This window comes from Oncorhynchus tshawytscha, linkage group LG06 (assembly GCF_018296145.1).
Source record: "Oncorhynchus tshawytscha isolate Ot180627B linkage group LG06, Otsh_v2.0, whole genome shotgun sequence".
In the NCBI taxonomy this organism is placed as follows: domain Eukaryota; kingdom Metazoa; phylum Chordata; class Actinopteri; order Salmoniformes; family Salmonidae; genus Oncorhynchus; species Oncorhynchus tshawytscha.
In genome coordinates this window covers 57,943,655-58,004,602 of record NC_056434.1, presented here as the reverse complement: position 1 = coordinate 58,004,602, position 60,948 = coordinate 57,943,655, and the positions used below count along the sequence as shown (strand labels likewise).

General features: G+C 43.4%; 3 protein-coding genes across 6 annotated transcripts in view; all 3 read left to right on the top strand.

The window, feature by feature from the left end:
- The first annotated feature begins 222 nt into the window (after nt 1-222).
- On the top strand, nt 223-15,597 carry paox (polyamine oxidase). Its single transcript, XM_024424298.2, has 10 exons — nt 223-481; nt 6,267-6,443; nt 6,742-6,872; nt 6,961-7,148; nt 7,942-8,132; nt 9,737-9,906; nt 10,029-10,114; nt 10,222-10,334; nt 15,000-15,148; nt 15,215-15,597. The coding sequence occupies exons 1-10, from the start codon at nt 322-324 to the stop codon at nt 15,365-15,367; spliced, it is 1,518 nt and encodes a 505-aa protein (XP_024280066.1). The 5' UTR covers nt 223-321; the 3' UTR covers nt 15,368-15,597.
- Nucleotides 15,598-22,234: 6,637 nt separating this feature from the next.
- mtg1 (mitochondrial ribosome-associated GTPase 1) lies at nt 22,235-43,415 on the top strand. Of its 4 annotated transcripts, XM_024424296.2 has the most exons (12): nt 22,235-22,485; nt 25,367-25,557; nt 28,977-29,041; nt 30,174-30,278; nt 31,933-32,019; nt 34,503-34,559; nt 38,538-38,628; nt 38,748-38,809; nt 38,902-38,998; nt 40,273-40,354; nt 40,525-40,637; nt 40,859-43,415. In XM_024424296.2, exons 3-12 carry the CDS (start codon nt 28,988-28,990, stop codon nt 40,954-40,956), a joined length of 846 nt encoding a protein of 281 aa, XP_024280064.1. In that variant the 5' UTR covers nt 22,235-22,485; nt 25,367-25,557; nt 28,977-28,987; the 3' UTR covers nt 40,957-43,415. The 4 variants fall into 4 exon arrangements, with proteins under 4 accessions (XP_024280064.1, XP_024280062.1, XP_024280065.1 ...); XM_024424294.2 differs by lacking the exon at nt 25,367-25,557; XM_024424297.2 differs by lacking the exons at nt 22,235-22,485; nt 25,367-25,557 and adding an exon at nt 26,510-26,622.
- Nucleotides 43,416-54,092: 10,677 nt separating this feature from the next.
- Nucleotides 54,093-60,948, top strand: part of echs1 (enoyl CoA hydratase, short chain, 1, mitochondrial) — a 9,813-nt gene continuing 2,957 nt past the window's right edge. Inside the window, exons 1-3 of the mRNA XM_024424293.2 lie at nt 54,093-54,344; nt 59,669-59,866; nt 59,957-60,084. Coding sequence (XP_024280061.1) covers nt 54,257-54,344; nt 59,669-59,866; nt 59,957-60,084 — 414 coding nt within the window. The 5' untranslated portion in view covers nt 54,093-54,256. The remainder of the gene's footprint in view (nt 54,345-59,668; nt 59,867-59,956; nt 60,085-60,948) is intronic.

Sequence of the window (60,948 nt, the reverse complement as noted above, 5' to 3'; positions counted from 1 at the left end):
AGCCGATGCAGTGCAATAAATCCTGTCTGTGAATGTACACAGGCCCCTGAGCCTGTGTAGGGATGCATTTTGGAGTGGACTGTGATTGAATAAGTATGGTGTTTTTATTTTACTTGTTATTTTACGTGTTTTATTTAGTGTGATGTCGTTTTCCACCTTTCCCCGAATGTTTTTGTTGTTGTTCTTATTCAATACCCCGTACAGCTGGTGGCGGTAATGAACCATTAACATTGGATGCCAACCGCCGTTAAACCCCATCGAAGAAGAATAAGAAGCTAGAGGGAGAGACGGAGACCAGTTGATAGACATCAGGATATCGTTATGGCTTTTCGGCACGGTTTGGACTCGCAGATAGTAATAGTTGGCTGTGGAATATCTGGTATTGGAGCAGCTGTGAAGTTAACCAAACATGGTTTCCGCAATGTGAGGATCCTGGAAGCGACGGGGCGGAGTGGAGGAAGGATAAAGACAGGCAAAATGGGTGAGTGTAGAGGGAACATGAGGAGAGAAAGGGTGGGTTCGATCGGATCACTTAATTTTGCCAAGTCGATTCTCACCGCTTTTCAAAGTGTTGCATTATGGGGATAAAATCGTCCGATTTACGCTTACATCTCGACTGCAATAACTTTACAAAAATCATGTGATCAAAGGTCATGAAGTTATGTCTTCACTTCACCAACTGCATCCATCAAGAGGATAGGCGAAAAACGTGAAGTTGAACGATCCCAGTCTAAGGAAGGAGCTGTTTTTTGTTGTTCATATGACAGTAAAACATTCTTATGATGACTATAACATGTGTTGGCACCTTGAAATTTCTCATAAAAAGTATACTTGAACACGGCCTACTCGGGCAAATGTGGCGAACGGCTGAATTTGAACTCTCGTACACCTCGTGATGAAGACAGTCAATCTTCTATCTACTGTTTCTAGTCGTAAACACAGCCTGTTGTGAACGCAAGTTGCTGTCTGATGAAGAGGAATAGCTATAGATATCTGTTTTCGAGTGCACTTGAAATATGCAGCATGCAATACGATTTGTTTTGATCCTGTGAAGAGGTAACATCGTTGACCATTTAGCCAATTTATTGAAAGCTAGGCAATATTACAGTTTGACTAGCCTAGCCAGCTACTATAAACGTCAATTTGTGTTTAATTATCCATATCTCTGTCAGTGAATTAAAAGTATTGTCTCATTTCAAGGAACTAGCTGCAAGCTTAACGAAACATTTAATAATATACTTTGCATAGAATCCCAAATAAAAGCAAAAGGTGGAAAGGTGTGTGTAATCATGTATGCTAGAATGGAGGTTAACAGGCAGACTACACCGCTCGCGTCGCAAAATACATTCCGAAATCTATGTTATTCAATCATTGCGCGTCTGCGATGCCAAGGGCTAAAATAGAACTCCTTTCTATTTCTGATGCAGATTGCGCTGCAAGTCCTGCCTCTCCCATCTCCTCATTGGTTATACCCACGTGGGTGATTGAAAGACAAACTGTTTTGCTGGTTGTCGTGGTAATACTATGAAAGTGTAGATGCCAATCGCCATATAAGGTCAAAGATGAAAAAGCCTGGAAGGAGGAGAGATGACTAGAAACAATTCGGTTGGCCATTTTGTGTGGATTAATTGTCGGAGTAGAGGACCTTGTGCATTTCAGGTAAAATAACAACTCAATGTTTATATCCCAGGACAAATTAGCTAGCAACAGCAAGCTAGCTAAATAGGACAAATTAGCTAGCAAGTGAAAGCTAGCTAGCTAAATTGCCATAAATGTTTAATGCTTTTTGACCTGTTCCCAAATTAATGTAATTGGTTCAGAGTTTGTTTTGATATTTTAACCTGCGTGTCGTGATCGCGTTTGGTGTGAGGGGGGACAACAGAAATGTATGGACGATGGTGCGCGCACAGCCAGTTTGGGTTCCGTGTTGGAGACCGCTGCAATATGCATATTTGCCAAAACATATTTAAGCAATAAGGCCCAAGGGGGTGTGGTGTATATGGCCAATATACCACTGCTAGAGGCTGTTCTTAGGCACGATGCAATGCGTTGCCACAATACCCTGAGGAGCCTTATTGCTATAATAATCTTGTTACCATCGTAATTTGAGCAGAAAAAATACATGTTTTGTCATACCTGTGGTATAGGTCTGATATATCATGGCTAACCTAATTGACAGAATGAAAAGAAGGAAGCTTGTACAGACTAAAAATGTTCCAAAATATGCCTTCTGTTTGCAACAAGGCACTAAAGTAAAACTGCTAAAAATGTGGCAAAGAAATTAACTTTGTCTTGAATACAAAGCCTTATGTTTGGGGCAAATCCAGCACATCACTGAGTACTACTCTTCATATTTTCAACCATGGTGGTGGCTGCATCATGTTATGGGTATGCTTGTCATTGGCAAGGACTAATGTGTTTTTTACGATAAAAAGAAACGTAATAGAGCTAAATCTTAGAGGGGAAAATCTGGTTCAGTCTGCTTTCCAACAGACACTGGGAGACATTCACCTTTCAGCAGGACAAATAACCTAAAAACCCAAGGCCGAATATGCACTGCAGTTGCTTACCAAGAATGTTCCTGAGTGACTTAGTTACAGTTTTACTTAAATCTGCTTGGAAATCTATGGCAAGACTTGAAAATGGCTGTCTAGAAATGATCAACAACCAACTTGACAGAACTTGAAGAATTGTATAAAAAAATTGTACGATCCAGGTGTGCAGAGCTCTTAGTCTTAACCAGCGATTAAGCTTAGAGTCTTAATCGCTGCCAAAGGTTATTCTAACGTGTATTGACTCGGGTGTGCATTCTTATATAGATACGATTTCTGTATTTCATTTTTCTAAAAATATGTTTTCACTTTTTGGGTATTATGTGTAGATGGTTGAGAAAAGTATATTTAATCCATTGAGTTCAGGCTGTAACACAACAAAATGTGGAATAAATCAAGGGGTACGAATTCTTTCTGAAGGCACTGTGGCATACCTTGCGATACAATCTGTGTAATAAGATAACCACTTTGATTTCTAAACCAGATTAGTTCTCAAATAGCAGCTGATCAATTCCATGGTGGCCATGCATAGAGTTTGATGCATTGGAACATAAGGTATGGAGAATGATGAATACTAAATGTTAAGTGAATATGAGTATATTTAGGTGGGTTAAATGATTAACTTTCCCACTAACCTCATAAAAGGTGACTGTGCCTAAATCTTACCAATCCATTTGTTATTCTACAAATTATGACTGAGTGTGAGACATGGTTTTCATGATGTATGTTTCATGCATATACATTCGAAAACAAAGAACACCATGACAGTGTTTCACCATTTATTGAGTACGGAGACAAATAGCAAAGGTGTCTCAGGTAGTATTTGAAGTATCTAATTATAGGTTAAACTACCAATCAATGTATATCAAGTGCTGTGGAGGGCACAATCTTACCATGTTGCAGTCCAGAAAGGAGAGCTTTACCATCTATGCCAAAAGCCTGGGCCTCTGTTGACTGTAGAACTGTCATCAGGGCGGCAGGGTAGCCTAGTGGTTAGAGCGTTGGACTAGTAACCGGAAGGTTGCAAGTTCAAATCCCCGAGCCGACAAGGTACAAATCTGTCGTCCTGCCCCTGAACAGGCAGTTAACCCACTGTTCCTAGGCCGTCATTGAAAATAAGAATTTGTTCTTAACTGACTTGCCTAGTTAAATAAAGGTAAAAATTGAATCAATGCATACTTCAGTGTTCCCACTTCTCTCTTGGAGAATTTGTGTGCCTAGGCCCCATAGAGATGTCGAAAGCAGTGGCAGTTGGTGGGTGGGGCTATAGGAGGCGGCCTAATTGTAATGGCTGGAATTGAATTAATAGAACAGACTCAAACGTGGTTTCCGTAAGTTTAATGAGTTTGATACCATTGCATTCCAGCCATTACAATGACCCCGTCCCCCTATAGCTCCTCCCACCAGCCTCCACTGATCGAAAGGATCCCACCCTGGTCACCAATGTAGCTGACTGATGTAGAGAGCAACAAGTGCCTTAGCAGTATGCAATCTAAAGCTGTGGTCCAGAGATGAGAGCTCTACCATCTATGTCAAAAGCCTGGACTCCTGACGGGGACAATAGAATTCTCCCCACTGCATGTTACAATAGTAAAATAATCTGTTTGTCACTTGTTAAACTGATTCTACATTGCATTGGTTGGTGTTCTTCAACTCTAAAATGCACTACACTGTGTAAGACAAACTCCACAACGAGCAAATGCATATGTGGTATCAATGTCTAAATGGTGACAGCAGGGCTAATTTCTAAATCAAATCAAATACCATTTTATTTGTCACATGCGCCGAAATACAGCAGGTGCAGTAGACCTTACCGTGAAATGCTTACTTACAAGCCCTTAAAAATAAGAGTTAAGAAAAAACAAACATTTGACTAAATAAACTAAAATTAAAGAGCAACAATAAAATGACAATAACGGGGCTATATTGAGGTAATATGTACATGTAGGTAGGGGTAAAGTGACTTTGCACAGGTAATAGTTCATAAACAGCGAGTAACAGCAGCGTAAAAATGCATGTAGTCCCGGTAGCCATTTGGTTAGCTGTTCAGCACTCTTATGGCTGGGGGTAGAAGCTGTTCAGAAGCCTTTTGGACCTAGACTTGGTGCTCTGGTACCACTTGCCGTGCGGTATCAAAGAAAATAGTCAATGACTAGGGTGGCTGGAGTCTTTGGCAATTTTTAGCATTCTCACATAGGTGTTCCTTTTGTCCAGGTGGGAAAGGGCAGTGTTTAGTGCAATCGAGATTATGTCATCTGTGGACCTGTTGCGGCAGTATGCAAATTGGGTTGTGTCTGGGACAATGGTGTTGTGAGCCATGACCAGCCTTTCAAAGCACTTCTTGGCTACAGATGTGAGTGCTACGGGTCGCTAGTCATTTAGGTAGGTTACCTTGGTGTTCTTGGGCACAGGGACTATGGTGTCCTGCTTGAAACATGTAGGTATTACGGACTCGGCCAGGGACAGGTTGAAAATGTCAGTGAAGACACTTGCCAGTTGGTCAGCGCATGCTCGGAGTACACGCCCTGGTAGTCCGTCTGGCCCTGCGGCCTTGTGAATGTTGACCTGTTTAAAGGTCTTACTCACATCGGCTACTGCCTTACAGAAATAAAATAACAATGTAGACCTATCTTTGATAAATGTGAACTTGAATCCGTTTGCAGTCCACATTGTTCTAAGTAATTGCATGGCTGCAATAGCATTCACACTGATATAGGATCTAGGCCTATTGTAAATTGCATTATGGCTGTGCATGGACATGCCAAACATTGTTAATAAGCAAGATTACATTAATAAATAAATTAATAAGGCCTAAAAAGAGAATGAATAATACAATTCCAATTCTAAATAGGCTATGTCACACTTACAGGCACCATCCTTTCTCCCTGTGGGCATATAATGTTAAAACAACGCAGACTATGGATGGTTTTACACACATCCAAACTTTTCACAGTAGCTGGACAAAGATCCAATATATGCTGAACAAAAATGTAGCATGCAACAATTTCAAAGATTTTACTGAGTTACAGTTCATATAAGGAAATCAATTGAAATAAATGTATTAAGCCATAATCTGACTGCAATGTCGCAGTCATGTTGGGCCTGGGCGGGCTTAGGCCCACCCACTTGGAGCTAGGCCCAGCCAATCAGAATGAGTTTTTCCCCACAAAAGGGCTTTATTACAGACTGAAATAACTCCCCACCCTAAATAATCCTGCAGAAGCTAAATGTGGAGGTCCTGGTCTGGCGTTGGCTTCACGTGGTCTGAGATTGTGAGACCAGTTGGACGTACTGCCAAATTCTCTAAAACAACGTTGGAGGTGGCTTATGGTAGAGAAATTAACATTCAATTCTCTGGCAACAGCTCTGGTGGACATTCCTGCAGTCTGGCCATCTACTCTGATTTCAGGGCACTCTCATCTGATTGTGCCAGAGTGCAGAATAACTGATGAATTTAGAAATGGGCAACACCCATTGAATATGACCGGTGTCAATAAACATTGTCAAAAAGCATGTGATACAGTAGGCTGTAGCTTTATCAATATACGGTAATATATCAAACCATGATGCGTCTTTAACTGCAGTCTGTATCATAAAACCATAGCACTTATTTTTATTGCTGTGTAATTGTGTAACCTACTCATATGCTGTGTGTCGCTAAAACTTGTTTGAATGTATTACACTCTCTCTCTCCCTTCCCACTCTCTCCTCTAGGTAATAACATCATAGAGATTGGTGCTAACTGGATCCATGGTCCGTCGGAGGCTAACCCAGTGTTCTGTCTGTCCAGACAGTACAGCCTGCTGGACCCAGAGAGCCTGACTCCGGAGAACCAGGACCTGGCTATAGGAGGTCACCCACCATGGGTACCAAACTGGTTCTCCAGCTCTGGTAAAAAGTTGGGCCAGACAGAGACTGATTTTAATGGATGAAAATGTAATATTATGTCACCCAGTCCGTTTTTTTTTTTTCCGTTTTTTTTGTCCGTCAGAAGTTAAAATAAGTTGAACTAACATGAGTTGTGTATGTACAAGTGACAGACCAAACTGCGGATGCGCTCTCCGTTCCTTTTTTTTTTTTTTTTTTTTTTTTTTGTCGGTCAATGTATGAACCCCATAGAAAAAACATTGGTTCATACAAAGTCTTAGCTAGTCGGTAGTTTGTTAGCATTGTGTTATGTTTCTACCAGGTCATAAGCTGACTCCAGAGCTGATGGGTCCTGCTGTAGAGCTGTTTGCTGAGGTGTTGGAGGAGGGAGGCGAGTTCAGCGAACAGGGAGGAGAACCGTATAGCAGTGTCGGAGAGTTCATAAGGACAAAGGTACGTCACACATGCGCCCATACACATATACACACCGTATACCTATATCTCTTGCCTGTTAAATGTCCGTGTGTGTGTGTGTGTGTAGGTGCGTCAGCGTGCAGCAGAGCGGTGGCAAGGTGACAGTCTGTCCTGTCAGTCTGTCCGTCTGTCTTTGATCAGTACTCTGTTGAAGGCGGAGTGTTGTGTGAATGGAACACACACTCTGGACACGCTGGGCCTGGGAGCCTTTGGACTGTACAAGACCTTGCCTGGATTGGACTGCACCTTCCCCCGGTCAGTTTGTGTGGGCTCGCAGGGGTTCGGCTGGGTTAAATGGAATAGTAACTGAAATCTGCACAATGACTGTACTCCTATAACCTCTCACAATGTAGCCTAATATAATATTAGTAGGCTACCAAATTAACATTTGGTGTATCGTTTTACGGCAAGCAACAATTTTGTCTCTGGAACAGGAGTGGAGAGAAATGATGTATTTATTTCAGCATCTTGAAAGACTGCGAATGGACCGTTAAGTACTTTGCAAACGTGCCATCTTTTTCGGAGAAACAAAGCTGACAGTAGGCTATTTTAACCACATAAAATATGCATCCAAGACCAACTGAAGTATTATTATCTGAATCTTGATGGATTGTTTTCACAGCTTTTCATAAAACCGGTCAAAATGGTGTCATTTGGAAGTTTTACAGAAAATCTTTCCGGGTTATTGCAGTTTCTCCCTGGTCTCTAAACGTTAAAGAAGAACTTTACAGATGTCAGCTAGATTATTGATACATTTATTCTATTGATGTTATGACTTTATTCTGGTGAGCAAGGCTTTATTAAGTATTCTAGGGCAACAAGTAATGCCCGAAGAGAAGCTGCGTGTATCTAATTCTAAACAAGTTGAGTAACAAATAGCCTACCAAATGTCGTAAATTCTAAGCATAAAATATCTAAATTAGGCTGTCAAAAATACTTGTGTGTGTGTGTGTGTGTGTGTATAGACATCGATTGCACCTTTCTCAGTTTACCGCTGAGTGCCATCGCTGTGTGAGTGACTTGACTAGACTGCTGTTCTCTCTTTCAGAGGTTATGAAGGGTTAATCGACAACTTGATGAAAGAGCTTCCTGCTGGGATAGTCTCCTACCATCGACCAGTCAGCTGTGTCCACTGGCAGAGGGTGGTGAGGAAAGGAGGGAGAGAGTACCCTGTTGTGTTGGAGTGTGAAGATGGAGAGAGAATCCCAGCGGACCACGTCATCCTCACTGTCCCTCTCGGTAGGTCTCACGCACACACACACACACAGATGTCAAATGACTACTGTTAAAATGTTCTCTTATATTACATTTTATGACATCTTTTCTAAGTTTCTAAACATTAACCTTTTATAACCAGTAACAAACATTGTGACCGAACCTTCTCAAAGAACTGGAAGTCGTGAGTTTTCTGTGCTGACAGGCTACCTAAAATAGGCACCATGCCATGTCTCTCTTCTCCTCTCATTTACATTTTTTTTTAGAACAACCTCAAACTACACTGGACAAACATATAAATGCAGCAATTTCAAAGATTTTACTGAGTTACAGTTCATATAAGGAAATCAGTCCAGATAACTATTTTTTTTAAAGTAGGGGCGTGGGTCAGAACCAGGCTGTTGATTGTGGGATGTCGTTCCATTGCTCTTCAATGATTGTGCGAAGTTGCTGGATATTGGCGGGAACACAATGTCGTACACGCCGATCCAGAACATCCCGAACATGCTCAATGGGTGACATGTCTGGTGAATATGCAGGCTATGGAAGAACTGGGAAATTTTCAGTTTCCAGGAATTGTGTACAGATCCTTGCGACATGGGGCCGTACATGAACATGCTAGTACATGAACATGCTAGAACATGAGGTAATGGAGGCGGAAGAATGGCACGACAATGTGCCTCAGGATCTCATCATGGTATCTCTGCGCATTCAAATTGCCATCACTAAAATGCAATTGTGTTCGTTGTCCATAGCTTATGCCTGACCATACCATAATCTCGCCGCCACCATTGGGCACGCTGTTCACAATGTTGACATCAGCAAGCCGGTACAGTTGAAACCAGGATTAATCCGTGAAGAGCACACCTCTCCAGTGTGCCAGTGTCCATCGAAGGTGAGCAGTTGCCCACTGAAGTCGGATACGACGCTGAACTGCAGTCAGGTCAAGACCCTGGTGAGGACGACGAACACGCAGATGAGCTTCCCTGAGACGGTTTCTGACAGTTTGTATGGACATTTTTTGGTTCCGCAAACCCCCAGTTTCATCAGCTGTCGGGGGTGACTGGTCTCAGACGATCCCGTAGGTGAAGAAGCTGGATGTGGAGGTCCTGGGCTAGCATGGTTACACGTGGTCTGTGGTTGTGAGGCCGGTTGGACATACTAGCAAGTTCTCTAAAATGACATTGGAGGCTGCTTATGGTAGAAAAATGAACATTTAAATTATCTGTCAACAGCTCTGGTGGACATTCCTGCAGTCAGCATGCCAATTACATGCTCCCTCAGAACTTGAGACATCTGTGGTATTGTGTTTGACAACTTCACATTTTAGTGGCCTTTTTTTGTCCGCAGCACAGGGTGCACCTGTGTAATGATCGTTCTGTTTAATCAGCTTCCTGATATGCCACACCTGTCAGGTGGATGTATTATCTTGGCAAAGGAGAAATGCTCACTAACAGGGATGTAAACAAATTTGTGTACAAAATTTGAGAGAAATTTGCATAATGTGCATATGGAACATTTCTGGGATCTTTTATTTCAGCTCATGAAACATGAGACCAATACTTTTTACATGAAGTGTTTACATTTTTGTTCAGTGTACCTAATGATATCTACAATTATTTTATCAGGTTATCTGAAGCAGCATCATGGTACCCTCCTCTCCCCTCCTCTACCCCTCCACAAGCTGCACTCTGTTCAGAGGATGGGCTTTGGAACCAACAACAAGATCTTTGTGGAGTTTGACCAACCCTGGTGGGACGACGACTGTGAGGTCATATACCTGGTCTGGGAAGACGAGGTATGAAACAAAGCATGCGGTGAAAAGAGTATTGGGCCCAAAACAGATCCTTGAGGAACACAATATATATCTGTCATTGCAAACACACAGACAGTAACAGAAGTTTTACTGTTGCCCTCTAGTCAGACTTGGTGGACCAGGTATCAGATGTGGAGAGACTCTGGATCAAGAAACTGTTTGGTTTCACTGTCCTCAAACCCACTGAGCGGTAACTAAGACGTACACACAAACTAAAAATCTCTAACTCAATGTCTTGAACTCCCCACGCCTCTTGCCTCTCACCCTCTTTCCCCCTCTCTACCCCTGTATCTCCAGGTATGGCCATGTTTTGTGTGGCTGGATCGCTGGTCATGAGTCTGAGTTCATGGAGACTCTGCCAGAACAGGACGTCACACACTCCGTAACACACCTGATACGCAGGTTCACAGGTAAACCTTCTAACATCTAACCCCTCCATCACATGCCTCATACGCAGTTTAACCCATTGTACTTTAATGTCTGTAATCTACACTTCAGTCAGTAGTGTGTTAATCTTTTGTTCCCTTAGTTCGTAGAGGCGAACTAGCTACTACTAGGTATTCCTGCTTCCCCACGGTGGAGTTGCTTGGGTAGCTCTATTGTTTAGTGTAGTGTTAAGTCACTTGGTTATTCTAAACGGACCTTGCTTTGGTCAATAAGGCCATCTAGCCTAGCTAGGACTGAAAAGACTCCTGGCTAACATCAGCTAGCAGCCTTGACTTCCTGTGAATGAAGCTTTCCCCCAGCTTAATGGCAACCCCATTCCTATTTCCAATTCCTGGAGTTGGAGGATTTTGAGGAATCGGGTCTTGCGTGAACCTCCGATGAGGAAGCAGCCCCTTTAAACTTGGCTAGGCTAACCGCCGGAGCGAGGGGCCTTAACACAGGTCTGAGCGACCAATGCGCCCCTCCCCCCTTGGTGTCTCATTACTGGGATTCATTGATGATTCCTGCCTGTAGCTCACTAGTCCCTTTGAGGTGTCTAGTGGTACAGGTTATGGGCTCTGTAGGCGATTGGTTGTTGGTAACTGAGTCGAGGGAACAAGCAGGGTTGGATCCCGACAGGAGCGGTCTTTCTCGAGCTCAACACTTGTCATTCCTGGGAATTCTATTTTATTATGAATCGCCCCTGGGTCATTCCACCTCAAAAAGCACAAGAAAAAGGGGTTATGACACTCACCCCATCTCAGATTGTTAAGAAATGGTTTATTATGTTAAAAAAGGATCAAATTCGCATTCCTGCAACATTATTTTGTTGAAATAGAATTTTGATCTCCTGGAAATTAAGCTAATTGATTGCACCCAAATTGGCATTTTTTTATTTATAGGATTCATATATTTTATTATAGTACCTAACATCCGATTTGGATCAAACTTATTTGGACATTAAAAAAAAATGTAAAAAGCCACCCATGGACACACCACGCCAGTCCCACCCCAACAACGAGTATATAGTATCAGTGCTCCATGTCTGACAATTAGTATGGAGCTGCGGCTCGGAGTATTGATTCTTCATCCTTGGATATGAAGTGCGAAAATGCTAATATAGGTTCCATTGACTTGCACTGGATCTGTGCCACAAACGCTAAAAAAAAGTTAGCATTTGAAACATTGGCCAGGTAAACAAAACCAAAGTGTGGGTTTCTGTCATACCTTGACCATAGACTGCTTACAGGGTAAGGAAACTTATATGTAATTTGGGTGAACTATTCCTTTAACTTTGAGGGGAGGGGTGATTCTTACATTTAAAAAGAAAATGGCCTAAAAGCATGAACAGAACCATCTAGTCGTCAGAACCTGATAATATCAGGATGTACAGTGCATTCGGAAAGACCCTTTCACTTTTCCCACATTTCATTACTTATTCTAAAATTGATTAAATAATACATTTTTTCTCATCACCCTACACACACAATACCCCATAATGACAACGAAAAAACCTGTTTTTAGAAATGTTTGCAAATGTATTTAATTAAAAACATCTTATTTACATAAGTATTCAGAGCCTTTACTCAGTACTTTGTTGAAGCACTTTTGGCAGCGATTACAGCCTCGAGTCTTCTTGGGTATGATGCTACAAGCATGGCATACCTGTATTTGGGAAGTTTCTCCCATTGTAATCTGCAGATCCTCTCGAGCTCTGTCAGGTTGGATGGGGAGCGTTGCTGCACCGTTATTTTCCGGTCTCTTCAGAGATGTTTGATAGGGTTAAAGTCTGGGCTCTGGCTGGGCCACTCAAGGACATTCAGAGATTTGTCACGAAGCCACTCACGCGTTGTCTTTGCTGTGTGCTTCGCCCCAGTCTGCGCTCTGAAGCAGGTTTTCTTCGTTCATCTTTCCTTCGATCCTGACTACTGAAAAACATCCCCACAGCAGGATGCTGCCACTACTATGCTTCACTCTAGGGATGGTGCCAGGTTTCGTCCAGAAGTGACACACGGTGTTCAGGCCAGAGAATCTTATTTCTCATGGTCTGAGAGTCCTTTAGGTGACTTTTGGCGAACCAAGCAGGCTGTCATGTGCATCTTACTGAGGAGTGGCTTCCGTCTGTCTGTCTTCCGACATTATATTAAGTAGCATTGTTTAAAGTGGCTAGTGATATATTTTACATCAATTCCCATTATTAAAGTGGCTGGAGTTGAGTCAGTGTGTTGGCAGCAGCCACTCAATGTTAGTGGTGGCTGTTTAACAGTCTGATGGCCTTGAGATAGAAGCTGTTTTTCAGTCTCTCGGTTCCCGCTTTGATGCACTTGTACTGACCTCGCCTTCTGGACGATAGCGGGGTGAACAGGCTCGGGTGGTTGTTGTCCTTGATGATCTTTATGGCCTTCCTGTGACATCGGGTGGTGTAGGTGTCCTGGAGGGCAGGTAGTTTGCCCCCGGTGATGTGTTGTGCAGACCTCACTACCCTCTGGAGAGCCTTACGGGTGTGGGCGGAGCAGTTGCCGTACCAGGCGGTGATACAGCCTGACAGGATGCTTTCGATTGTGCATCTGTAGAAGTGTGTGAGTGCTTTTGGTGACAAGCTGAATTTCTTCAGCCTCCTGAGGTTGAAGAGGCGCTGCTGCGCCTTCTTCACGATGCTGTCTGTGTGGGTGGACCAATTCAGTTTGCCCGTGATGTGTACGCCGAGGAACTTAAAACTTACTACCCTCTCCACTACTGTTCCATCGATGTGGATAGGGGGGTGTTCCCTCTGCTGTTTCCTGAAGTCCACAATAATCTCCTTAGTTTTGTTGACGTTGAGTGTGAGGTTATTTTCCTGACACCACACTCCGAGGACCCTCACCTCCTCCCTGTAGGCCGTCTCGTCGTTGTTGGTAATCAAGCCTACCACTGTTGTGTCGTCCACAAACTTGATGATTGAGTTGGAGGCGTGCGTGGCCACGCAGTCGTGGGTGAACAGGGAGTACAGGAGAGGGCTGAGAACGCACCCTTGTGGGGCCCCAGTGTTGAGGATCAGCAGGGTGGAGATGTTGTTACCTACCCTCACCACCTGGGGGCGGCCCGTCAGGAAGTCCAGTACCCAGTTGCACAGGGCGGGGTCGAGACCCAGGGTCTCGAGCTTGATGACGAGTTTGGAGGGTACTATGGTGTTAAATGCTGAGCTGTAGTCGATGAACTGCATTCTCACATTCCTCTTGTCCAGATGGGTCTTCTTCTGTGGTGTCCTCACATGAACACCAGGTCTTCTTCCGTGGTGTCCTCACATGAACATCATTTAGTGTTTTACGTATCGTAGACTCGTCAACAGATATGTTCTCATGTTCCAGAGATTTCTGGAAGTCTTTCAGCTGACACTAGGACTCTTCTTAACCTCATTGAGCGTTCTGCTCTTGCAGTCATCTTTGCAGGACGTCCACTCCCAGGGAGAGTAGCAACAGTGCCGAACTTTCTCCATTTATAGAAAATTTGTCTTAGTGGACTGATGAACATCAAGGCTTTTAGAGATACTTTTGTAACCCTTTCCAGTTTTATGCAAGTCAACAGTTCTTAGGTCTCCTGAGATCTCTTTTGTTTGAGGCAAGGTTCACATCAGGCAATTCTTCTTGTGACTAGCAAACTCAAATTTTGTGATTTAAATTTTTTATTTTATATAGGGCGAGGCATCTCGTCTCATTGATTGGACTCCAGGTTAGCTGACTCCTGACTTCAATTAGCTTTTGGAGAAGTCATTAGCGAAGGGGTTCACATACTTTTTCCAACCTACACTGTGAATGTTTAAATTATGTTTTCATTGTAGACAATAAAAATACAATTTGTGTTATTAGTTTTTAAGCACACTAAGTTTGTCTATTGTTGTGACGATGAAGATCAGATCAAATTTGATGGCAAATTTATGCAGAAATCATGGTAATTCCAAAGGGTTCACATACTTTTTCTTGTCACTATAGCAGCAAGGGTTACCTAGCGGTGTACGTGCCCACTCTACCCAGGGGTCTGGCAGCGTCTTGGGCTTTATTTAAAGAATTGACTGTTGGATATTTGTGCGGTGGCAAGTTGGGCATCACCACACTTTTGTGAGGTTTGTCGCTTGGATGTCACTGCTCCAAGTGTAGCCCATAGCGTGCTGACAGGAGAGGGTCTAAGGCAGCGTGCAATACCCAGACGACTGCATCTTGCAGGTTGGAGGTCTGGATGGTCTTCCATGGGCTATTTCACTTGGTATCCATTGGGTCGACTTGGGACAGGATTACATTTCCCCATAGTTGTGTTGTACCTAGTGTACCAACTGAAAGTGAATGTAACGTTATGACTATAACTACTTTTCCTTTGAGGAAAATGAGGTACAACGTCTGTTTGGCCCTGCGCCACCCAGTTCTGGGCGCAGTGAGGTGTGGTACTGACTTGAAGAATTGAAGAAATATATCCGAGCCTCAGAGTTATCACCTGTGGAAGGCAGGGCTTCCAGCGAGGCGTGGATTTCATTGGCCTCGTCAGGAGTGACTTTAGTTCTTCAATATACGTTGCGACTGTGTTACTCCACATAGTTGGATTGTACCTCCTTTTCCCTCCTTCAGGGAACAGTAGTTAGTCATAACGTTACGTTTCTGTGTGTTTGTCTGTGTGTGTAGGGAACCCAACCATCACCCCACGGCGTGTCCTGAGGTCTCAGTGGTTTCATGACCCATGGACCTGTGGCTCCTACACCTACACCGCTACTGGAACCTCACTGCAGGATATACACAACCTGGCTGAACCACTACCACAACAAGGGGAACAGGTATACACACATACACAGTTCATGTGATGTATTCTGTCATCTTTTGACCCACATTCTCTCTCTCAGCCTCTCCAGGTGTTGTTTGCTGGAGAAGCCACCCATCCTTCCTTCTTCTCCACTGTCCATGGAGCGCTGCTTACTGGCTGGAGGGAAGCTGGTAGACTCATATCTCACTACTCTGCCCCCAGCACATTCCAGCCAACCAGATCAAAGCTATAAGGACAAGAACTCACTCGTTGTAAAAGTGTTATATACTGAACAAAAATATAAATGCAACATGCAACAAGATTTTAATGAGTTACAGTTCGTAGAAGGAAGTCAGTCAATTGAAATAGATAAATTAGGCCCTAATCTATTAATTTCACATGACTGGGCAGGGGCACCACCACCCACTGAGGAGCCAGGCCCAGCCAATCAGAATGAACCCCCCCCCACACACACACACACACACACACACACACACACACACACAAAAGGGCTTTATAATGGACATAAATATTCCTGTTACCTTTTATTGTCCCCAGCACAAGGTTCACCTGTGTGATCATCTTCCTGTTTAATCAGCTTCTTTATATGCCACACCTGTCAGGTGGATGGATTATCTTGGCAAAGGAGAAATGCTCACTAACAGGGATGTAACCAAATTTGTGAACAAAATTTGAGAGAAATACGCTTTTTGTGTATGGAAATTTCTGTGAAAAAATGTTTGTTTTTTACATTTCGGCTCAAGAAACATAGGACCAACACTTTGCATGTTGTGTTTTATATTTTTGTTCAGTATATCTCTGGGTATAAGTTACCCTTATGTTTAGTTCTAGGATCCGCTTACAAGTCCTAATATTAATCATTAGGGAAGAAGCAAAAAATAGAACTTAAAACAGTGTGTAGGGGCACAGTGATTAATGAAAACATTCTTGGCAAATGCTTTCGCTTTCGTCCGTCTTGCGCCGGTCCAAGAATTTCACCTCTAGCGGCACAATACGAATGCCCCCGGCCGTCCCTCTTAATCATGGCCCCACAACTTGATCTTACACAAAAGGGCTCCATATATTTGACTGTCCAACGTGGGTTAATGTTCCCAGAACCTATTGCTACTGAACCATTTGTTGAATATTATGATCTTTACCAAATATTTGTTTTAGGAGATTATTCACGATTTGAAATTGTTTTGATTATTACTTAAATCAAATTAATTGCAAGCCACTCAGTCTCATGGTCTGATTTTACTGTTAACAATTGGTGTTTAAATCTAATGATTTTAGATTTCACAATGTTCACCATTACTTTCAGTGTCTTATTTTTTTATGTAATGTTCAATATCACGCCTTAAATCTGTCCTCTTAAATATACTGTTCATATCAATAAAAAACTGATGTATTGCACAAAAACTTTCATAGGACATGTTTTGTACTCCCTTTTATATATATACCCTGCTCAAAACAATAAAGGGAACACTTAAACACTCATTTTTGTTTGATTTTGTTGTCAGCATATTCAACTATGTAAAGAAAAAAGTATTTAATAAGAATATTTCATTCAGATCTAGCATGTGTTATTTTAGTGTTCCCTTTATTTTTTTGAGCAGTGTTTTTATATTGTTCTCTCATATATATATGTGTGTGTGGAGTGGTTGAAAAACAAGTTTTAATGACTCCAACCTAAGTGTATGTAAACTTCCGACTTCAACTCTGTGTGTGTGTGTGTATATATATATATATACAGTTGAAGTCGGAAGTTTACATCCACTTAGGTTGGAGTCATTAAAACTCGTTTTTCAACCACTCCACACATTTCTTGTTAACAAACTATAGTTTTGGGAAGTCGGTTAGGACATCTACTTTGTGCATGACACAAGTCATTTTTCAAACAATTGTTTACAGACAGATTATTTCTCTTATAATTCACTATCACAATTCCAGGGGGTCAGAAGTTTACATACACTAAATTAACTCTTCCTTTAAACAGCTTGGAAAATTCTGATCGGCTAATTGACATAATTTGAGTCAATTGGAGGTGTACCTGTGGATGTATTTCAAGGCATACCTTCAAACTCGGTGCCTCTTTGCTTGACATCATAGGAAAATCAAAATAAATCTGGTTCGTCCTTGGGAGCAATTTCCAAACACCTGAAGTTACCACGTTCATCTGTACAAACAATAGTACGCAAGTATAAACACCATGGGAGCACACAATAATGCGGAAAACTGGTGCGAAAAGTGCAAATCAATGACTTGTGTCATGCACAACAAAGGACCTTGTGAAGATGCTGGAGGAAACAGGTACAAAAGATATCAATATCCACAGTAAAACGAGTTCTATATCGACATAACCTGAAAGGTCGCTCAGCAAGGAAGAAGCCACTGCTCCAAAACCGCCATAAAAAAAAGCCAGACTACGTTTTTCAACTGCACATGGGGACAAAGAGCGTACTTTTTGGAGAAATGTTCTCTGGTCTGATGAAACAAAAATAGAACTGTTTGGCCATAATGACCATCGTTATGTTTGGAGGAAAAAGGGGGATGCTTGCAAGCTGAAGAAGACCATTCCAACCATGAAGCACGGGGTTGAGGTATCATGTTGTAGGGGTGCTTTTCTGCAGGTGGGACTGGTGCACTTCACAAAATAGATGGCATCATGAGGGAGGAAAATGATGTGCATATATTGAAGCAACATCTCAAGACATCAGTCAGGAAGTTAAAGCTTGTTCCCAAATGGGTCTTCCAAATGGACAATGACCTCAAGCATACTTCCAAAGTTGTGGCAAAATAGCTTAAGGACAATGAAGTCAAGGTATTGGAGTGGCCATCACAAAGCCCTGACCTCAATTCTATAGAAAATGTTTGGGCAGAACTGAAAAAGTGTGTGCGAGCAAAGAGAAACCTGGCTCAGTTACCCAACTTATTGTGGAAGGCTACCCGAAACGTTTGATCCAAGTAACTCAATTTAAAGGCAATGCTATCAAATACTAATTGAGTGTATGTAAACTTCTGACCCACTGGAAATGTGATGAAAAAAATAAAAGCTGAAATAAATTATTCTCTGCTATTATTCTGACATTTCACATTCTTAAAATAAAGTGGTGATCCTATCTGTGCTAAAACAGGGAATTGTTACTAGGATTAAATGTCAGGAATTGTGAACAACTGAGTTTAAATGTATTTGGCTAAGGTGTATGTAAACTTCCGACTTCAACTGTATATATACAGTCAGTACCAGTCAAATGTTTGGACACATCTACTCATTCAAAGGTTTTACTATTTTCGACATCGTAGAGTAATAGTTAAAACATAAGCTATGAAATAAAACAAAGTGCAACCAAACAAATATTTTATATTTGCGATTCTTCAAAGTAGCCACCCTTTGCCTTGATGACAGCTTGGCATTCTCTCAACCAGCTTCACCTGGAATGCTTTTCCAACAGTTCCCACATAGGCTGAGCACTTGTTGGCTGTTTTTCCTCCACTCTGCAGTCCAACTTATCCCAAACCATCTCAATTGGGTTAAGGTCGGGTGATTGTGGAGGCCAGGTCCTCTGATGCAGCACTCCATCACTCTCCTTGGTGAAATAGCCCTTACACAGCCTGGAGGTGTGTTGGGTCATTGTCGTGTTGAAAACAAACGATAGTCCCACTACGCACAAACCAGATGGGATGGCGTATCGCTGCAGAATGCTGTGGTAGCCATGCTGATTAAGTGTGCCTTAAATTCTACATAAATCACAGACACTGTCACCAGCAAAGCACCATCACACCTCCATGCTTCACGGTGGGAACCACACATACGGAGATCATCCGTTCACCTACTCTCCGTTCACTTACACGGCGGTTGGAACTAAAAATCTCAAATTTGGACTCATCAGACCAAGGGACAGATTTCCACTGGTCTAATGTCCATTGCTCATGTTTCTTGGCTCAAGCAAGTCTCTTATTATTATTTGTGTCCATTAGTAGTGGTTTCTTTGCAGAAATTGGACCATGTAGGCCTGATTCACGCAGTCTCCTCTGAACAGTTGATGTTGAGTTATGTCTGTTACTGGAACTCTGTGAAGCATTTATTTGGGCTGCAATTTCTGAGGCTGGTAACTCTAATGAACTTATTCTCTGCAGCAGAGGTAACTCTGGGTCTTCCATTCCTGTGGCGGTCCTCATGAGAGCCAGTTTCATCATAGAGGTTGATCGTTTTTGCAACCGCACTTGAAGAATGCTTGTTCTTGGTCCCAAGAAACAAAAAGAATCTTCTGTTGAATCTGACAATTAATCTTGATGGTTGTACAGTCATCTCAAATAAAACTGTGAAGGACCTCAGCATTCCTCTGGACCCTGATCTCTCTTTTGACGAACATATCAAGACTGTTTCAAGGACAGCTTTTTTCCATCTGAGTAACATTGCAAAAATCAGAAACTTTCTGTGCAAAAATGATGCAGAACACTTAATCCATGCTTTTGTCACTTCTCGATTAGATTACAAGCATTGCTCTACTTTCCGGATACCCAGATAATGCACTAAATAAACTTCAGTTAGTGCTTAACACAGCTGGTAGAATTTTGAATAGAACCCCAAAATTTGATCATATTACTCCAGTGCTAGCCTCTCTATGCTGGCTTCCTGTTGAGGCAAGGGCTGATTTCAAGGTTTTACTGCTAACCTACAAAGCATTAGACGGGCTTGCTCCTACCTGTCTTTCCGATTTGGTCCTGCCGTACATACGTACGCTACGGTCACAAGACGCAGGCCTCCTTACTGTCCCTAGAATTTCTAAGGAAACACCTGGAGTCAGGGCTTTCTCCTATAGAGCTCCATTTTTATGGAATGGTCTGCCTACCCATGTGAGAGACGCAGACTCGGTCTCAACCCTTAATTGTTTTTTGTAGACTCATCTCTTCAGTAGGTCCTATGATTGAGTGTAGTCTGGCCCAGGAGTGTGAAGGTGAACTGAAAGGCACTGTAGCAACGAACCACCCTTGCTGTCTCTGCCTGGTCGGTTCCCCTCTCCCCACTGGAATTCTCTTCGTCTAACCCTATTACAGGGGCAGAGTCACTGGCTTACTGGTGCTCTTCCATGCCGTCCCTAGGAGGGGTGCGTCACTTGAGTGGGTTGAGTCACTGATATGATCTTCCTGTCCGGGTTGGCGCCCCCCCATTGGGTTGTATCGTGGTGGAGATCTTTGTGGGCTATACTTGGCCTTGTCTCAGGATGGTAAGTTGGGGGTTGAAGATATCCCTCTAGTGGTGTGGGGGCTGTGCTATGGCAAAGTGGGTGGAGTTATATCCTGCCACCCTTTGCCTTGATGACAGCTTGGCATTCTCTCAACCAGCTTCACCTGGAATGCTTTTCCAACAGTTCCCACATATGCTGAGCACTTGTTGGCTGTTTTTCCTCCACTCTGCGGTCCAACTTATCCCAAACCATCTCAATTGGGTTAAGGTCGGGTGATTGTGGAGGCCAGATCCTCTGATGCAGCACTCCATCACTCTCCTTGGTGAAATAGCCCTTTTACACAGCCTGGAGGTGTGTTGGGTCATTGTCGTGTTGAAAACAAATGATAGTCCCACTAAGCACAAACCAGATGGGATGGCGTATCGCTGCAGAGTGCTGTGGTAGCCATGCTGATTAAGTGTGCCTTGAATTCTACATAAATCACAGTGTCACCAGCAAAGCACCATCACACCTCCATGCTTCACGGTGGGAACCACACATACGGAGATCATCTGTTCACCTACTCCCCATTCACTTACACAGAGGTTGGAACTATCGTTTGGCCCTGTCCGGGGGTGTCGTCGGACGGGGCCACAGTGTCTCCCGACCCCTTCTGTCTCAGCCTCCAGTATTTATGCTGCAGTAGTTTATGTGTCGGGGGGCTAGGGTCAGTCTGTTATATCTGGAGTGTTTCTCCTGTCTTATCTGGTTTCCTGTGTGAATTTAAGTATGCTCTCTCTAATTCTCTTTCTCGCTTTCTCTCTCTCTCGGAGGAGGACCTGAGCCCTAGGACCATGGCTCAGGACTACCTGTCCTGATGAATCCTTGCTGTCCCCAGTCCACCTGGCCGTGCTGCTAATCCAGTTTCAACTGTTCTACCTGCAGCTATGGAACCCTGACCTGTTCACAGGATGTGCCACCTGTCCCAGACCTGCTGTTTTCAACTCTCTAGAGACAGCAGAAGCGGTAGAGATACTCTGAATGATCGGCTATGAAAAGCCAACTGACATTTACTCCTATTATTATTATTTGACCATGCTGGTCATTTATGAACATTAGAACATCTTGGCCATGTTCTGTTATAATCTCCACCCGGCACAGCCAGAAGAGGACTGGCCACCCCTCATAGCCTGGTTCCTCTCTAGCTTTCTTCCTAGGTTTTGGCCTTTCTAGGGAGTTTTTCCTAGCCACTGTGTTTCTACACCTGCATTGCTTGCTGTTTGGGGTTTTAGGCTGGGTTTCTGTACAGCACTTTGAGATATCAGCTGATGTACAAAGGGCTATATAAATATATTTGATTTGAATTCAACAGTGAGCCTGTCACTTAGTTCTCGCAGAGCATCCAGCCATGATCCAATGCCCTTTTCCTGATTTTTGAAAAAAACAATTCTCTGGCCTCTGTTGCTTTAGTCATCCTAATTTTGGCCATCCTACAAGGATACATTTTAGTAAATACTCTTATCCAGAGCAACTTACATTTGCAGTTAGGGTTAAGACATGGACAATATTTTGTTCGCCTTTTGGATTCTAGGCTACCTGCTAACAATTATTTCTGATTCCCCCCACCTCCACCTGTTCTCTATCCCTATGGGGAACTCCAACCCCTTTTGAATGGATTATGATAGAGACATGAGGTTTGGACCATTTGTTTTCTTAGAGGAGTATATATTCTACACAATTAAGATATTTGTTTACCCATTGGTCAAAATATGCGGTTTTGATTGGACACCCTAATATACTGTATATACGTTGTATTATTAGCTATGAGTATTATTTTTTATGATTATTGGTATTTTTATGATGATTATTATACAGTATAATTCTGACATTTAGTGCCTAAAGAATAATTGTAATAGCGGAACTCAATCGCCGTGACAATAGGGAAAGTCGGGATGTAAACAGTGTAACACCAATGTGAACATGGCTTCAGTAAAATGCTGTCAATGACAGAGGACTTCAGACCAACGATTTACATATACACATGATTACTTCAGACACGTGAAAGAAACTAATATTTCGGTTTTTAAAACAACAAATATGAGGCTTCATCAGATACTCCGCAATGCAGCAAACTTCAGGACGGTCTTTGACTTCGGCGACAGAGAGGTTGCCCACTGGTTCCCCAGACATATGGCAAAAGGTTGGTGAGCACTCTCAGCTAACGTTACGCGCGTGAGCGGTCTGGTCAACGTGTTAGCTAGTGAGGCATCTTTATGTCAGTTGTTGGCTATATCTAGCTAAACGCTTGTAATTAAGTTACTATGTGACATGACTTATTAGAGGTCACAAAATGAATACAGAATCAAAGAAAGCAAAAAGTAAACTAACTAACATAGTTATCTAGCCCAGGTTTCTAACATAAACCTAGTAGCCTGGGCAGCCCCCCCATCCCCCTTCGCGTGAACGCGCACGCACTCGATTCTTCAATGCTGCAACTTGCTTGCTAGTTGAGATTTCTGCTCTTCACTCCGTTGACAGTTTAGCCTACGTTTCACTGATCGTAGTAGCAGAAAGCATTATTATTATTTTTTTTTACTTGTGTCCTTTGATCGCGGGGGAGGCACCAGTAATGTCTGCAGTTTTCGGTTTGGCTATTTGTTTCAAGTGTATTAGTCTAAATAAGTCCCTTTGCCAAAATTCGTCATCTCTCCCATTTCTTATTCGACTAGAAGTTGTTGTGAAATGCTTATCGCTTGCCTACATTTTACTCCCTCCTCTATGTTTAATATAACACGTACATTAATTGTTAATTTCGGTTGCCTATGACGTGAAGTTTGTTCTATAGAAAGTATTTGACTCTGATGCGTGCCACAGAAAGTATTTGACTCTAGTGCCAAAATTAAGGAAATTAGAAGGGGAGGTGATTTCAGCAAGGACATTTTCTTGCCTGCCGAAATTCTCCCCGCCCTTCTATCTTGGGACTGCAAGGCATGGCACACTTCAGAATCATTTTGGTAGCTCATGTTGACCAGTAGTGTGTGCCACATAAAGTATTTGACTCTAGCCACAAAATGAAGGAAATTAGAAGGGGGGAGTATTTCGCCCCCCCCCCCCTTCTAATTTCCTTAATGGGAGGGCGCTTCCATTGCGACAACCAGACCAGGCCGTGGACTCTTCTAATGGATGCAGAGTCCTTGGGGCTAGACCACTATCCAGAGATGGATAACATGGTGGCAAGGATGCTTGACAAGGAGATCGTTGGCAAGGTGCCTCACCTCAAACCAGGACCTGAAAAAGTAAGCGAGGAACAGATGCAAAGCACTTTCGGGAATCTCTCCATCACGACGTGCCTCAAACTTGGTTATGATGCTGCAATCCTACCTATAAAATACTGTATGTAATTATAAGATGAGTAATGCAAGATATGTAAACATTGGTGGCAAAATTAAAGTGACTAGTGATCCATTTATTAAAGTAGCCAATGATTTCAAGTCTGTATGTAGGTGTTAGTGATGGCTGTTTAACAGTCTGATGGCCTTGAATGGTGACTTCATGCCACCATCTTTGGCTGGCACATTCTAAACTGCCACCGACAGTTAAGAAAACATTCTTGGAGCTCCCCTTCACGCCAGGTTCCACCTTTGGGCCATGGTTCAACAATACAGGAAGACTACAAAACTGCACAAAGGCAGTGAGACTTTGCAGGAGTTCTTGCCGAATGCGCGCCCTACTGCTCCCCCACGGAGGAGCTGGAAGACAGGGCAGTGTGTGTCGAGGGTGGCACAGCAACGTCTTGGCCCCCCTCCTCCACCGCCGAGACTGCAGGGAAATGGGAACCACCATTTTACACCCGACAGCAGGACAGGCGCCGTGACCACCCTTACAAGCTGCGGCACGCAGCTAAAGGTGGGCGGGCCCAGGCAGTCCTTTTGAGGTGCTGGCGGTCGGCTGTCTCTCCCAGGCCCAAAGGGCAAACTGGGAGAGGCAGGTGGTATCCCTCCAGGACTGTACTGGGCACAGTCCTGAGTAGGGATGGGTACCGAAACCCGGTATTAAACGGGCCCCAGGGCTAAATTATGAAATACCATAGTATTGATAAGCTCCGACATTGTCGGTTCTGCTTTCGGTACTGGAGAAATTAAGAAAATACATGTCCTATTTATTATTGCTACATAAACGTTATCATGCACATTTTATCTCACCAACAGTTTCTAATTTGCAATAAGATTAAGACATTCGTCTATGATGCGTTTTTGCTATTCCCAAACGCTACAGCACACACAGCACCCTGCTCTTAGTTAGTGACCATGACGGAGAGAGCTAAACGTTAAAAAGTGTGGTTACACTTCGCCAGAGTCGATGCTGACTGCTCAATGGAACTAGTGCCATAACACTTTTGCTCGTTCGTTTCCGCCCTTACAAGCAATCTGTCCAAACATCTATGGAAAGTGCATCATGTACAGGCAGAGAGATGCATTTTGACTGCCTAGCTCGTAGTTCATCTCTCGTTGCCCAGTCTACGTTAGGTATGTATGCTAGCAGTCTAGAGCCCACACACTGGAGTTAACTCAATTATGCGAACATGGGTTCATGATCAAAATCAAATCAAATCAAATTTTATTTGTCACATACACATGGTTAGCAGATGTTAATGCGAGTGTAGCGAAATGCTTGTGCTTCTAGTTCCGACAATGCAGTAATAACCAACAAGTAATCTAACTAACAATTCCAAAACTACTGTCTTATACACAGTGTAAGGGGATAAAGAATATGTACATAAGGATATATGAATGAGTGATGGTACAGAGCAGCATAGGCAAGATACAGTAGATGATATCGAGTACAGTATATACATATGAGGAGTATGTAAACAAAGTGGCATAGTTAAAGTGGCTAGTGATACATGTATTACATAAGGATGCAGTCGATGATATAGAGTACAGTATATACGTATGCATATGAGATGAATAATGTAGGGGGGGAAACGCAACCATTAGCAAGCTGATTGTTTAGCTATGGGTGTATTCATAAATTCAATCACCCATTTTAAAAATGTTGCTAATTTTTTGTTAAACTTGCAGCTACAATGAACCAACCCACTCCTCCCTCTAATACCGCTGGTCCAAGCCAAAGACCAGCCCAAAGCCCCTTCACGCTGGCAGCTAGTGGGAGGATGACTGAGGAGAGGGTGAATGAGTGCCACCTAGCCGTGACCAAGTTCATAGTGAAAGGCCTTACACCACTTTGCAACAGTGGAGTCCAAGGGCTTTAGGTAACAGTCTGTCAGTAAATATTGTATTAATTTTTAGGATATAGTAGTATAAAAGCATTGTATGTTAGTCCTATCACTCCACAATACACAACAACACAACCCCAAATATACCCCTCTCTCCAGGAGTTACCTCGGTGACACATTCACTCCTACCTAGTATGGCGTAGAAAAGGCCAATGTGATCACTGAGCTGAAGGACGTTCCAAAGCTGGCTATCACATCAGACAGGTGGACCAGCCTCTGTCAGGACCACTATCTCACAGTTACAGTGCACTACACAAGCCAGGGCAGTGTAAAACAGAAGGTCCTCCACACCAGGGCAGTGTACAAATCGCAAACTGGCCAAGTAGTGGCAGAGGAGATCTCAGACATTCTGGAAGAGTTTGAGATAGAGCCGAGCAAGATTGTAGCTGTGACTGTTGATAATGCTGATAATATGGATGTTGCCATCAAGAGGCTACACGTCCTAAAAATAGGACACATTGAATCTGGCAGCGCAGAAAATCATTAATAAATGGGCAGCCTGAATCAGAGCAGTGGTCGTGTGGTTCAAGAGATCCTCAATGTCCAAAACAGTCTTGAAGGAAAAGCAGCAGCTCCTTGGTAAGATGCCTGTTCAATCTATTACAGTTTAAAGTATTATTTATAAATTCCCTCATTTAAAATTTTTATTGAATATTCAAGTGTGCGGTAATTAAATGTATGTTATTTTTTTGTTGTTTCAGGCATTCCGCAACACTCACTCATCCTTGATGTCAAGACCAGACGGAACTCGCTCTATCTAATGATAGAGAGATTCATGGAGCAGTATCCAGCGATCCAAGCAGCAGCCTTGGACCCACGACTGCGAAAAGCAATGACCAAGGACAACCTGAACCGTCTGAAGGACGAGGACTTCCATAAGGCTGAGGAGTTTGTCCAGCTCATGGGAATCCTCCATACACCCACACTGTCTGTCATGTGAAAAGAATGCCACCTGTGGACAGAACATACCCATCCTCCAAAAACTGGAAGAGCACTGGGAAGCATGAAGATACAACGCTTGTGGCAACCATCAAAGAGAAGGTATGGGAGAACCTCTCAAAGCGCTATTAGGATGAGGACATTCAAGTCTTCCTGTGTGAGGCCACAGCAATTGACCCCATATTTAAAGGGAGGCCGGTGAGTGACGCCACCTGGAACAGGCTGAGGAAGGCAACTGTTGAGGCCAATGTGACAGGAGCAACACCAGGGCTGTCAGAGGAGCCGGAGCAGACACACAGAGCACCAGCTGCAGCAGCAGGAGGAGGAGTATGAAGGAGAAGGAGAGGAAATGGAAGAGACATTGGGCTCCCGAGTGGCGCAGTGGTCTAAGACACTGCATCTCAGTGCAGGAGGCGTCACTGCAGGACCTGCATCACATCCGGACGTGATTGGGAGTCCCATAGGGCGGCGCACAATTTGGCCCAGCGTCGTCTGGGTTTGGCCGGGGTAGGCTGTCATTGTAAATAGGAATTTGTTCTTAACTGACTTGCCTAGTTAAATAGAGGTTAAATACATTTTTTTTAAATGTACAAAACAAGGAGTGCCTTGGAGAAGCTGTTCTCAGAGGAGGACAGGGAGTTGAGGTTGACAATCCAACAGGACACCCCGTCCCTCTCCCTCAGCGAGCGTGTTGACCTAGAGGTCGAGCTCTACAAAGGCCCATGGCTGAAGATCCTGTGATGTGGTGGTGGGAGAAGAGATACTCTGCCCCTCCCTCACAAACATTGCAACAAACTACCTCTGTGCTCAAGCCTCCTTCACCACTAGTGAGAGGGTATTTTCGACTGCAGGAGAGGTCCCCACTTCTGCAAGAGAAGGCAAATATGTTGATCTTTCTCCAGAAGAACTCCTAAGAACTGTTAGTCATTTTGCAGCCTACCTGCATGCCCCACCTGTGTTGCTCTATACCACTGTATTTTCTTTTGCAAGAAAGTATTGTTTATTTAATTTGTTTTCCATCATCACAACATTAGTCTGTAATAGTGATTCGTTCAAAACATTGCTGTTTCTTTTGCTGTAAGTAATTGTTTATTTTACATTTCAGAAAATAAAGCAATGTTAATTCTGTTCTTAAATTATTATTTTTTCATAAAAGAATAACAAAAAGAACCGATAAGAATACCGTTAAAGTACCAGATCAATAAACAGTATCGGTAAGAATAGTAAATCCGTTAAAATCTTAACAATACCCGTCCCTAGTTCTGAGGGATACAAACTCCAGTTCTGATGCCGACCACCGTCCTACAGAGACATCTGGGTCACCTCAGTGCTCCGGTTGGAGATAGCCTTGCTTCTCTGCAGAGAAGAATGTGAGAAACACAGGAACAAGGCTAGTCTTGTAGAGCCGCTAGAACGGCTAAGTGGGTTCTACTCCACGTATTTCATAGTTCCGAAGAAGAGCGGCAGCTCTCGGATGATTCTTGACCTGCGAGGCCTCAACAAATGTTTAAAAGAGCTCAAGTTCAAAATGTTCTCGCCAGCGTGGGTGTTGCAGGCAATCTTGAGCGGCCAATGGTTGACCACGCTCGACCTGACGAATGCATACTTCCATGTTCCTGTTCATCGAGATCACTAGAAGTACCACCGGCTTGCCTTCGAAGGAGTGGCTTACGAAAGTCCTCCCGTTCTGCCTCTCATTGGTGCCGCGTACATTCACAAAGTGCATGGATGCAGACCTAGTTCCTATCATGTTCCAGGGGGCATTCTAGTGCTGAACTACTTGGATGACTGGCTGGTGTGTGCTCAATCAAGAGAGCAAGCTACAGCAGACAAGGATAATCTTGAAGCACATTCAAGACCTGGACCTCAACATAAACAGGGAGAAGAGAAACCTGACTCCCTCACAGACGGTGGTCTTCCTGGGGATGTTGATAGACTCAATTCTTATGACAACACGTCTCCCTCAGGTGAGATTGGAGAAGATACAGGCCTACCTAGACCGTTTCTGGCTTAGACGAGCCATGTCCGTATTAAAGTGCCTGGAAGTTACTCGGCCTACTCACGTCGGCTTCTCTGATTCCGCTGGGCCTTCACCTCAGGCCACTCCAGGCGGCTTCTCTCACCATCTACACAAGAGACGACGCAGACATCATCAGCTATCGGTGACAAATGCATGTGTGTGGAATATGTTGAAATGGCACTCTCACTCCTTCCTGTTAGAGTGATACAGAACAGTCCACTGCAGGGAGCTAGTTTGCATCGATGCCTCGCTCGTGGGTTGGGGGGGTGGAATGTATCTTGCTGAGCGAAAGGATACCATATTGTAGTGCTCCAATAGCTCACATAACCGTGGTTACTCGCGTAACCTTCGTTAACCTTGATACCTGTGTAACTCTCTTTTCATAGTAAGTGAAGGTTACAGTAACCCATCCTCCTCTCCTCTGGTCTCTCTTCAGGTCTGAAACAGATGAAGGCCAGTGTGAAGAATGTTGACTGCATCCTAGAAATCCACGATGCCAGAATATCCTTTAAAGGGCGATTGCTCTTCCTGATTTGGTGTTTTTCATCAATGCTCATTAAGAAATGCTAGCGGCCTTGACTGAAGGCAAAAGAACGTTTTCTTGAGTGTGGGGTTTGATGTGGGTGTGTCTTTGCCATTCAATCACAACAAACAAGGCCAGTAGTGAGTACAGCGAGATAAGCTAAGCTAGCTTTGCTATGAAGAGAACAAAATTTTGAAGTAGAGGACTTCTCCCTTCTCATAATGGTCAGCAAATTCAGAAACGTGTAGGCTAAAGTCTGAGCTGACCTTGTCTTTAGCCAAGCTGAAAGCAGCTTGTGGGGTATTCAATGTGAACATCCCACACATCTTCCTCTGAAATGCTACATCACAAAACACGTTAGCTTGATGTATTTAGCTAGCTACAGAATCATTCCCCTTTCATCTGTGGAATCATAGATAGCCTGGCTCGCTAGCATTATCAAATTAGGTTGTATAACCAAAAGTAGCTACTAGCTAGCTAGTACTAGCTATCTACTTAGATAACATACTCACCAACACCAGTAGTTTGACGGTTGACAGGCAGCAGAAGTGACCGTGTCGGTTGTAATCCATTCCTGGCCATCTGGCAATATTGTTGAAATGCATTGGAAGTTTGAACTAAATTTATGTAAGCCCATTTTCACTCCTATTTGCCGAGCTAAATGCTTGTGCTTTCCACCCATATGCAGACTTGACAACACATGTCCATGTGGCAGCTGGGGACGGACCTTAACGTGTTGTCTCTGGGCAATTGGACATCATTGGCAAAAGTGGCCATGTAAGTAATCCATACCCATCCTCCCAGTAAGACATGACGAACTCACCTAAGGCTGACTTTATGACCAAATGATCCTATTTACACTTTGTAGTCAATTTTGACACTATAACAAATGTTTATGGCTCATATTGATGCCACATAAGCAGTTTAAAACCAGAGAAGTTTGTTCTAAGGGGCAGTTGTGGCATACATCACTTTCCCTACCTTGCCCAATACCCTCTGATAGACTCACATCACCAACCATGGTTGCAGGATGAGTCGCCTTGTCTTGAGACCTGAAGAATTGCATTAGCTCCCAAACGAATGACAAACAAGTTTCTTTAACAGTAGAACATCCCGTTCTCGGGTAGAAACCCTCTTTTCCAGGATAGTCTGGACGTCAGACCTCATCTCCTGGTGCTGAACAAGATGGACCTGGCTGACCTGTCTGCCAAGCATGTAGGCTACTGTAGCAGATCATTGTTTTGTTTCTGTAACCTGGAAGCTTGTCTGTTTCTGTTGATGCATGACAATGTCTGACATACAGACGGGTTGTTTTGTGTTTTTATCCAGACAAACCTGTGTGAGTGTACAGTGGGGCAAAAAAGTATTTAGTCAGCCACCAATTGTGCAAGTTATCCCACTTAAAAAGATGAGAGAGGCCTGTAATTTTCATCAAAGGTACACTTCAACTATGACAGACAAAATGAGGGGAAAAAATCCAGAAAATCACATTGTAGGATTTTTTATTAATTTATTTGCAAATTATGGTGGAAAATAAGTATTTGGTCACCTACAAACAAGCAAGATTTCTGGCTCTCACAGACCTGTAACTTCTTCTTTAAGAGGCTCCTCTGTCCTCCACCATTTACCTGTATTAATGGCACCTGTTTGAACTTGTTATCAGTATAAAAGACACCTGTCCACAACCTCAAACAGTCACACTCCAAACTCCACTATGGCCAAGACCAAAGAGCTGTCAAAGGACACCAGAAACAAAATTGTAGACCTGCACCAGTCTGGGAAGACTGAATCTGCAATAGGGAAGCAGCTTGGTTTGAAGAAATCAACTGTGGGAGCAATTATTAGGAAATGGAAGACGTACAGGACCACTGATAATCTCCCTTGATCTGGGGCTCCACCCAAGATCTCACCCCGTGGGGTCAAAAGGATAACAAGAACGGTGAGCAAAACTCCCAGAACCACACGGGGGGACCTAGTGAATGACCTGTAGAGAGCTGGGACCAAAGTAACAAAGCCTACCATCAGTAACACACTACGCCGCCAGGGACTCAAATCCTGCAGTGCCAGTACATGTCCAGGCCCGTCTGAAGTTTGCTAGAGAGCATTTGGATGATCCAGAAGAAGATTGGGTGAATGTCAAATGGTCAGATGAAGCCAAAATATAACTTTTTGGTAAAAACTCAACTCGTCGCGTTTGGAGGACAAAGAATGCTGAGTTGCATCCAAAGAACACCATACCTACTGTGAAGCATGGGGGTGGAAACATCATGCTTTGGGGCTTTTTTTCTGCAAAGGGACCAGGACGACTGATCCGTGTAAAGGAAAGAATGAATGGGGCCATGTATTGTGAAATTTTGAGTGAAAACCTCCTTCCATCAGCAAGGGCATTGAAGATGAAACGTGGCTGAGTCATTCAGCATGACAATGATCCCAAACACACCGCCTGGGCAATGAAGGAGTGGCTTCGTAAGAAGCATTTCAAGGTCCTGGAGTGGCCTAGCCAGTCTCCAGATCTCAACCCCATAGAAAATCTTTGGAGGGAGTTGAAAGTCTGTGTTGCCCAGCAACAGCCCCAAAACATCACTGCTCTAGAGGTGATCTGCATGGAGGAATGGGCCAAAATACCAGCAACAGTGTGTGAAAACCTTGTGAAGACTTACAGAAAACGTTTGACCTCTGTCATTACCAAACAAGGGTATATAACAAAGTATTGAGGTAAACTTCTGTTTTTGACCAAATACTTATTTTCCACCATAATTTGCAAATAAATTCATTAAAAATCCTACAATGTGATTTTCTGGAAAATGTATGTATGTATGTAGTCCTGATGCAGACTTGTGTGTCCTGATCTGAATGTTTTGCTCTCCAGATGATTTTGAAACAGCTTGAAAGACATGGAGTGAAGAAGGTCCTGTTCACAGACTGCCTCAGACAGAGAGATGACAACGTCAAAAAGGTAAGAGAGACCGAGAGAGATGGAGAACATCATCAAAAAAGGAGAGTGAGAGCCTGTAAGATCCTTAAAGGAAATATCCACCCAAAACCAAAAATTCTTATAAATATAAATGGTGGTAAATATAACACTAATGTGTGAGAACAATATTTTTTGGTGAACAAATGTTTTATTTTGTTATAATAAGATTGGTAGCAACGTGAAAATTGTAGAAATCTTTTGCAGCTCAAGTCGACTACAAAACTCACAATGCTCTCTATGGGCTGGCTGGCTAGCAAGGCAGCTAGCTAGCTAATTTAACTACACACATTTAATACCAAAGAATATCAGTGACTTAGTGCAGTTTGTTTTAGGTGATTTTACAGCTATCAATTTAGGAGTCATTTTCAGTTAGATGTGCCTCGCAGAGTGGAGTACGACATTGGCAACTGCCATGCAATGCACCCTGGACTGCAGAGGCAGACAAATAGAAGAAATGTGGTGGACCCTCTATCAAATAAAAAAATTCTCTAGGTAGGAATATCGCAAAAATATGATCAAATAGCTCATTGCAGAGAAGACAAACTCTCGCGTTATGACATCGGCCAGAATTTAAATCTGACGTGTATAATAGACATTTTTGCGATCTAAAAGTTGTATTCCTATTAACTTCCAGTGTAGTGAGAGCAGTTTTACCACAATTTATTTCACCTTTATTTAACCAGGTAGGCTAGTTGAGAACAAGTTCTCATTTGCAACTGCGACCTGGCCAAGATAAAGCGTAGCAATTCGACACATACAACAACACAGAGTTACACATGGAATAAACAAAACATACAGTCAATAATACAGTAGAACAAAAGAAAACAAAAAGTCTATATACAGTGAGTAAAAATGAGGTAAGTTAAGAAAATAAATAGGCCATGGTGGCGAAGTAATTACAATATAACAATTAAACACTGGAATGGTAGATCGGCAGAAGATGAATGTGCAGGTAGAGATACTGGGGTACAAAGGAGCAAAATAAATAAATACCAGTATGAGGATGAGGTAGGTAGATGGGCTGTTTACAGATAGGCTAAGTACAGGTGCAGTGATCTGTAAACTGCTCTGACAGCTGGTGCTTAAAGCTAGTGAGGGAGATGTGAGTCTCCAGCTTCAGAGATTTTTGCAATTCGTTCCAGTCATGGGCAGCAGAGAACTGGAAGGAAAGACAACCAAAGGAGGAATTGGCTTTGGGGGTGACCAATGAGATATACCTGCTGGAGCGCATGCTACGAGTGGGTGCTGCTATGGTGACCAGTGAGCTGAGATAAGGCGTGGCTTTACCTAGCAGAGACTTGTAGATAACCTGTAGCCAGTGGGTTTGGCGAAGAGTATGAAGCGAGGGCCAACCAATGAGAGCGTACAGGTCGCAGTGGTGGGTAGTATATGGGGCTTTGGTGACAAAACGGATGGCACTGTGATAGACTGCATCCAGTTTGTTGAGTAGAGTGTTGGAGGCTATTTTATAGATGACATCACCGAAGTCGAGGATCGGTAGGATGGTCAGTTTCACGAGGGTATGTTTGGCAGCATGAGTGAAGGATGCTTTGTTGCGATATAGGAAGCCGATTCTAGATTTAATTTTGGATTGGAGATGCTTAATGTGAGTCTGGAAGGAGAGTTTACAGTCTAACCAGACACCCAGGTATTTGTAGTTGTCCACGCATTCTATGTCAGAGCCGTCCAGAGTAGTGATGCTGGACGGGCGAGCAGGTGCGGGCAGCGATCGATTGAAAAGCATGCATTTAGTTTTACTTGCGTTTAAGAGCAGTTGGAGGCCACGGAAGGAGATTTGTATGGCATTGAAGCTCGTCTGGAGGTTAGTTAACAGTGTCCAAGGAGGGGCCAGAAGTTTACAGAATGGTGTTGTCTGCGTAGAGGTGGATCAGAGAATCACCAGCAGGTAGAGCAACATCATTGATGTATACAGAAAAGAGAGTCGGCCCGAGAATTGAACCCTGTGTCACCTCCATAGAGACTGCCAGAGGTCCGGACAACAGGCCCTCCGATTTGGCACACTGAACTCTATCAGAGAAGTAGTAAACCAGGCGAGGCAATCATTTGAGAAACCAAGGCTGTCGAGTCTGCCAATAAGAATGTGGTGATTGACAGAGTCGAAAGCCTTGACCACGTCGTTTAATACGGCTGCAAGTAATGTCTTATCGATGGTGGTTATGATGTCGTTTAGAACCTTGAGCGTGGCTGAGGTGCAATGCTACGTCATACCAGATGAGTTTCTGTCTGCTTTAACGGCAGTAGCTCAGATACACATGAAATGACCCCGGGAATCGATAGATCACTCAGAGATGCACAAAAACAATATAACATTCAAAATGGGTGAATCTTTCCTTTAAGAAAGGGTGACTTTGCAGTTTTTGTTATAACAGTTCCACAGAAGACCGAGTTAGTAACATTGTGACAGCTCTCTCCTACTCTGTTAATCTTCCTTTCTGTTGTTGCAGCTGGTTCCCATGGTCACAGAATTAATCGAGAGCCAGCCACGCTTCCACCGAGAGGAGGTGAGGTCACGGCCTAAAACTGATTGAGGAATGATTGATTGGTTTAGATTTTGTGTTTAGAAAAAAACGAATGTGTAGTATAGGACTACGTTCAGTCTTAGACGATAACAAATGAGAGGTTTACTACCCTAAATTCCAGTTCATTTGGTTGTCAATTTGAAGCTATGTTAGTGTGTCCAGTCTCCTTTCCATCCTCCTGGAATGCTTACGGGACCAGCCCTGAGCTCGTTTTTCAGTTGTGTTGTCCCACGAGGATCCGTTCTTGGGACACATCCTGTTCATTCTGTTTACTCTCGGTCGTGTCATCAGCTGTAATAAATAATATAATCTTACACTGCTATGCTGATGACACAGCTGTATCTGAAAACTTCAACAAGTCCCTCTGCTCATTAACACCTGTCTTGAGGATATAAGGGCTTAGATGAAGCAAAACTTCCTTCAACAGCAGCAAAATCACTCACCGATAACCCACCTCACAGGCAAGAACATCCCCCTCTCATCCAATGTTTACAATCTGGGCATTAAGCTTGACTCCTCTCTAACCTTCGACAATCACATCAAGCATCACTCTTATCACCAAGAACATTGCCAAACTCCGTCCCACCCTTACTCAGTCTGATGCAGAGAGGCTCTTCCATGCCTTTGTCACCTCAAGGCTGGACAACTGCAATGCACTCTGCACTCTTCACGGACACTGTGGTGAAGAAGGCACAACAGGGACTCTTTAACCTCAGGAGGTTGAAAAAGTGTGGCCTATCCCAAAGTGCCCTCAGTGTTCTAAAGGAGCACCATAGAGAGCATACGGTTGGGCTGCATCACAGCTTGGTACGGCAACTCAACTGTCACTGACCGCAAGGCACTACAGAGGGTCAGCTGAACGCACCATTGGGTGCACACTGCCTGCCGTCCAGGACACCTACAATACCACGGCCTGTTCTCTCAGCTTCCATCACTCAGACATGGGCAGTACAGGAGCGTTATGGCTAAAACGAAGACTGGCCGATAGCTTCTACCTCTAGACCGTCAGGCTGCTGAATAGCTACACTACCGGTCAAAAGTTTTAGACCACCTACTCATTCAAGGCTTTTTCATTATTTTTACAATTTTCTACAATGTAGAGTAATAGCGAAGACATAAACGATGCAATAACACATGGACTCATGTAAAGATGGTGCAGAAGAACAACATTTTTTTGGTTTATTATTTTGTCGGATATCCTGCATTCACTGGACAGGCCCAGATCCACACCTTTTGTGTGAAGAAAAGATGCCGGAAAAGGGGACGCAGATCGGGATCCTTCTGAGAATCCGGAAGCGAGCGAGTAAACTCCCAATGCCTTACATTCTACTCGCTAACGTCAATCAATGGAAAATAAAATTGATGACCTACTATTAAGATTATCCTACCAACGGGACATTAAAAACTGTAACATCTTGTGTTTCACCGAGACGTGGCTGAACGAAGATACAGACAATATAGAGCTAGCGGGATTTTCCATGCACTGGCAGAACAGAGACGCTACCTCTGGTAAGATGATGGGTGGGGGTGTGTGTCTTTGTCAATAACAGCTGGTGCTCGATGTCTAATATTAAAGAAGTCTCGAGGTATTTCTCGCCTGAGGTAGAGCACCTTATGATAAGCTGCAGACCACACTATCTACCAAGAGAGTTATCATCTGTATTATTCGTAGCTGTCTATTTACCACCACAAAACGAAGCTGGCACTAAGACCGCTCTCAACCAACTCTATAAGGCCATAAGCAAAGAAGAAAATGCTTTGCATCTGTGCTGGTAATTTTACTTGTCCTCATAACTGAAAAGCTTTCAATCTCTCCAACTCTTGTCCAGTCCACTTAGTTGTCAGAGTTTCGTCACATAGATAATTCAGTCTCGTTTTAGTGAAGTGAAATGGAAAACTATTTTTTGTTTAGTGTTAGTTTTCTCTGGGTCTATTTAGTTAGTTATAGTCTCGTCAATTTGCCACTGAAAAATAGGTGTTTGACTAATATTTTTGTCACCCATGTTTCTTGACGAAATTAACACTGGCTCGACCGCCCTCCCGCCTCTGGAATGCACTCACGGCACTACAGACTCTGGGCTCCTTTAAAACTGGCCTAAAAACCACCCTCTTTAGAAAAGCCTTCTCTTAGTTATAGCTGTGCTCCTTGGTGTCTTTGTCCTTGTAGCGTCAGCTGTGTTCTTTGTCAGTTGCCCTGTCTAATTGTGTCCTTATTTTGTCTGTCTTGTTTTTCTATATTCTTCTGCATTTCCCTGTAGTACTTTGAGATTGTTTTTCAATGAAAAAGCGCATTAAATTCAATTTATTACAATGATTTACAAATTCACTTCAATCAGTAATTGGAGGTTAGGCTGTTACGGCACCCTGTGTGTCATGGCTGAGGATGATGTAATCATAATGTTACAGTTCTGACCTGCGTCTGACCAGGAAGTTTGTTGTGTTCCACATCATTTAGTTGTCCTTTTGATCTGGTTGTGATTCATTTTATTTTGGTGTTTTAGTTGCTGTCATGAGGATTGTATGGTGAATAGAGGGGGTAAACAACGGTCTTTTGTGTGGTCTGAATTAGAGGTCAACCGATTATGATTTTTCAACACCGATACCGATTATTGGGTGACCAAAAAAGCCGATACTAATCGGCCGATTTCATTTTATTTGTAATAATGACAATTACAACAGTACTGAATGAACACTTATTTTAACTTAATATAATACATCAATAAAATCAATTTAGCCTCAAATAAATAATGAAACGTTCAATTTTGTTTAAATAATGCAAAAACAAAGTGTTGGAGAAGAAAGTAAAAGTGCAATATTTGCCATGTAAGAAAGCTAACGTTTCAGTTCCTTGCTCAGAACATGAGAACATATGAAAGCTGGTGGTTCCTTTTAACATGAGTCTTCAATATTACCAGGTAAGACATTTTAGGTTGTAGTTATTATAGGAATTATAGGACTATTTCTCTCTATACCATTTGTATTTCATTAACCTTTGACTATTGGATGTTCTTATAGGCACTCTAGTATTGCCAGTGTAACAGTATAGCTTCCGTCCCTCTCCTCGCTCCTCCCTGGGCTCGAACCAGGAACACAACGACAACAGCCACCCTCGAATCAGCTTTACCCATGCAGAGCAAGGGAACAACTACTAGAAGACTCAGAGCGAGCGAGTGACGTTTGAAACGCTATTAGCACGCGCTAACCATCCAGCCATTTCACTTCGGTTACACCAGCCTCATCTCGGGAGTTGATATGCTTGAAGTCATAAACAGCGCAATGCTTGACACACAACGAAGAGCTGCTGGCAAAACGCACGAAAGAGGTGTTTGAATGAATGTTTACGCGCCTGCTTCTGCCTACCACTGCTCAGTCAGATACTTAAGATACTTGTATGCATGTATGCTCAGTCAGATTATACGCAACGCATGACACGCTAGATAATATCTAGTAATATCATCAACCATGTGTAGTTGGCTAGTGATTATGATTGATTGATTGTTTTTTATAAAGATAAATTTAATGCTAGCTAGCAATTTACCTTGGCTTACTGCATTCGTGTAACAGGCAGTATCCTTGTGGAGTGCAACAAGAGGCAGGTCGTTATTGCGTTGGACTAGTTAACTGTAAGGTTGCAAGATTGAATCCCCCGAGTTGACAAGGTGAAAATCTGTCGTTCTGCCCCTGTACGAGGCAGTTAACCCACCGTTCCTAGGCCGTCATTGAAAATAAGAATGTGTTCTTAACTGACTTGCCTAGTTAAATCAAAATTAAATAAAGGTGTAAAAAAAAAAAAAAAGAAGCAAAATCGGTGTCCAAAAATACCGATTTCCGATTGTAATGAAAACTTGAAATCGCCCCTAATTAATCGGCCATTCCGATTAATCAGTCGACCTCTAGTCTGAATGTGGTTACGGTCATATTATGTGGTCATGTTATGACGTGTGTTTATTCAATGTTCAGAACACCAACTTCTGTCTGATGGTGATTGGGGTGCCCAACGTTGGAAAGTCATCACTCATCAATGCTCTGAGGAGAACCAACCTCAAGAAAGGTACAATTTAACGTTACAATGAGATATAGGGATTAGGATAAATCCTTGCATAGTTTTGTCATGTGCATTTCATTTAACCCTTGTTGAAGTAATGATGATCCATCTTTTTCTACCTTTAGGTCGGGGGTCAAAAGTAGGAGGGGAACCAGGCATTACCAAAGCAGTGTTGACTAGAATACAGGTGAGTGATGGTTTCACCTGTGCGCTCCTGTCACTTGTCTGTTTTTGTGTATATTCAGTACTTACTCAATGTTTGTGTGTTCCTCTTGTGAGGTGTGTGAGAGACCCATCATCCATCTTCTAGATACGCCTGGTGTCCTTCCTCCGAAGATACAGAGTCTGGAGACAGGCATGAAGCTAGCCCTATGTGGTGAGTACAGACTAGGTCTGGCAAATTATGTGTAGCCTCTTTCCATGACATAGACTGACCGGGTGAATCCAGGTGAAAGCATGATCCCTTATTGAGGTCAGTTGTTAAATACACTTCAATCAGTGTAGATGAAAGGGAAGAGGCGGGTAAAATAATTACTTTTAATGCTTGAGATATTTGAGACATGAATTGTGTATGTGTGACATTCAGAAGGTGAATGGGCAAGACAAAAGATTTAAGTGCCTTTGAACGGAGTATGGTAGTAGTTGCCAGGCGCACCAATATTTGAGTGTGTCAAGAACTGCAATGCTGCTGGGTTTTCATGCCCAACATTTTCCAGTGTGTATCAAGAATGCTGCTGGTCCACCACCCAAAGGACATCTAGCCAACTTGACACAACGGTGGGAGGCAATGGAGTCAACTTGGGCCAGCATCCCTGTGGAACACTTTTGACACCTTGTAGAGTCCATGTCCTGACAAATTGAGGCTGTTCTGAGGGCAAAAGGGGGTGCAACGCAATATTGGGAAGGTGTTCTATTACATATATGGTTCTGGACCCACCTGGTCTCTGTATTCCATAGTGTTACAGTGTCACCTAGTGGAAGCTAATATATTATTTATTTATTTTTCCCCAATTTCGTGGTATCCAATTGTCTCATCGCTGCAACTCCTGTACGGACTCAAGAGAGGCAACGGTTGAGAGCCATGCGTCCTCCGAAACACAACCCAACCAAGCCGCACTGCTTCTTGACACAATGCCCACTTAATCAGGAAGCCAGCCGCACCAATGTGTTGGAGGAAACACCTGGCCATCTGTCAGTGTGCAATGTGCCCGGCCCGCCAAAGGAGTCGCTAGTGCGCGATGGGACAAGGACATCCCTGCCGGCTAAACCCTCCCCTAACCCGGACGATGCTGGGCCAATTGTGCGCCGCCCCGTGGGTCTCCAGGTCGCGGCCGGCTGCGACAGAGCCTGGACTCAAACCCAGAATCTCTAGCTGGCACAGCTAGCACTGCGATGCAGTGCCCTAGACCACTGCGCCACTCGGGACGCCAGTGGAATCTAATATAACAACAGCCAAGCTCTGATGGGCCTCTCACACTGTATGGATAAATATGAATTTTCCAATGCTCTCATTCATATAACAATCGAAGCATGTGTGAATTATATGGCAGCCCTTTGACACAGTGACTCCACATCAAGCCATGTGATTATCAGCAGGACATGCAGTATGGCCGTTGTAATGATGACTCCCTCCTCTGCTGTTACTGTCAGGGACCATCCTAGACCATCTAGTAGGAGAAGACATCATGGCAGACTACCTACTGTTCTCTCTCAATAGACTGGAGAAGTACAGGTACAGGCAAAGCATTGATTCCAATATTGTATATTGCAGCGACATTGAATCCATTGAGATACTCAAAGTGATTTTACTGTCGCTGTGTTTATTAGTAACCTTGGGAGTTGAGTGTTTCTCTGTGTCTAGTTACATGAAGTGTGTGTGTGTGTGTGTGTGTGTGTGTGTAGTTACGTGGAGAGGTATGATCTCAGTGAGCCTAGTGATGACATCCAGCAGGTGTTGAAACGTATCGCTGTCAAACTGGGAAAGACTCAACGGGTTAAAGCCATCACTGGAGTGGGTAAGAGTAAACCATATCGTACTAAATATATAGTAAAACTGTGTATTTACATAGTAAATTGTATTTACATATAACAATTTACATAGTAATTGCAGAGTAATAGTACAGTTCTTACAACTATTACAGGGTCAAGTTTTGGCATCGAGACAAATCTTTATACTTGCCTTATTAAAGGCTTTGGTAAGCTAATGGTGTATGTACCTAATCTCTGTGTTCCCTAGGTAACATCACCCTCACAGTGCCTAACTACACAGCAGCAGCCTATGATTTCATCAGAGCGTTCAGGAAGGGAGAGCTGGGACGGGTCATGCTGGACTGACCACTACCACACCACAGACTGACTACAACACAGACTGATCACTCTCTCACCAGAGACCTTGTAGGAAATCCTTGTGGTTTATCATCTCTGCTCTTTAGTCTCACCCAACACAGAGCAGCTGATCAGTAAGAATGCCGACACTGTTGTTTGTACATAATGTACCTGTTAGTGTAAATGCACACAATCATAATAAAATGTATTTTATGTAGAGTGTCTTGATTGCACAACAGTTTTAAATGGGATTGTACAGTAACCGGTGAGGGGAAAGTGCTTTGGGAAGGGAGTAGTGGGTTAGGGATAGGGGGTTGATTTGGGATTGGGTGTGGCATTCGATTCATGGATGGGGTCGATTACATTTCAATTCAGTTTGCTCATTGCTTTTGTCATGAACGTTTTAGAAATAATTATGTAGCTGGCAGTCGTCACTCATTCATAGGAACAGTACAACTATTGCTGACACAGTCATGGAAAGTCAGTGTCTAATTAGTCTGCAGGGGCATAAATGTTTACCTATAAAAACCACATATTTAAGTGTATACAGTTCACAATGTATGCTAGCGATCCATTTGATATATATGAATATAGCTTCTTAGGTGTATGAGAGAGATTTGTTTTTAGTGAAAGTAACTTCAATGAAGATCCCATTTTTAACAGCTCATTCTGTACACTCTAAATAATGATGTTGACTCACCAAAAACCCCACTTCAAACTTGTATCTGAAACAGACGGTTTCAAAAATGCTTGCTATTTCCTGATATTATGTGACCTCACATACTTTGGCAAGATGTTGGCTCATTGGCTGAGCTCGGAAATCAGATGTTTACTTGTAATTCATATTTATAATAACCAGTATACGCCCGCACCATTCTGTTGTTTGTGAACAGGACAAGCAGGGGGACACAGAAAAGATGCTTTTTAACATACTTTAATACCTCTTTCACTCATATTGTAATTCATTATTAGGTCAAATTTCATTCAAATCTGGAACACTGGACAGCTACTGAGACTATAAGTGAGAGATTTGTCTCACAAATTATGTGATGCTGACTTGTCAATGCTCCTTTTTAACGATACCTTTTAGTTCCCACCAATGTCTGGCCATCCTGACTTCTGTCCCCGACTCTAAAATAGCTTTGCCTCCCCAGGGCAGGATAGCAGACCTGTAGAACGAGCCACAAGGCCCCTCTTGTCACATCTACTCCAGCTCCTCCCCTCTGGCGTTCCACGTTGCCGGTATACTAAACACCGGTCCTGGGGTCTATCAGTGCGCACACCTGGCATCAATCATTCTGCGCACCTGCACGTCATCATGAGGCACACCTGGACTCCATTACCTCACTTATTACCTCCCCTTTATCTGGAATGGGCCACGGCCATCTGGAAGAGAGGAGGAGGAGCTAGATTCATATGAAGGGTTCATGGCTCTGTTTAAATGTATCTTCGATCATCCACCAGATGGCAGAGAGGTTGGTGAGCGTTTACTTCAATTACGGCAGGGGGTCCAGACTGCTGCAGGGTACACGCTCACCTAACAGACAGTAGCAGCATCCAGCGGCTGGAACGAGCCGGCGCTTCGTACGCTATTCAGAAGAGGACTGTGCGAGGAGGTCCAGATGGAACTGGCCTGTCGAGACGACAACCTCTCCTTGCACACACTCATTGCAATGGCCATCTGTCAGGATAACCTACTTCGGGAGCGTTGGTACTCTCATCTCTTTCATTAAGGGTGGTCCCCGTAGGTTGGTGTGGAGCCCAACAGGAACATCCCACTCTGCAAGAAACCGAGCCCCCGGTTTGTGAGGCCGTTCAAGGTCCTCCGGAGGTCAACGAGGTGACGTATAGATTACAGCTTCCCAGTGACTACCATATCTCACCTTCTTTTCATGTCTCCCTTCTCAGGCCGGTGGTTCCTGATCCCCTAACTGATGCTGTCCCCAACGACACCCCTCCACCCCCCCTGGACATCAACGGGAGTCCGGCCTATGCCATCAAATCCCGACTGAACTACTAACGTCGTGGGGGTCGGCTCCAGTACCTGGTGGACTGGGAGGTGTATTGCCCAGAGGAGCGGTGTTGGGTTCCGGTGGAGGACATTCTGGATCCCAACATCATCCGTGATTTCCACCTTCACAGCCTGGACCGGCCCGCTCCTCGTCCTCTGGTCTTCCGTCTGGTTGGCGTCGTCCTGCGGCTGGAGCCGCGCATCAGGGGGGCAGTACTGTAATGTCTACTCCCGCTCCTCCCCTCCGGCGACATGGTATACTAACCAGTCCTAGTCCTAGGATCCATCATTACGCAAACCTGCACATCATCATGAGGCACACCTGGACTCCATTACCTCCCCTATATCTGGTACTCCCTTAGGTTCCTTTCCCAGTCAGTATTTATCCTGTGTTTATGCATAGACCCTACTGTTATGTTCTCATTCCATGTTTGTTTTATTAAACGTTTCACCTGCTTCTCGACTCACAGTGTCTTCGTTACACCTCTACATGTATGCTGATTATTTAGCCTTATTAATCCATAAATAGTATAACTAATTTACTCATCTACAATATATTGTCTATGATGTAAACATATCTGAGGAATATCGTGTCGAAGATGATGACAGAGTAAATGTTGGTTCTGATTGGATCAAAGTTTTGGTCACGTGCGCCGCATACAACAGGTGTAGACCTTACAGTGAAATGCTTACTTACAGGCTCTAACCAATAGTGCAAAAAATGTATTAGGTGAACAATAGGTAGGTTAATAAAACAGTAAAAAGACAGGCTTAATACCGTAGCGAGGCTATAAAAGTAGCGAGGCTACATACAGACACCGGTTAGTCAGGCTGATTGAGGTAGTATGTACATGTAGATATGGTTAAAGTAACTATGCATATATGATGAACAGAGAGTAGCAGTAGCGTAAAAGAGGGGGTTGGCGGGTGGGACACAATGCAGATAGCCCGGTTAGCCAATGTGCGGGAGCACTGGTTGGTCGGCCCAATTGAGGTATGTACATGAATGTATCGTTCAAGTGACTATGCATATATGATAAACAGAGAGTAGCAGCAGCGTTGTTGCAGCTGTAGAACCTTTTGAGGATATCAGGACCCATGCCAAGTCTTTTTAGTTTCCTGAGGGGGAATAGGCTTTGTCGTGCCCTCTTCACGACTGTCTTGATGTGTTTGGACCATTCTAGTTTGTTGTTGATGTGGACACCAAGGAACATGAAGCTCAACCTGCTCCACTACAGCCCCGTCGATGAGAATGGGGGCGTGCTCGGTTCTCCTTTTCCTGTAGTCCACAATCATCTCCTTAGTCTTGGTTACGTTGAGGGATAGGTTGTTATTCTGGCACCGCCCGGCCAGATCTCCTCCCTATTGGCTGTCTCGTTGTTGTCGGTGATCAGGCCTACCACTGTTCTGTCGTCTGCAAACTTAATGATGGTGTTGGAGTCGTGCCTGGCCATGCAGTCGTGGGTGAACAGGGAGTACAGGAGGGGACTGAGCACGCACCCCTGGGGAGCTCCAGTGTTGTGGATCAGCGTGGCAGATGTGTTGCTTACCTACCCTCACCACCTGGGGGTGGCCCATCAGGAAGTCCATGATCCAGTTGCAGAGGGAGGTGTTTAGTCCCAAGATCCTTAGCTTAGTGATGAGCTTTGAGGGTACTATGGTGTTGAACGCTGAGCTGTAGTCAATGAATAGCATTCTCACATACAGTGGGGAGAACAAGTATTTGATTCACTGCCGATTTTGCAGGTTTTTCTACTTACAAAGCATGTAGAGGTCTAATTTTTATCATAGGTACACTTCAACTGTGAGAGATGGAATCTAAAACAAAAATGCAAAAAATCACATTGTATGATTTTTTAAGTAATTCATTTGCATTTTATTTCACATCAGAAAAGCAGAACTTAATATTTGGTACAGAAGCCTTTGTTTGCAATTACAGAGATCATACGTTTCCTGTAGTTCTTGACCAGGTTTGCACACACTGCAGCAGGGATTTTGGCCCACTCCTCCATACAGACCTCCAGATCCTTCAGGTTTCGGGGCTGTCGCTGGGCAATACGGACTTTCAGCTCCCTCCAAAGATGTTCTATTGGGTTCAGGTCTGGAGACTGGCTAGGCCACTCCAGGACCTTGAGATGCTTCTTACGGAGCCACTCCTTAGTTGCCCTGGCTGTTTGTTTCGGGTTGTTGTCATGCTGGAAGACCCAGCCACGAACCATCTTCAATGCTCTTACTGAGGGAAGGAGGTTGTTGGCCAAGATCTCGCAATACATGGCCCCATCCATTCTCCCCTCAATACGGTGCAGTCCTGTCCCCTTTGCAGAAAAGCATCCCCAAAGAATGATGTTTCCACCTCCAAGCTTCACGTTTGGGATGTTGTTCCTGGGGTTGTACTCATCCTTCTTCCTCCAAACACGGCGAGTGGAGTTTAGACCAAAAAGCTCTATTTTTGTCTCATCAGACCACAAGACCTTCTCCCATTCCTCCTCTGGATCATCCAGATGGTCATTGGCAAACTTCAGAGGGGCCTGGACATGCGCTGGCTTGAGCAGGGGGACCTTGCATGCGCTGCAGGATTTGAATCCATGACGGTGTAGTGTGTTACGAATGGTTTTCTTTGAGACTGTGGTCCCAGCTCTCTTCAGTTCATTGACCAGGTCCTGCCGTGTAGTTCTGGGCTGATCCCTCACCTTCCTCATGATCATTGATGCCCCACGAGGTGAGATCTTGCATGGAGCCCCAGATCGAGGGTGATTTGACCATCATCTTGAACTTCTTCTATTTTCTAATATTTGCACCAACATTTGTTGCCTTCTCACCAAGCTGCTTGCCTATTGTCCTGTAGCCCATCCCAGCCTTGTGCAAGTCTACAATTTATCCCTGATGTCCTTACACAGCTCTCTGGTCTTGGCCATTGTGAAGAGGTTGGAGTCTGTTTGATAGAGTGTGTGGACAGGTGTCTTTTATACAGGTAACGAGTTCAAACAGGTGCAGTTAATGAAGGTAATGAGTGGAGAACAGGAGGGCTTCTTAAAGGAAAACTAACAGGTCTGTGAGAGCCGGAATTCTTACTGGTTGGTAGGTGATCAAATACTTAGTGGGGCAAAAAAGTATTTAGTCAGCCACCAATTGTGCAAGTTCTCCCACTTAAAAAGATGAGGCCTGTAATTTTCATCATAGGTATACTTCAACTATGACAGACAAAATGAGAAGAAAAAAAATCCAGAAAATTACATTGTAGGATTTTTTATGAATTTATTTGCAAATTATGGTGGAAAATAAGTATTTGGTCACCTACAAACCAAGCAAGATTTCTGGCTCTCACAGACCTGTAACTTATTCTTTAAGAGGCTCCTCTGTCCTCCACTCGTTACCTGTATTAATGGCACCTGTTTGAACTTGTTATCAGTATAAAAGACACCTGTCCACAACCTCAGTCACACTCCAAACTCCACTATGGCCAAGACCAAAGGACTGTCATGATAACAGAAAAAAATGATAACTGGGAAAGAATAGGTGAGCTTGGTTTGAAAAATCAACCCAGAATAATCTCCCTCGATCTGGGGCTCCACAAGATCTCACCCCGTGGAGTCAAAATGATAACAAGGGTGACCTAGTGAATGACCTGCAGAGAGCTGGGACCAAAGTAACAAAGCCTACCATCAGTAACACACTACGCCGCCAGGGACTCAAATCCTGCAGTGCCAGACATGTCCCCCTGCTTAAGCCAGTACATGTCCAGGCCCGTCTGAAGTTTGCTAGAGAGCATTTGGATGATCCAGAAGAAGATTGGAAGAATGTCATATGGTCAGATGAAACCAAAATATAACTTTTTGGTAAAAACTCAACTTGTCGTGTTTGGAGGACAAAGAATGCTGAGTTGCATCCAAAGAACACCATACCCACTGTGAAGCATGGGGTGGAAACATCATGCTTTGGGGCTGTTTTTCTGCAAAGGGACCAGGACGACTGATCCGTGTAAAGGAAAGAATGAATGGGGCCATGTATCGTGAGATTTTGAGTGAAAACCTCCTTCCATCAGCAAGGGCATTGAAGGTGAAACGTGGCTGGGTCTTTCAGCATGACAATGATCCCAAACATACCGCCTGGGCAATGAAGGAGTGGCTTCGTAAGAAGCATTTCAAGGTCCTGGAGTGGCCTAGCCAGTCTCCAGATCTCAACTCCATAGAAAATCTTTGGAGGGAGTTGAAAGTCTGTGTTGCTCAGCAACAGCCCCAAAACATCACTGCTCTAGAGGTGATCTGCATGGAGGAATGGGCCAAAATACCAGCAACAGTGTGTGAAAACCTTGTGAAGACTTACAGAAAACATTTGACCTCTGTCATTGCCAACAAAGGGTATATAACAAAGTTTTGAAATAAACGTTTGTTATTGACCCAAATACTTATTTTCCATCATAATTTGCAAATAAATTCATTAAAAATCCTACAATGTGATTTTCTGGATTTTGTTTTTCATTTTGTCTGTCATAGTTGAAGTGTACCTATGATGAAAATTACAAGTCTCTCTCATATTTTTAAGTGGGAGAACTTGCACAATTGGTGGCTGACTAAATACCTTTTTGCCCCACTGTATGTCATGCAATAAAATGCTAATTAATTACTTAAAAATACAATGTGTTTTTCTGGATTTTTGTTTTAGATTCCGTCTCTCACAGTTGAAGTGTACCTATGATAAAACATTACAGACCTACACATGATTTGTAAGTAGGAAAACCTGCAAAATCGGCAGTGTATCAAATACTTGTTCTCCCCACTTTAAGTGTTCCTTCTGTCCAGGTGGGAAAGGGCAGTGTGGAGTGCAATAGAGATTGCATCATCTGTGGATCTGTTTAGGCGGTATGCAAATTGGAGTGGGTTTCTGGGATAATGGTGTTAATGTGAGCCATTACCAGCCTTTCAAAGCACTTTATGGCTACGGATGTGAGTGCTACGGGTCTGTAATCATTTTGGCAGGTTGCCTTTGTGTTCTTGGGCACAGGGACTATAGTGGTCTGCTTGAAACATGTTGGTATTACAGACACAATCAGGGACATGTTGAAAATGTCAGTGAAGACACCTGCCAGTTGGTCAGCACATGCCCTGAGCACACATCCTGGTAATCCGTCTGGCCCCGCAGCCTTGTGTATGTTGACCTGTTTAAAGGTCTTACTCACGTTGGCTACGGAGAGCGTGATCACACAGTCGTCCAGAACAGCTGATGGTCTCATGCATGCCTCGGTGTTGCTTGCCTCGAAGCGAGCATAGAAGTGATTTAGCTCGTCTGGTAGGCTCGTATCACTGGGCAGCTCGCGGCTGGGCTTCCCTTTGTAGTCTGTGATAGTTTGCAAGCCCTGCCACAAGACGAGCATCGGAGCCGGTGTCGTATGATTAAATCTTAGCCCCGTATTGACGCTTTGCCTGTTTGATGGTTCGTCGCAGGGCATAGCAGGATTTCTTGTAAGCTCCCGGGTTAGAGTCCCGCACCTTGAAAGCAGCGGCTCTACCCTTCAGCTCAGTGTGAATGTTGTCTGTAATCCATGGCTTCTGGTTGGGGTATGTACATACAGTCACTGTGGGACGACGTCCTCGATGCACTTATTGATAAATCCAGTGACTGATGTGGTGTACTCAATGTCATCGGAAGAATCCCGGAACATGTTCTATTCTGATAGTAAAACAGTCCTGGAGTTTAGCATCTGCTTCATCTGACCACTTTTTTATAGACCGAGTCACTAGTACTTCCTGCTTTAATTTTTGCTTGTAAGCAGGAATCAGGAGGATAGAATTGTGGTCAGATTTACCAAATGGAGGGAGAGTTTATTACGCTCTCTGTGTGTGGATTACAGGTGATCTAGAATTTTTGTTCCTTTGTCTTGGTTAGAAGGCATGATGTGTAATGATTTTTTATGGAGAACTTTTCAGGAGACGTCCTGACAACTGATACACAGATATGTTCCTGCAACGTTCCCGTACAACGTGTCTAGAACATTAATATGTTCTGAGAACATGGCAAAGGGCTTGTAAAGTAAGCATTTCACTGTAACGTCTGAACATGGCTGTATGGCTGTGATCAGTGGCGATTTTAGCATGGAAATCTTGGTAGGGGCAAACTCAACAATTTTTTTAGATGCATGGCAGAAAAGCCACAACAAAACACTAAACCATACATTAATTGCACTATAACGGTGACAAACAGTGCCCACACGCTGTTAGGGCCTACATAAAGCTGTCTTGACGGCGGAGCTGAACTGTTAGTAACTACATACTGTAAAGCTGTCCAGACATCGGAGCTTTCCTTTCAGCGCCATGGAGTGAATCCTTACCACCGCTACACCTGGCTATCAACAGAGCCTCATCTGTCAGTGAAACAGTTCATTCAGCCTCCTTAAAAAACATTCAGCTTTTTAAAAAACCCATAGCTGGTACAGCTGACTTGTTTAAATAATTATGGTTTCTACTGATAAGAACTCGATAAGAATTGCATTCTCCTTCAATAGTAGCTCTACACACTATGTACATTTGAGCTCTACACACTACGGCATAAGGGAACGATAAGAGGAAAGCCATAATTTCGATTAAGATGTTAATTAGAGAGCTAAAACAGACGTAGTCAATATGCCTATTTGTTCAGGACTTTTTAAATGGCCATCGACAGAATTCACAACATGAGCCATTCTTACAGTATTCTCCCTGTATACCAAGTCAACCATATGATAAATAATGGGGGCATATAAGCAGACAATGAAAGCTCTTACAATATTCAATGATGACATTTCTCAAAAACAGGCTATAGGCTACATGTGCACCACCAAGTCAGAACAGTAGGCTAAGTTTTGAGGGGGAGAGGGACCAAATTCTTAGGGTGAGACACATGGGCTACTAACAGATTACTACACAACATAGACTTAGTATTACATTCCGATACGTTTTATCTATCATTTCTCTTCATATGACAAGAATTGAAAAAGATTTTCCAGTTGATTGTCGACATGATTCATGATGATGACTGCTTGTCTAGCTAGCTAGCTTGCTTGCTAAGATTTAGAAAGTATGTCCAATCAATGCTACGGTAGATATAACGTGATTTGACGTAACTTTAACTGTGGCCACTGACCTTGAGCCTACTTGGATGGGCACTTCTAATATTAATCTATGGCAGAACCCAAGGGGGCTTTAACTGCATAGCTCTCCCTGTAGATTCTGTGGTGACGTCATGACCTCATGAGTGACAGAACACTTAGCCAATCACGGCGCAACTAGAGAAGATTACCAATGCCTACACTCCGTGCTTTCGCTGGCTGCCCCTCCACCACAGAAAGCACTGAGCTAGGCTAAAACACCTGCATTTTGGAGCTGGCTTACTCAAGAAAGAAACCATGTTTGTATGCGGCTTTATTAACTCAAAGATTTTTTTTTTTTTTACATTGTTTGCAAACTGATATGTAACACGAAATAATGCCAAAATAACATGCAAAACAGGCCCATTTTATGATTATTATTATATCATTTGGTTTGTATTATTTTTTTAGCTAAACATGTGGGTCTCAAAAAATGAATGAAGGGTCGTCACTGCCTGTGATAAATACAATTAAATTTGATTTGTATGTGTGTCCAAATGCGTCCTCAGAGTATAGTGTTATTGCATGAGACACTATTGTGACCCTATGGAGATCATTCGACTTTTCTATCTTCTCTTCCTCTAGTCAGCCTTGACTACCACCCATGGACCACTTCAAAGCACACGGTTGTCCTGAACCTCCATATCTCCAACTACAGAAAATATATGCATAACTGGGCCCAAAATCCACCTTTCCAGAAACAAGTCTCTCACCGTTGCCGCTTGTTATAGACCCTTCCGCCCCCAGCTGTGCCCTGGACACCATATGTGAATTGATTGCCCCCATCTATCTTCAGAGTTTGTACTGTTAGGTGACCTAACCTGGGACTTGCTTAACACCCCTGACGTCCTACAATCTAAGCTAGATGCCCTCAATCTCACACAAATGATCAAGGAACCTACCAGGTACAACCCAAAATCCATAACCATGGGCACCCTCATAGATTTCATCCTGATCAACTTGCCCTCTAAATACACCTCTGCTGTCTTCAACCAGGATCTCAGCGATCACTGCTTCATTGCCTGTGTGCATAATGGGTCCATGATCAAACGACCACCCCTCATCACTGTTAAACGCTCCCTAAAACACTTCAGCCGAGCAGGCCTTTCTAATCGACCTGGCCCGGGTATCCTGAAAGGATATTGACCTCTTCCCGTCAGTGGAGGATACCTGGTTGCTCTTTAAAAGTGCCTTCCTCAGCATCGTAAATAAGCATGCCCCATTCAAAAAAATGTAGAACTAAGAACAGATATAGTCCTTGGTCTGCCCTTAACCAGCATAAAAACATCCAGTGGCGTTCAGCATTCGCATCGAATAGCCTCTGAGATATGCAACTTTTCAGGGAAGTCAGGAACCAATATACTCAGTCAGTTAGGAAAGCTAAGACTTTCCTTTTCAAACAGATTCCAAAAAGTTTTGGGACACTGTAAAGTCCATGGAGAATAAGAGCACCTCGTCCCAGCTGCCCACTGCACTGAGGCTAGGTAACAATGTCACCACCGATAAATCTACTATAATTGATTATTTCAATAAGCATTTTTCTACGGCTGGCCATGCTTTCCACCTGGCTACCCCTACCCCGGCCAACAGCTCAGCACCTCCTGCAGCAACTTGCCCAGACCCCCCCACCCGCTTCTCCTTCACCCAAATCCAGACAGCTGATGTTCTGAAAGAGCTGCAAAATCTGGATCCCTACAAATCAGCTGGGCTAGACAAGCTGGACCCTCTCTTTCTAAAATGATCTGCTGAAATTGTTGCAACCCCTACAACTAGCCTGTTCAACCTCTCTTTCGTATCAGCTGAGATCCCCAAAGATTGGAAATCTACCGCAGTCATCCCCGTCTTCAAAGGGGGAGACACTCTAGACCCAAACTGTTATTGACCTATATCCATCCTGCCCTGCCTTTCTAAAATCTTCGAAAGCCAAGTTAACAAACAGATCACCGACCATTTTGAATCCCACCGTACCTTCTCCACTATGCAATCTGGTTTCTGAGCTGGTCATGGGTGCACCTCAGCCATGCTCAAGGTCCTAAATGATATCATAACCACCATCTATAAAAGACAGTACTGCGCAGCCGTCTTCATCGACCTGGCCAAGGCTTTCGACTCTGTCAATCACCGCATTCTTATCGTCAGACTCAATGGCCTTGGTGAACCAGGCGAGGCAGACATTTGAGAAGCCAACTACTTCTCAAATAGAGTTCAGTGTGTCAAATCGGAGGGTCTGTTGTCCGGACCTCTGGCAGTCTCTATGGGGGTGCCACAGGGTTTAATTTTCAGGCCGACTGTTTTCTCTGTATATATCAATGATGTCGCTCTTGCTGCTGGTGATTCTCTGATCCACCTCTACGCAGACGACACCATTCTGTATACATCTGGCCCTTCTTGGACACTGTGTTAAAACCTCCAAACAAGCTTCAATGCCATACAACACTCCTTCCGTGGCCTACAACTGCTTTTAAATGCTAGTAAAAACTAAATGCATGCTCTTCAACCAATTGCTGCCCGCACCCGCCCACCCAACTAGCATCACTATTCTGGACGGTTATGACTTAGAATATGTGGACAATTACAAATACCTAGGTGTCTGGTTAGACTGTAAACTCTCCTTCCAGACTCACATTAAGCATCTCCAATCCAAATTGAAATCTAGAATCGGCTTCCTATTTTGCAACAAAGCCTCCTTCACTTATGCTGCAAAACTTACCCTCGTAAAACTGACTATCCTACCGATCCTTGACTTCGGCGATGTAATTTACAAAATAGCCTCCAACACTCTACTCAGAAAACTGGATGCAGTCTATCACAGTGCCATCTGTTTTGTCACCAAAGCCCCATATACTACCCACCACTGCGACCTGTATGCTCTCTTTGGCTGGCACTCACTACATATTCGTTGGCAAACCCACTGTCTCCAGGTCATCTATAAGTCTTTGCTAGGTAAAGCCCCATCTTATCTCAGCTCACTGGTCACCATAGCAGCACCCACCTGTAGCACGCACTCCAGCAGGTATATTTTACTGGTCATCCCCAAAGCCAACACTTCATTTGGCCATCTTTCCTTACAGTTCTCTGCTGCCAATGACTGGAACGAATTGCAAAAATCACTGAAGCTGAAGTCTTATATCTACTTCTCTAACTTTAAGCATCAGCTGTCAGAGCAGCTTACTGATCACTGTACCTGTACACAGCCAATCTGTAAATAGCACACCCTACTACCTCATACCCATATTGTTATGTATCCTCTGGCTCTTTTGCACCCTGGTGTCTCTACTTGCACATCATCATCTGCACATCTATCACTCCAGTGTTAACGTTAAATTGGAATTATTTCGCCTCTATGGCCTATTTATTGCCTTACCTCCCTACTCTTCTACATTTGCACACACTGTACATAGATGATTCTATTATGTTATTGACTAAGTTTGTTTATGTGTAACTCTGTGTTGTTTTTGTCACACTACTTTGCTTTATCTTGACCAGGAAATGACATTCTCCAGCAGGTGCCATTTTTTCTGCTCACCAAGCGAAACGTTTTTGTATGGAGGTCAATGAGAGTGTCGAATTTGGTTAACAAAAAATATAATGGCTTATTTTCTACGTGTAGCTTATTTGATCGAATATACGTGTCGCAATGATTAGGCTGTTACATGTGTTCTGATATTAGTAGGACACGTGACATGCCGGCAACCTTTATTAAAAACACTATAGCGGAATTGTGCCTGGTCGTCTATAGTTACCACAGCCACAAAGTTATAAAACCCCGCTCATTTCTACAATTTATTTTCTTAATATGTTATTTTAAATCTAACCTTAACCACACTGCTAACTTTATGCCTACCCCTAACCTTAAATTGAGTCCAAAAAGCTCATTTTAATTTTCATGCATTTTTATAGGCAATTTAGAATTTGTGGCTGCGGTAACTAGTGAAAACTGTTGTGCCTGTTTACACACGTATCTGCCCGCATTGGCTAGAATGGTCCCGTCTGATGTTGCCTCCTCCAGACCGCCTTCCATTTGTTAAGACATTTATTTTCATTTTTAGAGCCGTTATTATAATGGCTAATCTGTGTTGACAATCCTCGGCCACTTATCCGTTTCCGGGTCACGAGTGAGGTTGATTGCAGTGAGAGCTCGTGTTGTGACTTTCAGCGCCAGCAACTTCGTGTTTGAAATGGCCCTGTTCTGCAGAACCGCAGCACTGCTATTGAAGCCAGGAGCTCTCTCCTCCACTCTCTCTATCGCTCGTCAGTACAGTGCCGGTAAGAGGTTACTGTTAATTTCATTTTTAGAAAAGCAGTGCTTTTTTTTTGTCATGGACAATGTCATGGAGCTAGTTACGTCATTACATGTGCGACGCTTGATGTTTTGCCGATGGATCCTAGAGACGTCCCTGGTTGAGGTTAAAGGGATATTTCACGATATACTTCCCCGAGTTATATGAACTCGTGGATACCTGGTTTATGCCTCTGCGTGCAATTTGAAGGATGTTGCTATTTAGTGCAAGCACTATTGCTAAATAGCGTTAGCCCAATGACTACGCAAATGGTAGTTAGCATTGTCTTGCAAAACGACCTCTAACTTCCTTCATACTGCACACAGAGACATACAAATGGCAATCCACGGGTTCTTCTGCCTTCGGGGAAGTAGATAAAGGGCATCCTTGCCAAAATCCCGATGTATACCTTTTTGAGTTTACGGTTTAAGGGTAGGGACATTCCTTTGCATATTGGCAGAGGAAGAGGCGCCCTAAAATCTGTCAGTGTGAGATAAATCCTCTTTTATATATAGGTGTCTACGAGAGAGTGTCGAATTAGGTGATGTTCATTTGATTGAATAGAAGTTTCGTAATGTACTGATATAAGTGGATGCACTTGGCTTTCCTGTCTCAGATCTGACTGCCTACCAAATCTGACTGACAGACAGTCTTGCCGATAGATGCACACGGCGAGGAGTGGCTTAATGTAACCACACCCCCAAGTAGGGTACTCCAGTTATTCCCATGTAATTAGCCTAATTGTGGCGTCGTCCTAAACAAACGACATTTTGTCGTTTCATTAAACGTTTTCGGCAGCCTCACGTGTCGCTATAAGCATACTTCGCTGTCACAACAACAAATGATTTGCATGATACTTATTCTGCCACTAATTTGTTACACGACCAGCTAACACTGTCTGTAAAGCTGCCGCATTATATTTCCGTCACTGTTTGTTTACCCCCAGTTTTAGTTCATCCCGATCTATTCGGTAGTCTTGGATATGGATATGTCGTAACTACTTCCAGTCTTTGCCTGCCCTTGAACTGTCTAGGTATTTAGAAAAGTTTATTATTGTTAGCTTGCCTATTTGTCCTTTCAATTTGCCAGATGCCAGCTGGGGAGACTACACTACCAAATGGTCCAAAGTTGCCTATGGCAATATATGCACCTACTCGGTGGAATCTCCAGGTTTACATAAGTATCCAAATGCAATAGAATATTATAGCTGCTGTTTGGAGGTATACAGGTCACTAGTCTGTACTACAAGCTAACTAGCAAGCATTATTCAATACACATAGCTAGTTAATTACAAACAAGGGTTAGTGACTTAAGCCTGATGTACACTACACAATTTTGGCATTGATTTAGCTGTCCCAGACAAGTTTTTTGAGATCAGAGACAAAATTAGTGATGGCGCCCCAGCCGTTTAGAGACTCAATCTGAGGGCTACCCATCCGGTCGCAGATGTCCTGATAATTTCAGACATGCTTGATTTTATCGGCACAAAATCTGCAATACTCTTGTAGTATGAGATGGGCAACGGCAAGTTTTGAAAACGGTGATATTCAATAGACAATGAGAGCTCGCCAGAAAATAAGCCAGTGAGATGAGGTTGTTTCGCATCACACAGAATCTATACTCTCGAGCAGGAGCAATGACTATTAGTAGTACGCGTTTGTACTTGCCTTTAACCAAAGCCAAATTGTCATCGTTACAGCTCTGAAGTTCACAAACAATGTTGTTCAATTCAAAATGTTGGCTAGATATTTCAACTCTATGGCAAGAGTGAATGTCTGACTGAAAACTTTTGAGGCTGCTTTGAGCCACAGCTCGTTCTAGCCACATTAACCTAATCACATCATTGTTTTCGCAAGACAGCATGGTGGTATCGAGAATCCTCATGACCAAGTGAATAATCTTGTAGTGCGACACCCCATCTGTGCCAGATCATTTTGTCCCCCCACACCAAACACGATCACGACACGCAGGTTAAAATATTGTAATGAAACAGCAGGGAGCAGGTCTCGAACCCTTGACCTTCGAGCCCGAGGTCTGGCGCACTATCAACTGTGCCACAAAAGCATGCTCGTACGGCAGTGTCGATTTCCACGCTTATAAACCAAGGGTCGTTACACTATCAAAACAAACTGAACCAATTACATTAATTTGGGGACAAGTCGAAAAGCATTAAACATTTATGGCAATTTAGCTAGCTAGCTTACACTTGCTAGCTAATTTGTCCTATTTAGCTAGCTTGCTGTTGCTAGCTAATTTGTCCTGGGATATAACGTAAACTCACCCCATTCCGTACAAATGTGCATAACCGCGACATTCAAATGACACTACAAAGAAAATGAGTGGGACTGTGTTGACTTCAAAATCGGGGGTGTGAACTAGGTTTCTATTCAAGCGTTGATCAACATGGTAATGGCTCTATAGTATTGGAGAGAAGTTGAAAAAACTGACACTCCGTTACATCGGGATGTGTCATGTCGTAACGTACAGCACGCATAAAGCAACTATTTCTGTCTTACAATATCTCTCCACCAGGTGTAGCACTTCTCTCATTCTTTAAAAACAAGAAATGGACAGTGACAGGGGTAAGGGGGGGATACCTAGTCCTTTTTTGCGTCATCATTGCATGCGATCATCATTCTCAAAGCTGCTGTTTATTTCTAAGATCACTTTAGCACCGCCCTAAAAACCTGATAAAATTTGACACAAACCTTCAAAGGTATGTAATGACACATTATATAAACTCTATAGTGTTTTATTTACATTTTAGAGGCGACAAGGTGATAAGTTGGACAGATCGAGTGAAAAAAAAGCCATTTTCCCACACATCTCTCCTTCTCACTATCACGCATTTAGTTTCGCTTCCCCACCCGCCATTTTTAAAAAGACCCGACGGGGCTCATTGCCTGCTTGAATTATGCAGAAACGGGCAGTGTTTAGGTCATGTAATTGATTTCTATTGGAAAGGGGAGAAATTGTGCTTTACAATAGTATTGACATTACAGTTGATCTGGAAGTATTACATTTTTGGGGCGCTAAAATAAGGGCAATTGTATGGACCAAGGCGATGTACAAGTTTACGTGAGTTTATGTTAAACATTGAGTTGTGATTTTACCTGAAATGCACAAGGTCCTCTACTCCGACAATTAAACCACACATAAAACGGTCAACTGAATCGTTTATAGTCATCTCTCCTTCTTCTAGGCTTTTTCTTCTCTTTCCTTTATATTGTGATTGGCAACTTTCATAAATTAGGTGCATTACCACCACCGACCAATGTGGAGATGGCACGTGGGTACCTGCTACTATAAACCAATGAGGGCATGGGAGAGGCAGGACTTGCAGCGCGATCTGCGTCATAAATAGAACTGACTTCTATTTTAGCCCTTGGCAACGCTGGCGTGGGTGCAATAATTGAATAACGGTGGGTTAACTGCCTTGTTCAGGGGCAGAACGACAGATTTTCACCTTGTCAGCTCGGGGGATTCAATCTTGCAACCTTACAGTTAACTAGTCCAACGCAATAACGACCTGCCTCTGTCTCGTTGTACTCCACAAGGAGACTGCCTGTTACGCGAATGCAGTAAGCCAAGGTAAGTTGCTAGCTAGCATTAAACTTATCTTTATAAAAAAACAATCAATCATAATCACTAGTTAACTACACATGTTTGATGATATTACTAGATATTATCTAGCGTGTCCTGCGTTGCATAGAATCTGACTGAGCATACAAGCATCGAAGTATCTGACTGAGCGGTGGTAGGCAGAAGCAGGTGCATAAACATTCATACAAACAGCACTTTCGGGCGTTTTGCCAGCAGCTCTTCATTGTGCGTCAAGCATTGTGCTGTTTATGACTTCAAGCCTATCAACTTCCGAGATGAGGCTCGTGTAACCGAAGTGAAATGGCTAGCTAGTTAGCGCACGCTAATTGCCGTTGTGTTGCTGGCTCGAGCCCAGGGAGGAGCGGGGAGAGGGACGGAACCTATACTGTTTCACTGGCAATACTAAAGTGCCTATAAGAACATCCAATAGTCAAAGGTTAATGAAATACAAATGGTATAGAGGGAAATGGTCTTATAATTCCTATAATAACTACAACCTAAAACTTCTTACTTGGGAATATTGAAGACTCATGTTAAAAGGAACCACCAGCTTTCATATGTTATCATGTTCTGAGCAAGGAACTGAAACGTTAGCTTTCTTACATAGCACATATTGCACTTTTACTTTCTTCTCCAACACTTTGTTTTTGCATTATTTAAACCAAATTGATCATGTTTCATTATTTACTTGAGGATAAATTGATTTTATTGATGTATTATATTAAGTTAAAATAAGTGTTCATATTCATAATCATATTGTTGTAATTGTCATTATTACAAATACATTTTTTTTTTTTAATACGCCGATTAATCTTTTTTGGTCCTCCAATAATCAGTATCGGCATTGAAAAATCATAATCGGTCGACCTCTAGTAACGAGGAACAGGTGGGACCAATTCCAGGTGCCAATTGGTTGCAGCACCTGGACTGGGTAGTAATTAGTGTTGGATCACATGCCCAAGTTGGTGCCTGTAGAGCTGTCCATGGTGCTGACTCACCTTATTTGAAGAAAAAAATACATCTGTAAGAAACTAAAGGAGTATTTTGAATTATATTTTGTTGTATTAATACTATTTAATCTCTCCTCAGAATAATATTATTCTGGCCATGTTCCTTTGCCACTGTTCCACCCCCTTTCTTTGTATTTGAAAATACAAATCAGACAAAAACATATGATTAGTCTACTGCCAATGGCAATGCAGTACATGTCAAACACAGGATATGACATAAATGTCAAGTTTAGGTTTTCAATATATTTTCAACAGTTTCTACATATTGGTTATTGATTTGGGCTATTTATCAAAATGCCTGTTAATAGCAACCTGTGTTGATCAGTCCACGCACTCTCAAGAATATCAGTCCACATCCTTGTTATTAGGTTTGTTCTAACCTGGCTTGCTGAGCCATCCCACCTGCATTAGTTGGAGCGAAAACCTATGCTGCATTACAGGCCGACTACATTGCAGTAGCCTGCCGGTTCTCCCAATGGCTGCATAGTTGTTTAACATATCAGCTTATCACATTATATGACAGGAATCATAACCTATTCAACCTGGTGCCAGACTGCACCATCAATGACATGCCATGCAACAATTGCTCGTTGCTGCACACAGCAAGGCTGCAATGTAGTCAGCCTGGAACACCACCTTGGTCACGTTGAATGAATAATCATCATATTTTATTGTGTGTGTGTGTGTGTGTGTTTAGGTGGACAGTATGAGTACATCCTGGTGGAGAAGCGTGGAGAGAATCAGGATGTGGGCTTCATCCAGTTGAACCGCCCCAAGGCTCTGAACGCTCTGTGTGACGGGCTGATGCTGGAGTTGGGAAAAGCGCTGGATGCATTCGAGGCTGATGGAACAGTGGGCGCCATCGTCCTTACTGGCAGCGACAGGGCCTTCGCAGGTGAGGGATGTGTGTGTGAACGAGAGAGAGAGAGAGATAAGTGTGTGCACACGCATCTTGTGTCTTACACCTGAAAACTGTGTGTCTCAGCTGGGGCTGACATTAAGGAGATGCAGAATCGTACCTTCCAGGAGTGTTATGCCGGGAACTTCCTAGCTCACTGGAACAGAGTCTCTACCACTAGGAAACCAGTCATCGCTGCTGTCAACGGGTTCGCTGTGAGTACACACACCTCAGTCAACAGGTGGTCTGTTATAACAGTATACACTAGAGGTCTTCACGGGTCCAGACATTCGGAATGGACCGGTGGCTTTGCCACCCGGACCCGATATGCATAAATACATTAATTTGAAGTGGAGTCCCGTTCAGAATGGACTAGAGGGCATTCATACCCATTTCAAAAAGTCCAGTGGAAAAACGGACCCAAACAGGCCTGTGGCCGTTCGGATCCAAGAGACAAGTTCAGATCTGAGAAAAAAATGAATATAAAGGAAGAGAAGCGAGAGAGGGATTCCGGCGGCATGTTCCCCAATACTGTCATGCATTTCTTTATCCTTGCCAGATAGGCTACTACTGCTGTATAGATATACTGTAGGCTTACAGGAGGCTAATTCGTACATTTTCGATCAGAATATTTCTTTAGAAAGATAAACAAACATATTGTTAGATTATAGAACTACTGGTAGGCCTAAAACATTCTTCCTCACCTCAAGTTCAACTGTCGGGGGTCCGAGGGAGACGGACTCCCTTCTCCACACCACACCAAACCTTCATAAAAGTTTCTAAACTAACCTAGCGGTTAGATCATTGGGCTAGTAACCGAATGGTCACTAATTCGAATGCACGAGTCGACAAGGTGAAAAATCTGTCTGTGCTCTTACTGCTATGGCTGACCCTCTAAAACTAAACATTTCACTGCACCTATTCGGTTTATGTGACGAAACATATTCTTCTAATATCAAAAGTAAGTAAAGTCATTGTTTAAGGAGAATATTGAATGCCCATGTTATTATATTGTGGCAAACGCATTACAGTTGGAACTTAAAGGGGAATTTCACCCTGGGGGAATCTGGGCTTGTTTT

Coding starts and splice junctions, on each gene's coding strand:
- paox (XM_024424298.2), top strand. CDS start 322: ATGGCTTTTCGGCACGGTTTGGACTCGCAGATAGTAATAGTTGGCTGT. Junction 6,444..6,741: donor AAACTGGTTCTCCAGCTCTG/GTAAAAAGTTGG, acceptor TGTTTCTACCAG/GTCATAAGCTGACTCCAGAG. Junction 10,335..14,999: donor CCTGATACGCAGGTTCACAG/GTAAACCTTCTA, acceptor CTGTGTGTGTAG/GGAACCCAACCATCACCCCA.
- mtg1 (XM_024424294.2), top strand. CDS start 22,383: ATGAGGCTTCATCAGATACTCCGCAATGCAGCAAACTTCAGGACGGTC. Junction 32,020..34,502: donor GAGATGACAACGTCAAAAAG/GTAAGAGAGACC, acceptor CTGTTGTTGCAG/CTGGTTCCCATGGTCACAGA. Junction 40,638..40,858: donor TAAAGCCATCACTGGAGTGG/GTAAGAGTAAAC, acceptor TGTGTTCCCTAG/GTAACATCACCCTCACAGTG.